Genomic DNA, 60,948 nt, shown 5'->3' with positions numbered 1-60,948 from the left:
GCTTAGGTGGGCATCTGGTCGGCATGATAACTCTATGACTAGATATCCTCACACAGATATCCACGCAGGCACGGTAGTGTAGCGGTTAGCATAACGCTTTACAGCGCCAGTGACCCGGGTTCAAATCCAGCCACTGCCTGTAAGGAGTTTGTACGTTCTCCCCATGTGTCTGCGTGGGTTTCCTCCTGGTGCTCCGGTTTCCTCCCACATTCCAAAGACGTGCGGGTTAGGAAGTTGTGGGCATGCTATTGTTGGTGCCGGAAGCGTGGCGACACTTGCGGGCTGCCCCCAGAACACTCTACGCAAAAGATGCATTTCACTGTGTGTTTCGACGTACATCTGACTAATAAAGATATCTTATCTTATGATAGCTCCATGACTAGATATCCTCACACTTTGCCCATTCTAAAAGGGGTCCGTTTTGCAAATATTAGTTTGACTGGTGTGGGGACAGTGCAGCAGCCTCTGTGCAGATGTCCTAGGTAGCACTTACCTGCCCAGGTGAGCATCCCTGGAGGAGGGGGCTACGGTTGCCACGGCGACCGCTGTGAGTGACTGGTGCTGATGCTGGCAGATCTCGCAGGAGGAGGGAGGTTACCTTTGTTCTCGCGAGAGCTGCCGGCTGGAACGGGTCCGCCGCTGTGAGGCAGCCTGTGTGCAAAGTCGGGCGCCGGGAGGCAGCGGGGCGGCCCGCGGTGGCAAGCGATCGGATTGAGGAGGAAAGGGTTAGGATGAAATAGTACGGCTCTGGGGGCTCCCGTTTCTTCCTCGCTCCCGCCTCTCCCCCCCCCCCCGAAGCACCTGCAGCGGTCGTTGGACGGTAAGGTGGAGCCCGGGATTGGGCCCGGCCTAGCAACCGGCCTAGCAACCGGCACTGCAGGGAAGGTGCAGAGGTCCCATTGAGGGAAAGGGCATCGTGCAATGCAGACGAGCTGCACAGGAGGGCCAGGGTAACCTTGCATTAGTGCAGATGCAAACCACCTAGATGCAATAGGGGAGGTTGAAATCAGGGAAAGTCATTTCACAAAGCGAAGCATTCGAGGTTGATGTGCATTCAGTACAGCTGTAAATCAATTTTATGCAATGTAGTTGAGGCCTGGAAATTTTATTTTTCAATTAAAATAAATAAATTGGCGGATGAACTTGCTTCAGTGCAGATCATCAACGTGTGGTACAGTGGATGGAACTGTGAGAATCTATTTTAAATGGAAATCACAGCACTGGACAGTAAATTTCACGTTAATATGGGTAGAAGCCACATTTAGCTTAAAACAGGTGACTGATAAGTGAGAAATATAAAGCACTTCCGTGAAGGTTATTACTATCAATGTGAGTGCAAATTAATTTTATGCAATACAGAATATTAAAGTGGGGGCATTTAATAATAAGAATAAACAATGCATTTGAGGGTACAGAAATATTATTAGGTTATAGCTGGGACCTATTTTAATGAAAGCTTTGCTTGGTTTCAATCTTAACAGATGAAGGCAGGGACTGAGAGGAGGTCATTCTTGTAAATTACTGATAGAGCTTTCATTCACCTTTTGGCCTTGTGATTATCATAAAACTGCATATGGTTTTTCAGATGCAAAATTGCTTATTTAAACTGAGGTCAAGCTGGCATTTAAATCAGATGTTTGGAGCTGTGTGAAGGTCTACCATCATGATGTCATCTCAACCAGATGATTGATTTTTTTTCACTGTAGCCTCGTATTCAACGCTGGCTACACTAGCTGTTTTGCTCCAGTTATCTTGGCAGAATGTACTGACAATTCATGGCAGTTCATGCAACATGGAGAAGAAAATGAGAGTTAGTAGTTCTTGTTTAACTCTGCTTTTCTCTCCACAGAAACTGGCTGACCTGTCTGTTTCCAGTAACTGCAGTATCCTGTATTTGTTCTTGTTTATTAAAAAGAGATGAGGTTAAAAATTTTGCTGAATAGGATTACATATCAGATATGATTAGAACTTTTCAGCATTGTGATTTCCTAGTTGCAAGTGGGCAGACTAATGTATAAGGTCAAGTAAAGTGCAGCAGCTATGGCTGCAATTTTAGGCTCGCTGAGTTGGGAGAGTGGGATTGGTTATTAACGTACAACTGTGGCTAATCAGAGTGTCATTGTGGTATTAGAATTCTGTAGGTTTCCCAGCTTGCTGACTGCCTTTTGTTCCTTGTGCCTGAGTTGCAAGTAGGAAGAGTTAGCTGTGACATTTGCTTTTTAAGCTATAACTATTGCAGAAAATTTCTCATTCTTGAGCATCAACTCCCCTTATCAATTAACAGTGCAATATTTCGGATCACAGATTTCATACCTGAAGGAAGATAAAATAGCAATTGTGCTTTTGCTTTCATGATGCATGCAAATCATAAGTGTTGTAGTTTATACTTGCAATGTTCATGCAAGAATATTCATCCATGTCCATAAATAGCTAACATTGTAATTATAATTCAGTGCACTACTTTATGAATTAAGTATTTGTTGCATGTAATTCAGCCTATTTAATTCCTAGATAACCCTTGGTGTTGCCCATGCTGAATGAGAGATTGTACTTATAACAAAAAAGGATTTATCCATAGTGATGTGGAGGAATGGTGTACTTAGCAACCCTTTATGTGTTGGATGAATTTGTTTTGGTGGTAAGCTAAAGAAATGTTTGATTCCTTCACAAGTGTTAGCAACAGGTAATGGTGTGGAATGGTTTCATTCAGTGCAGTCAGTTTTGTACACTGCAAACAGTTTTCTTTCCCAAAAAAGAAATACTTTGCCAAACCCACAATTGATCTTTTAGAAATTAGTTTTGGAGCGTGAGCTTGTGAGTTGGCTGGCTTTCTATAATGATCCTAACATTGCCTCTGTTCACTGTCATAACAAGTGCAGTGAATTAGCTTGAAAGCCACTGTTTGTGCACACAGAACCTCATGAATTGATCTTTATTCTGCATTTTGTCCTAAGCAACAAAATTGTAGTGTGTTGGGCCATAACTGCAACTTTTAAGAGTATGGGGAAGGGGAAAGAAATCAGAGGTAGCCCATATGAAAATGAAAACTTCACATAATAGTAAAGTTTTAATGTTAGTCATAACAGAAATAATTTTTCTTGTGAAAATGATTGGCTGAATCCTGAAAGCATTTGCCTGCTTTATCTGAGCTGTTCTTCATATGGGCAGTTGGACTCATTGGACAACTGAGAAATATGATGTGGAGCAGTGTTATGTTAAGGCTGTTTCTGTTGCAAAGTATATTCAACATTGCAAATTGATCCATAAACATACAATAGTAGTTTCATTTCACAATCATCATCCTACATTTAAGTGACTGCTGGCATGTAATTACTACTGGAACATGGAATTTTTTTTTTGACCTGTAACATTTACTTGATATGGATGCGAGTGGTTTGGTAAGCAAATTACTTTTAATATTAAAATGGAAACAGAAAATGCTGGAAATATTCAGCAGGTCAGGCTGCATTTGTGGGAAGAGCAAGAGAGTTAAGGTTTTGGGTCAAAGGCCCCTCACTTATTTTAATACTGTTGTTAGTCAACATTCCAATTATCTTGATGTTATGTTGTGCTGGATTGCAGTCAATACAGCCCATCCCTGAACCCACCCCACTCCCATGATTTTCTTCTGGCCATACCTTTGTGGTTCAGTGGGACTGATTGATCTGGTCCTGTATCTTGCTGATCAGAACAGCCATGATCAGGGACCAGGCCTACGATGTCATATCCTGAGGAACACCCTGATGGATTTTGATAAGCTTGAAAAACAGTTGCAATAGATTTAAATAATTTTACAACAAATAATTTTGTTTTTTTTTTCTTGAGCTACTGGAAATTAAAGATAACTTGAAATAAAGAAAAACAAACCACATCTGAACTTGGGTGTTTTAATCAAGGTTCCAAGAAATGCATCTGGTTCTTCAGATCAGGAAGTTGAGTTTTGCAGATTCAACCATTTGGTTCTTGAACCAATCGACACAACCCTAATCACTAAAGTAAAGCAACACTATGATCACTTTGCACTAAAATGGACTTTTATTTTTGTTTTATTTATGTTCTTTTTTGGTAAAAATTCTGTATAACATGATGCTATGTGCCTGTGATGCTGCTGCAAGTAAGTTTTTCATTGCACCTGTGCATACATGTACTTGTGCATGTGACAATAATCTTGACTTTGGATTTGGTAGTAAATCCAACAGCAGAGCAGAGGTTTGGATGTACTGGTACTGGTTCCCAAACCTCCATTTTATCTCTGACTTCTGCATTTCAGCATGTGTGCTCAGAGAGAGATGAGCTGACCCACTAGAAGGACGTTGTTAATGGTTTCCTACAGGACTGCTGGCCAGGGGTAAATGTGAGATTTGGCCCATGAGATGACAAGCATTTCTAGATTCTGGTTTCCTTTGAACCTGGTGATCATACTCAATCCCTCTTGTTGCTTATGGACATTCAAGAGCTCAAGAAGCAACCAACTACAAATGCTATAATTACATTTGATGTGCAGGATCTAATTACATACAAAATAGCTGTGTTCTGGCCCCATCTTGTTGACCATCTGCTAGCTGTAATTGCCTAGTTCTTGCAGCCACAAGCCCAGTCTGTTCTCTGTAACACAAGCTCAGGCAGTACATCAAGAGCCAGCATGTTGCAAGGAAATTTCAATTTTCTCGCAACAGACAAAACCTTTCTTATCTTTCACACCACCAGTCAACCACCTGATTCAATTTTTTTTTATTTTTGGACTAGGGCATAAGTGTGAGCTTAACCAACGCAAACCTCAATTTTTTTTGGTTGTTTTGTACTGGACTTTAGTTATATTAAACTATTTGATTTTTTTTCCCACATGAATCAGTATTTGCTCTTTGCAAGAGCAGAGGAAACACTTGTGCGATAAATACGATTTCTCAGAAATATTTGAAATCAAACTCATCCATTTACAGTGCTATGCTTATCAAACTTTGTGTATTTAGCTCTATGTAGCTTTCAGTCTAATTAGTGATTCCGGTAAATTAGCTCCTATTTTCTACAGAACTCCTACAGGACAAGGTGAGTAATGAAGCATGTGGTCAAAAATTCTGCATACTAGCCATTGTCTAGGTAAGTTTATTTCTCCCAAACTCATAATTAGATGGCTATCATTTTTTTTTCTGGAGTTTTTAATCCCCTCCACAAGGGAAAACATCTTGATATTTACTATTGTCAACTCCTTGTTCAGAATGCCCCTGTTATTAGATCACAAATCCATGCCCCCTGCCCTCAGCTTTCTATTTTCTGTGTAATCTTTGCAAAATATCATGATATATAAGTCAGTGATAATAAACCTGATTCTGATTATTGATAATATATTAGAAGATGAAATTTGCTACATCTCAGTCCTTTTCAAATTAATTGTTTAGCATTTAGTTACTGTTTCCATTTCTACAATCCTAAAAATTGCAAATTCTGGGGCTTAAAATCCTTGGATTTTTCCAGGGTTGTTGTGATTGCAAACATTAAATACAGGTGGTCAGTTATGAGGTGTTTTCTGGGCTTGCTAGCAATTCACATACAACAAGGAGATATCTTCAGGTCATTCTGGTGCTAGTATTTATTCTGAAATCTTGGTATAAAATTGCCAACTAAATAACAAAAGGATTTTGCAAAATTTATGGGACAACTTTTTTATCGATGATTTTTAATTATTTTTTTGTACATATGTTATAAATGGGAACCTGCTGAAGTGAACAATGATTACTTAATTTTCTACTTTACATTCGGATGTAAATTTTAAAATATTTTAGCACGAGTGAAAACTTGCTGTCACGCCACTATGTAAACAAAGTTGGTGTGAAGCGAAGCATATTTATGCAGCCAAAAAAAATTTTTTTATGATAAAAATCTAAGTACAAGATATAAAATTATTTAAATTATGTTTTCTTTTTAAGTGAAATGTGTTTGGCCATGTAACAAAGTAAAAGCAAAGTTTAATTGCAGTTCAGCCAGGTTATTACCTACTTGGAAGGAAGGAATTCAGCACTATGTAGCTGCACTCAAATTCATGTGTTTACAGTTTATGTTTAGTACTTTGAGATCTCAGATTTTGAGATCGTCATCTTGTCCAGTAATTCTCTTTTGTATATATTCCTGCAGTGATTTATTGAATTGTGAAATCTTGACTTTGTATATTATACTTCCAACTGCTTGACCATCACACTATAAATCTATTGTTGTTTCAGAGGCTCCAACGTTTTCTTCAGGATTGTGTTCCAAACCTTCAACTCCATTTAGGTCTACCCCAGCATGGTTACCTGGGCTTCTGTTGGCATATAAGTGAGTTACTGTACGTAGGCCAGTCTTTTCTGTCTGCATTTCGCTTTTTTTTAAAACAAAAAATTTAGTTTCACCCAGATACCATGAAATAATTTTGATCTAAATACGTAGCATAAGGTCTATACCAGTCCAAAAGATCCATTAAGACAAATTGCACATTCTGGCTCTTGGTCCATAGCCTTCCAGATTGTACTATGTCGAGTGTTCAGATAGGTATTTTCAAAATGTTTCTTTTCCCCTGCCCCCACCCTTTCAGATGGTGAACTACAGATTTCCATCAGTATTCCAACAAATTTCCTCATCTCCATTCCTATCCATCCTTCTATCCGTCATCTTGTCCACTAATTTTCTTGACACCTACATTAGGCTCTCTGGTCTGTAATTAGTGCTTTATCCCTTGCCTCACTACGACCATACTAGGAACCTGTGAATCCTCTGGCATGATGCCTGTAGCTAGAGAGTATTGGAAAGCAATTTCATATCCTCTCTTTGACCTCCTAATTTCTTGTTCTTGCCTACATTTCCTATAAACATCAAAGGACTTGCTCGATACCGTGCCTATTCCTGACTCTCATCCTCCTTGTATCTGATGAAACCTTCAATTTCTTTTGTTAACCAAGGTTCCCTAATCTTACCATCTTTGCTGCTTAGCCTTGCAGCTGACTCTTAACTATTTAGCCTTTAAATGCATCCCAGTTATCGGATGTTGTTTTTCCCTCTAGCAACTGCTCACAATCTTCTTTTGCACAGGTCCTGCCTTGTACTGTTGAAATTGGCCCTCCCCCTTGCAATATAACACTTTAACCCTAGGACCAACCTTATCTTTGTCCATTGATTACCTCGACCCTTGCTGAACTACGGTTGCTGTTTCCAAAGGGTTCCTCCACAGACACTTCCACTACTTGCCCATCCTCCTCCCTAATATGGAGTACTGTCCCTTCCCCAATAGGACTCTCTACTTGCTCCTTTAAAAGTCCCTCTTGATTGTATTTACAAACACCACCCCATAAATTAAATCTGATTCTATTCATCTCAACCTCTTGCATTAAGGCAATACCAGTCAAGTTAAAATCCCCCAATACAATTGTTTTTATACCTTGCTGCGATTTGCCCCATATCTGTTCTAATTCTTCCTAACAATTGGGAGACCTATAATATAACCCCATCAAAGTGATTGCCCCTTTTTTATGTCTAAGTTCTAGCCATATAACGTTGGCTGATCCCTCCAGACAACATCCCTGAGTATTGCTGTAATGGTCTCCCTGATCAGCAATGCAACACCCCCTCCCCTTTAACACCCTCCTCAATCGCTCCTGAAATTTCCATATCCCGGATCGTTGAGCTGTTAGACCAGCCCTTCCCTCAATCGACCTGTTGGAAGCAACATTGGATTATTCCTGCCTGTGGGGGAGGTGTTGAAGCTGAATTTGGATGCATTACATATTTGCTGTTGAATGGGCCTTGGAAAGGATGATCTTTTAGTGGGACCACCAAAGTAGAAGTGAAGCAGGAAAGACTAGATTATTTGAGATGTGCAAGGCACTAATCGTGAACTACATGAGTATGAATGATTGTTACCTGAAACATAACTCCATTTATGCTTTATTTAAAATATGAACTTTCTCTTAAATATTTGGAATTCTTCGAAAGTGGAACAGGAAGTACATATTCCTGTATTTGCATATGTGTATTCACAAAGCTCTTCAATATGATGTTGTTTGTTTCCATACACATTTTAGAAAAGATTTTGGGTAGATTTATTCTTAGTTATGTTTTTTCATTATAATTTCTCTCTACTAATTCACCATACTAATGCTATCCTACTCATTGCTTCTATCTGTACCTTACAAAAAAAGCAACTGAAAAACAAGACTGTTGATTGGAAATTAGATTGTAGTCCTTTAAGTGAAAATCCAAAGAAAACTGCACGTTGGAAATTTGACATAAAAGCAGATGATGCTGGCAGTCCTCAGCATCTGTGGAGAGACACATTTAACATCTCTATTTTACCTCACCCCTACCCCTCGCCAGAGCTCAAGCTACAGTGCATAAGGTGTTGCTTTGAAACGCTAGGGACCCCTTCTGAAAATCAAAGTTAGTTGTAAAAGTCATTCTAGTTGCGTTGTTGTTGTTATAAGAACATAAGAAATAGGAGCAGGAGTAGGCCATCTGGCCCACCAAACCTGCTCTGCCTTTCAATAAGATCATGGCTGATCTGGTCGTGGACTCTGGTCCACCTTTCCCCATAACCCTTAATTCCCCTACTGTGCAAAAATCTATCTAACTCTGTCGTAAATGTATTTAATGAGGTAGCCTCTACTGCTTCCCTAGGCAGAGAATTCCACAGATTTGCTACTGTCTGGGAAAAGCAGTTTCTCCTTATCTCCATCCTAAATCTATTCACTCAAACCTTGAGGCTATGTCCCCTGGTTCGAGCCTCGCCTACCAGTGGAAACAACCTTCCTGCCTCTTGTTCCTACTGTGAAAGAAATGGTAAGTCCTGAGCTGTGCATTTCCTGATGAGAGCAGCGGAGTTTCACGGTAAATTCCCCATGTTTGCTCATTTCTGTGCAGAGAAAATCATCAGCCCTAAAATGACTCATTGCCATGGTAGCTGCAGATCAGCTGCATAAAAGACTGCAGTGAAAGTGAGAAAAAGTTCAAGAGGAATATGGGATAATGCAATCAGTGTCTGTTCAAGTAGCTCCAGCACAGGATTCACAGCCCTGTTGAGCTCCATGTATCATGTGACTTCATAACAAGAATGTAGGCCAATCAATGAAGCAGCGTTTTCAACGTGATGCACGGTGCAGGAAGTAAAAAGGTCGCAGATGATGCTTGGGCAAATATTTTGACCACTGCTGAGTGAATTGGATTTGTTATGAAAACATTGAAGGTAGAATTGAAAGCCTTAAATTACATCTCTTTGGGGATTTTGAGGATTCCTCGCTTTGTTTGAGAATTCATGTGCTGTCCTTCATTTTGGAGCTCGAATTTCAATCATAAGGGAATCAAAGATGTTAAGCCGACAATGTCATTTCATGTATGTTTGTTGCACAGTTGACTTGAGTAAAGTTGATTCTTTGGCAGTGACAAAAGGTCATGGTTCAATTGACCCAATTTCTCAGTGCATGTCTATTGTAGTAAATTCCTTCATGTCACTATTTCCTTTCCATTGCCTGTCTGGTACAATGCTCCATGTTTGTGTATGCACAACTATAATTAATGTTAGCATTTTTAACTAAAACAAGTAAGGGTTTGTTGTATACTGAGTCCCCACAACAGCCTTGTGTTTGTGTTCACAGTGATAGCAAACTTTTTTCAGAAAAATCTCACCAAAGAGTGTGCTTGATATCAGGCTGAGAAATATTTTCAAGGACATTGTTACACACAGATCGGGTTGTTTTGCCCAACCCATGTAATCTACTAAGAAGGATAATCATGTTTTGTCAATTGTGGCACAAGTACAAAGCAGTTGCGGGCAGGAAATACTTCTAACTGCCCACAAATGAGCAGAGGTTAAATATAATTGGGTTAATTGTATTTTGTGGTATGATTATTAACTACCATATATCTCTTGTAAAAATGAAGCAGGGAAGCTTGCAGAGCAAGAAATCTTAATTCAAATGCAGATTAATAGCAGCATTTTAAGAGGGACATGTAGAGATAAGGATTAAGGCTGCTTTGTTTTTTGCCAGTAGGAAGGGAAGGCTGCAGGGATGGGTTGTAAGGATGGAGCAGAGGAAGTGATACAGGGTGGGTGAGTGCGATCAGATTCTTGTCTTAATGGAAGGCAATTGTTGACAGATTTGTGCTGAATACAGTAAAACTCTACACTGTAATAAACTGCTATCTGACCATTTGGAAATCCCAATAGTTAGGCATTTGACTCACCAGGAATTGTTTGCCATTCTCCCTTCTGACTTGCCAGGGCCTTGGTTCCAGTGCCCCCTTTAAACTTGCAAGCTTCACAAGGAATTTTATCATTAAATCATGTAATGTACAAAAAAAGTGACATAAAAAATGTGTTGGGTATTAATAGGAATAACTTCCAATTGTCCAGAAAATCCGCTAGTCTAGCACCTCCAAAGTCCCGAGTGTGCCGCATTATTGGAATTTTACAATATGCTTCTTTGTTACGTAGAATGTATAGCATGGAAACAAGCTGTTTGGCCCATCTGGTCTGTGCAGGTATTTATGCAGTGTGAACCAAAATTTCCCTTGAATATCAATATAGTTACATGTACACTACTTTCTGCAAAAACAAGAATCATGGTGTTGCAGCACAGAAATGGGCCCTTCCACCCACCATGTCCATGCTGACCTTTTTGCCCACTACACTAATTCTATTTGCCCTCATTAGAATTGACAGAGAATTAACTAAGATCTGTGCAGTACCTTCGATGAAATAAAACAATTTTTGAATTTGCCTGAGAATCTGTTCTTACTGGAATGCATTCCAGACTGATGCTTTCTGCAAAGAAATAAGAAGGCATAGGTTCACGCACTCGAGGTTTCAGTAACTGAAATGTGGAGTGAATTTTCTGTGTTTGGTTCCCCACCTTGTCCAATATGCATTTCAATGTTGGAGAAACAACTGCGGTGAATGACTTTCTGTTACGTGTAACATTTTGATTAGATTTAGAAACATAGAAAACCTACAGCACAATACAGGCCCTTTGGCCTACAAAGTTGTGCCGAACATGTCCCTACCTTAGAAATTACTAGGCTTACCCATAGCCCTCTATTTTTCTAAGCTCCATGTACCTATCCAAAAGTCTCTTAAAGGACCCTATCGTATCCACCTCCACCACTATTGCTGGCAGCCCATTCCACGCACTCACCACTCTCTGAGTAAAAAAAACTTACCCCTGACATCTCCTCTATACCTACTCTCCAGCACCGTAAACCTATGTCCTCTTGTGGCTACCATTTCAGCCCTGGGAAAAAGCCTCTGACTATCCACACGATCAATGCCTCTTAACATCTTATACACCTCTCATCCTCTGTCGCTCCAAGGAGAAAAGGCCGAGTTCACTCAACCTGTTTTCATAAGGCATTTAATATTGGACACAACAGTTTAGTTAAGACTAGCATCTCACGATGAGCGTGCAAGTGTGCACTTTTTAAACTGGATCCAAAGAAACAGTCTATTTGGCAGTGATTTGGGGTAGCTGGTTGCAAAAATTGAGTTAGAATATTTATTTAAAGAATAATTAACTGTATTTTGCAATGAAATAATTTGAAATAGTTAAGTAATTTTTATAATTGAACTGGAATTCTCATTAGGGGCTTGTATTTTATAGCCTGTTTTTTTTTGTTTTACAGGTTGGAACGTGTAAATTGTTTAGAAAGGCAGAACACAGCACATACTATTTAAAGTATGGCAGGTATGGACAGATATTGCAAATCATGTTCAGGTTGCTGAAAATAATCTACATTTCCTGGAAGCATAAAGAACCAAATCATCAGAAAGCAACATTTGAAATAACTTGGATCACACTGCATGCAAATTCTATGTCTAATAATTCCTGCGAAGTTTAAACTTGTTTTTATCTGCTTTCTCCTTATCTGTGAGCGACTTGTTCCTCTAGCATAATTCAGATGTTATTAATGTCACATGAAACCTTTGAACATTTCAATCTAATTTGCTCTCCTGTTTCCTGAACTGCAGCTATCCTGAGCACCCAGAGATTTTGATCACTCAGACGGAAGTTGGCTTTTAAACTGGTGAAAGCACTTATTGTTCTTTTGCTACATTTCTCAATTTGTATAAGCAGAGTGAGCCCTTCAAACAATAAGCCAGTTCCTGGGAGTTTCCAGTTCTTTAGTGCTTAGTCACCAGAACCTGTCGCTTAGACAAGTAAACCTAACCCTAACCCTAACCCTAAGTGTAGGGTTTAAGAGAAGTATAGGGTTTAAGAGAAGTGTAGGGTTAGGGTTAGACAGAACACTTAATCTGTATTTGTTGATGCACAGTATACTCAAAACTTTTGATCAGCCAGTAATGGTTAAAAACAAACCACGTGATGCAGTGTGGTAACTTTTCTCATTGGCGTTTTTTTCCCCCTCTGGTGATCTGTGTAAAATATTCCTTTATATGTTTTGGAAATAATTATCTCCAGTACACCGTGCTTTTAATTAAATGATTTTAAAATGCTGCAGTATTAAATGGAATGTGCTTAATGTATCATGTCAAATAAGTCTGGAATGTATATTCTGCCTTCTTATTCCATGTTCTCAATTGTATTTCTGCCCATGAACAATGCAGAATTAACCACAACTGCACTAAAGTCGTATAAATTTAATGATACCAGACTTTTATCATTAGAACAGTTTTTAAACTTGTTGAAAGCAACATCGCAGGAAATGCACCATCTCTAGTGTGGCCAGTAGACTTATGAACTTAAGTTGTATCATTGATGCGCTGAATATTAAATCTTTTTTTCATCACTGTTCACTAATCATGCCATGCAAATCTTATTTTTCTGTTATGTTTTTTTTCTCTGTTCATAATGTTGACAGAGATTTGACTTCCATTTGGAGGAGAAAACAGTCCTAGAACAGCAATTGTCATTGTTTCTTGCTCTCTCTGCTGAATATCCCTGGCAAATGACATAATAAGCCCAAAAATAACACACTGACTCCACTAACTCAAAGATTCTCACCACCCCTTCAGAGCTCTTTTGTGTCAGCTTGAGGACCTGTCAAGAGTATCTTGGTTTTTAAATTGACGAAGTCCCATACTTTACAGAAATGTGAATAGAGAAAAGTGAAAGAGAGAAGGTTTTCTTTTTCTTTGCTCACCTGATGACAATTGGTCTCCTTAAGTGGATGATCTGTTGGGATCTCTGATTTTTAAGAGCTAGCAGTGGCTCTGATATATGTATGTGCAGGAACGTTACTTCTAATTTATGACTTTCTGTGTGTAATTCCAGTCATAGCTCAGAGCAGTTGCATAATGATGTGTATATTTAGTGGATGAATTAAAATAACTGCTGGATTTCGAAACGTCAGGGCTGGTGGAATAGAGCAGAAAAGTTGATGTGGACAAGAATTAAGCAAATGTAGTGATGGCAAATCAATATGGCACAGGTAAACTTGGAAAAGGAGAGAGCAGACTCTTAAGGGTGCTGATGAAGAGGGAGATGATGCAAAATGGAAAGATATATAATGTAGAAGAACATTACTGAAAGAGAAAGGAAATAATAAGCAAAGATGAAGGAACATAAAAAACAGAAAACACTGGAAACACTCAGCAGGTCAGGCTGCATCTGTGGGAGGTGAAATGGAGTTAGTGTTTCAGGTCAAAGACCCTTTATTAGAATGTCAGATTCTGAGTCAGATTTTCATTATTTTCTAAATCTATTACCAAAACTATAAAGAAACATGTACTAGAGAATTCACATAAGGGAAATACATCTTCAAAGAAAAATTTTAAATACAGAAATTGAACTGCACTGTTTGCCATTATATCATGCTTGGGAGGCTTAAAATGTTGTGACTTTTGGAATTGTTATAAAGGGTCCAAATTAGTTTCTGAGGCAAGATATAATTTTCAGCAGCCACTAGTGCTAGGGAAGTGGAGGGATAAAAGCTAGAGGGAGGGGAATGGAGAAGGAGGAAAGCTTGTTTGGTGATGGAGAGTCAGATAGAGAAGATAAAACAAGAAAGCTTTTGGCTTATTTGAAAACAATGGGGTGGGGTGGGGTGTGGTGGGGGGGGGTGGGAAATGTATGCCATTAAAAAGTATAGAAGATGAAACTTCTTGAACAGGGAAAGGAAAATGGGACTAGCTCAGATAGACATCTTGGTTGGCATGGACAAGTTGGGCCCAAGGACCTGTTTCTGTGCTGTATGACTCGACGGAAAATATAATCCTATTATCTTAGAGTGTGATTGATAGAATGAGGGAACTCCCATGAAGACACAATAGAATAAGAAACCTAATTGAAAGAGTAATGTCATGTAATATTCTAAATTGTATCCATATAAAACAGCTTGGCATTTAAGATCTGTCTGTTTATTAATGATCATCAAATATTTGAATTATTTTGACCATGATTTGATGTGTTTGTAAGAACAACTATGTATTTTGTTTTCCAGAGAACAATTTCCCCCCACTCCCAAAGTTCATTCCATTGAAGCCATGTTTTTACCAGGACTTTAATGAGATTCCAGATCAACATCGTGTCCTGGCAAAACGCATTTATTACCTGTGGATGTGTGAGTACAACAGCTATATCCCAACTGAATGTGAATGCACTCTAGATGTGATGTGTACCCTTATAACATATCTCTAAACTTCCAAACATTGTTACAACTCCTTTAGTTTTGCATGGATACTTGAAGCGTCATTGATATTGGTTTTGACTATATTTCAAAACTATTAAATATTCATATAATATCTTCACATAATTGATTGTAAATTGCTTTAAGTCTTTCAATGGTATCTTTTTCTCTCCTGTGTTGATATTCAGTTAAAATATACCTATGTCTTCCAATAAGCAGGCTATATTGGCATAGTTGCATGTAGTGCACTTTTGCAAATTTCCATCCAGCCAATGTAGATGGAATCCAAATCTTTATGACTTTGAACATTTCCTGGGCTAGAGAGCAATTTTGGCTTCTGACTCAAAATAGGTATGAGCTCCCAGTAGAAAACTCCACACTCCACAATCAGTTTACATTAATATTTTTATTCACAGAAACCATGGTAAGATCTGTGCATGTTTGGCAAATTGAATAATTAAGAGGATTGCTGTTGTGAAGCATCCTGTACATCAAACCCAGATGCTAAGTTGATGGGAAACTGGAAGCATTATTCTAGTTGCTAGTTAGGTGTTTATTACTTCAGTCAATACAATATTCTGCAAAAAAAAATCAAAAAAGCTGTTTTGGAACTTAATATTTTGAAGTAATTTGAAAACTTTTTAAGAGTGATTTCATGAGACTTTTGCATACCACCAAAGATTGCCTGGCCACTCTCAATCTGTGTTCACTAAGAAGAAGGACTTTGATTGGAGAATTCGGAGATGATTATCTACTCACAGTGATCACATTGAGGATTTTAGGACATGAGCAAATAGATAGATGGCCTGTTCACTAGTCTCATGGGAAGAATGTGAAGCTCTTAGCAGTAAGTTACAGTGGAATTGTAGTTTCTGAAACCTCTGTTGCTCCGATTTCCTATCCCTACTACCTGCCCAAAAATAGAACATTTAATTTCTGTCCAATTATATAAATGCAGCCTAAATCCTCTCTTGATATGTGTAGTTGGTGTTAGTCCCTAAAATATCAATTGCAAATTTGTGTGTGTTGATTAAAACCAATCAAATAATCTGACAGCTGTTGGTAAAGAGCCTGGACAAGTTTCCCCTTTGCTTTAGTGTGGTTATACATAGCATAGCTTTTACTTTAAGAAAAATGCCTGCTTATGAGTGCTTATATACACAATGTGTGCTTATAAGTTTCACATTTTTCTTAAAGTAGAAATGCATGCATTAATTTACACATTCACTAATGGAATTATAGTTTTGTCATCAGTTTGTTTTTCCAAGATTGTTTCCATAAAGCTTTTTTAGGATTAACACATTGTTGTATTTTAAACAAAATTACTGTGAGCAAATATACACATTGCACTGAATTAATGAAATGCACTATAATTCAACGATAGCCATAAGGAGATTCCTGATAAAATAATTTGAACAGGAACTAGAATGTGCTACCAGAAAGAAAATGTAGTTTACACTTCCAGTTGTGCCTTTTTTGCACAACAGAGTTGAATCATTGAATCAAATAACGTTGCAGATTTTCTATGAAGCATCGAAATTTAAAGCACAGAAGGAAGAAATTCATCCCATTGTAGTAATGCCAGTCAGAAAGGACCTTTTCATCCCAACCCCAGTTGCTAGCTTCCAGTCGACACCCCTACTGGTCAAGTACCATGTGCCACCTCCACCATCCTTCCAGGGAGAGATGCCTTGTATGTTCCGACAAAAGCATGGATATGTATAACATCGTTAGGTATAAAACGTTTATATATAGTAGCAGTGATGCATTGCAAAATATTGCCTTTTCACTGGTTTATTGCTAGCCTGATCCACGTTAAATTGATAGTTTTCTCCAGCGAGCCCTTTAGCTCATGGGTGCTTGAATAATGAACGTGCATTTATAAACGCGACACAATTTTAGGATGGCCTGTGCCCATGAATTACTTCTTCAGGGAAACGTAGAAGCTTGCTTGTGTATAGCAAGGAATACAAAGAGCAATACCATCAATGTTCAGGTAATCTGGTGTAAGTGAGTGAGTTGAGAGAGAAGCTTTGGCTAAGGTACTAGGGTAACTCTGCTGTTCATTTTGCAGGGGGACGCTAAGATAGTTTATGTCCACTTGAGAATATATTTAGCTGAAATTTAACAACTTCAGCACTGTAGCGCTCCCTCCACTGCAATGACACACGAGCCCAAGTTTTGTGCAAAAAATCTCTGAAGTGGGGCTTGAATGCATAACAACCTTTCTCTTGGAGGCAAGGGTGTGACCACCAGGCTAAGGCAGAACCCAAGATGCTTTTAAGTTCCATATTCATTTGAAATCTAGCTTTTCCTAGATTAATTTACTGTCCAGCTTGACTGATACAAGCCAAATAAACTGTTCCGGTTTTAACATTAGCTGTCAGGCACACTCCACTCATTTATCAATGGATTTAAGAGCCAAAAGGTGACCTAAAACACTAAATTCACATGTTTGTTAGTTACATAGCACACACAAAGGTGCTGGAAGAACTCAGTGGGTCAAGCAGTATCTTTGGAAAGAAGTGGACAGTTGACGTTGCGGGTCAAGACCCTTCACCAGGACTTGACCCGAAACGTCGACTGTCCATGTCCCTTCAATGGATGCTGCCTGACCTGCTGAGTTCCTCCAGCTCCTTTGTGTGTTGCTCCAGATTCCAGCGTCTCTTGTGTCTCTAGTTATATAGCAATGTCAGTTATTGTGATGGTTGCACTACATTTGTTTTGAAAGGGGATATTGTGCACAAAAGAGGGGAAGAATATGAAATATTCTAACCCAATTGGACAAAGGCAATATTCCTTCCTATTAACTTTCCCCCTAAATTTCCGATCCTTTTAATTTTACAAGTAAAACTTCTGTTAGTTGGATTCAAGATGTTTCTTCATGATATGGGATTAATATAGATGGGTACTTGATGGTCGGCATGAACTGGTTAGGCTGAAGAGCCTGCTGTAAGTCTCAATGATTCAGAGAGAAGATTAACAGAAGCAGTGCATTAGCTTTCACACACATACACACATGTATGCAGTTCACACATATACATACATATATTACATACATGTGTGTATCTCCTGACTCTTCAATTTTTCTTTTTTGTTGTCTAAACTTAAGCTAATAAATATTTTGCAGGTTTGTTTTCCTTTAATGGTCTGTTGTGGAAAGGGAGCCACAGGAGCAGAACAGTATTACATGGGATGTAATAAGAAATTGTCTTAATATTTGCAAGCTGCTAGAGGGAGGGTTTGATGGGAACTAGGTGTCCGGGGGAGAGGGACGGTCCCTTAACAGAAATATTTTGATGGTGCAGATAATGCTGCAATAGTTATCTTGCAGAAACATTTGTTAAAAATAGCTCCAAAATAGCAATAGGCTGACAAATTATCCTAAAGTTTAAGCTGGTATTAGTGACTGGGTATGCAATTACTGCAAATTACACAAACAACCAGCATAGAAATTCCCAGGTATTTTCTGTCTTTCGTAACTTCCAGATTTCACTTTAATACCAACTAGGGAAGAATTAGATTTTCTAATGATATTATTACAATCTAATAAATTCATGAGTGAGATGTAAAACTGCAGTACAGCTTAGGGTAACGAGTGTAAGCTAACCAATCTTGTCAGCATTTTGGAAAAAGTCATTATGAATCTGAATAGTCAGGTAATTTCAAATAATAAAAAAATAGCATGACCCAGTTTGTTCTCAGATAATTTGCAGCAATGATTCAGGATGTTTCCAACTGTTAGTAAATCTTATTGCAAGAGTTTGATTAATTGGACAGCTTGGTACTAATGTTCAACTTGTGCATTGCTTCTTTGTTAATACATTAGTTGTCATCATTATGTAACTGGGGAACATTCAAGATGTAAAATTCAACCGGCAGCAGTAAAATGTTAAATTATGTGGACATTACCATCAATAATTAGAATAATTTAATGTAACATATGAATATACTTCCAAAGATATTAAAACATTTATTAATACCATCAATTTTGAACAGTATTTCAAAATACTTGCCTGTTAAAATTTTATTTAAAACTTGCCTCTTAAAATGCTCTTGTGCGTCTTATGATTACATTTGTCGTTTAGGCAAAATCTTTCTCTGTATAATAGCATGTTAAAAAATTATTCACTGTCCTAGGGTAACCCCTTCCTAGCTGACTTTATTTTGCTTGACTGGCATCTATAAAGCTACTGTTTTACTTGTGAACACTTGTTCATAATAACTTCTTTTGTGCATCACAACATTAAAACTCTGTCAACATGAAATATAATTCTAAAAGCACACTGAATCACAGGTTGTGCCAAATCTAAAAATGGGAACCTATAATTATATGGAGACACAATTTGAGAAAAAGTAGTTCTATTGGACCACTAAGGCTTGGAGGAAAATTAAGAGGCTTTTATCAAAAGTTTTATTGGGCAGAGAGCACTAAGTGTAGAAAGTTGTAGAATCACAGAACAGAAGGCAATTTAGTCCATCATGTCCATGCTTGTTCTTTGAAAATTAGTTTCTCTGCCCTTTCCTCAGATCCATGCCAATTTTCCCCTTCATTATTTAATTAATTCCCTTCAAGTATTTTTGCTCTAGAATCTGTTTCTAATGACCTTTCAGGCAATACATTCCAGATTATGACAGGCTATGTTTTTAAAATAAATGTTCTGATCTAGTTCTTTTACAAATACTGATTCTTTATCACACTAACTACATATGCAATACAAATCTTTGTGACAGGAATGTTAAAATATTGCTTATAGGGAGAAAAAAGCAGGAGAAATTCTTTTCATAGTGCTTTTTGAAGCATGGAATGGCCTGGAAACGGGGTGGCTGAGACTGAGAATCTAGCCTCTTTTGACAGAAAACTTAACAACCATAGAAACAGTGAAGTAACCAAATGGCGGTGGGGTTGCTGGCTTTGGTTTAAAGAGGGCCAAATGATGGCTTCTGTGCTATAAGATTCAGTTATTTCTCTGAATTTCTACTTCAGTTCAGGATTCTCCTTGTCACCTTTACTCATAATGAGCCTGATGACAATTTCCATAAACGGACCAAGCTTCATGAACTGAAAAGACTTTCTATATTCTCTGTAGAACACTGCTGTGCACAAATTAGCTGCCAAGTTTCCCTTTGTCACAACACTTTAAAATTGCTACACTGCCTTGTAATTGTGAAAGGCACTTGTATAAATGCATGTTCATGTGTTCTGTACATGTCTGTCACAGTTATGCTCACACAATGAACCTGGCTGAGGGAAATTTCTTGCAGTGAAATATATTTTAAAAAATTGCCTTTTAAACTGTTCCAGATTTTTTTTATATATAAGAAAACCCCAAAAAGAGATGACACAAAATACAAGGGAACTTGTGTTTTGATATAAAAGGATTACATGCTTTATAATCAAAGTTACTGGTTCTGGGAAAAATGCCCCATTTATTTTTTATAACTGATTCCTTCGAAAAAAATTGAGCCATCACTTTCCTTGGCATTTAGTCTTTCTGGATGTGAACTGCAGTACATAAGCCACAAAGTCCCATTAAATACCTTGAACCAAAATAAGTCTAATAGTCAATGTAATGCAGTTTATCCCACAGATGTCTTCTGGAGTAATGAAGTGTTAACAGTTTTAAGTCACCTTTTGAAACAAGAGGATAATGACTTGTTCTTCCCATCAACACAGTTTGCTAACTTTTACATCTGTTAATAAAAAGGAATTTTGATTTTAGTTTTTTGTTTTTTAAAAAAATAGTATCATTAACATTTTAAACATCCCATAGTCATAGCGGGTTCTGCTGTCTCTTCCATTCTAACTTGCACCCAGAAATGTGAGCTAATGCAGTTTTGGAATCTACCTCCAAGTTTTCAACACTGATCAAAGTAGGTTTAATTTGTTTAGATTCAGATCAGATAGCAATTCTCCTTCTTCATAGATTGCCTAGCTCTTGTCTTCTATTTTGTAGAGAAAGGTTAACACAACGTTTCATGGTCAAAAGTTGTACAGCACAGAAGCAGGCCCTTCAGCCCACCATGTCCATGCTGGTCTTTTGCCCATGTACATTAATTTCATTTGCCTGAGGACCATGTACTTCTATGCCTTGCCTATTTAATTATCTGTCCAAATGTCTCTTAAGCATAATGATTTTTATCTGATCCTACCACCATTTCTGGCAGCGTGTTCCACCATGTTTTTAAAAATAAACTTGCCCCTCAGATCCCCTTTTAAAGGTATCCCTTTCCAATATAACATCTGCAGAGAATAATGGTTTTAGTGACCATTTGCAAACAAATGGCAGAAAATGTGCCATGTACATTCAAAAGTATGAGCTAAGAATAGACAGTGAATATAACCTTGCTAAAGTGCTGTAAAATAAAAGATGCCTGAAAAGGGAAAGAAGAATTAGTATCAGAGAATGTTTGATGGTAAATAGCTCATTGGCAAGTTGAATTTTCTTCAATTGAATATAATTTTTTTCAATTTAAGCATATTGATTCTGTTGCCGAATTGTCGGAAACGGATTTTGCAGAAAGCCAAGTGCCTTTTGCTGTCTTATTTTAACTTGGAGGATGTTCATTTTAATTGGCTTTTTATTCCTAATATTTAAGCCCTTTTGAAAGAATACAGGTTGTCTTAGTGTAGATTACCATAAGGTGGCAGCATTTCATTAAATAACCACTATCCATAGTTTGCAGTAGCACTGATATAAAAAAAATCCTTCTGGTCACAGCTCTACTTTGCCTTAAAGATTTAAGTTTTGATTTTCAGCAGTCTCAGTTATTAATACTAGTTTTAATTTTTGTTTGACAACACTTACTGCAACCAGAGCATTCCTTGTAACCTTCTCCAACTAGATAACTCTCTAACAACCCTGATGACCTGGTGTGCAGCGCCACTCTTTTGATTCCCTGTATGGGTTCTCTCGCTCTCTGCTTGATTCAAGTTGGAACGAGACATGCCTCAGGCTTTGAGCTAGTTATGTTGGTGAGTTGATTAGAATATAAAATCATTTGCAACATCTAGAGTAGCCTGCAAGAGGCGCTGTAGGACAGGAGAGTGTTTGAAAGTGACTATGCATCTGAAAATACCAGTGAGATTGAGATCAAGAGGGTTGTGAGCACAGGATTATAGAAGCAGCATGATTATGATGCAGACAGCTTGGATTTCATCTACTGTCATGTCCTGAACAACATGCTCAGTGCGGTATCCAGCAAGGAATACAAATCCAGGCCTTTGTGGTGCAGTGCATAGTTAGCATCAACCTCGGGAAGATGCTCGTCGTTTGATGTTGGCATTGATGTATGACTGAGTTTGATTAATTTTCCACATCATTTATGTCTGGAGCTTAATTTAAGTGGAAGTGAGTGCAAAATTCATACACTCTTCTCACAAGCCAGTAATTAAGGAAGATTATGATAATCTTTACACAATCGTTTCCCCCACCATTTAGTCCATTACTAAGGCCATTATCAAAGTAATCTACAACCTAGATGGAAATTAGTGATATTTCTGTGCAAAATAATGTATTTTATTTTGATCATTGCAAGGATATTTCACAATGGGGATTTGTTATTTCAGACTGGGAGTGTGGAGTTAACTACGGTGAGATGGAGACATCACAAAGTATTTGACAGATTAAAAAGTTAAATTTATAAAATGTTTTCACAAAGCATATTTCTTATGATTCCTTGAAGAGTGTTGTAACAATGTTTACTGTGTTGTTGTGTTCTGATGTGTTTAATCACTGACTTGCTAACTAATGGTGTTACTGTTATGCATGGAGGTCAGCTGATAAATCGTGCTTTCTGTTTTAAAAGTAAGCTTTTCAAATAATTCCCAAAAAATTATTTGTATGCATGAATATTAACAATATAATTCTGTCTTAGATATTATTATAAGAAAATGGAACAGTAAAATGGCATCTCCCAGGAGTGTAATCCCATTATTCACACTCTTTCCTCCCTTATTTCTCTATATTCCTTCTCTCTCTCATGGCCATCAGCTCCCCTTTTGATTCTTATTAGAACAAATGATCCATCATCGCTCTGAATGGTGAATGTCCTCTGCAGCATTCATGCTATGTTGTTTCTGTGACCTACAATGTGACATGCTTGGCTTCAGCGAGTTAAGAATTGATTTCCAGATTGCTAATCCCAAGGGTTTCCTACAAGGCAGTTTCAATTAGAACTAACGAGGTTGTGAGGGCATCTGATCACTTGAGGTAAAGGGAGCAAACCCAATGAGTTGATTACCAGAGGATGCGAGTTTAAAGTCATCACAATGGAAAGAATGGAGAGGTTGGAGATTTCTTTAAAGAGTCATGATGATCTGTTGGTGAAAATGGAATTCAAAATGGATTTAAAAGGAAAGTGGATTAATATTTTGGAGAAGCAAAATGTTTTTTTTAAAGAAATGTGACTAACGGTGAGTTCTTTCAGAGTTAATGAGCACAAGAAACCAAACAACCTCTTGGTTCTGTGGCATTTTCAGGCAACTCTGATTAGCCACGTTTCCAACCAGTCTGGGCACACCTCACGTAAGCACCAACTTTCAAATTCAGAATTGCAGACTATTTTTCTTTCTCTTGGGCAGAACAGTTTTTAGAATTTCAACAAGACCTCTAAACTGCAACACTTCTTTTGTATGAACATCATTGTCATTCATAAAAGTGGTTGGAATGTATTGATATTCACAGCGTGACATCAATGTGGAAAACCACTGGTTTGAGAAATACGCATAGCGGTTATGCCCTGCTAAAGTTCTGCATTTTAACATCCTAATTTAAATCTTAAAGTGTCAGTACACTGAACTATTATTGACTATGCAGTCTTTATTGTTGAACTTGGTTTTCTTGGAGTGCAGGCTTCTATGCTGTTGATCCTTGTACTTTAATTGGCTGTCCATCCTCATTTCACTTGCTCATTTATATCCATGGGACCCGTGTTCTGGTTCTCGTTCCCTGTGTGCCTGTGCTATGTTTATGGTTTTACTGCTGACAATAGCTAGCTTTTGAATAATCTCAGTGATTCTTTTAAATAAAGCAGGAAAAGATTGGGGTCTTTCAATTGGTTGGATGAGCAGTTCCTTCCTTCAAGAGCTCTAAATCCTGTTAAAGAAAAATTGAACAGCATTACAAATGTATGCTTAATATTTACTGAAGTCCCAATGTGTTTGATGGATAAACAAAACCACAGATTAGCAGTTTTAGCAGCTGTCTTGTTGATGTGCATAAAAACTGAATGATGTTAAATCATGAACTGCTTAAGCCATTATACATGGTGTGATTAGGTAATTCTCAGACAAACCTTTTGTATGCAAGAGGTATACAAAAGTTTGAGAATTATGGGGAAGAAAGAGAGTCTATGGCAGTTGTCTTTGCTCATTGTTCAGTACAGATATGAATTTTTGTACTCTCTCATGGGATGTGGGCATCACTGGTAAGGTCGGAATTTAATGCTCAGTCCAACCTGCAGTCAGGGCAAAGCAACAATTGAAATTCTGGTGATAAATCAATAGATGGCAGACTACCATAATGTCTTCACAACCTGTAAAAAGTAATGGGTGTCCAAGCATCTAAATAAAATGGCATAGATCCTCTCTCACAACATTCAGTGAGGAAAAGGAAGTGATCTCTATACACACTGTTGCAGGAGTATAGCCTAGCTTCCATCGAAGGGAAACCACATGCTAATATGCACACTAATAGTTTTAAATTCAAAGTAGACCCACTTGGTCAATTATGCATATGATTGATCATCTTGATTTGGTGTTAGAATTATAGAAGCTTAATGTATAGAAAGAGAGCTTTCACTTACCACGTCCATGCTACTTAGGCAGGGCTGATCTTGTGATCTTCATCTTCAGGATGTGTCCCTTGGCACTAGTGAGGTGTTTCACCTCTTGAAGGGTCTTTGTTGTCTGCACTAAAACTTGTCTGTAAAGTTGTAGCCTCTCCACAAGTAGTTTCATCTAATTCTAATTATCTGGGCAGCAAGATCTATGGCTTTTGATGCCATGCCCTATGGAATACCAAAGCTGCCTATAGCACCACTCCTCTAGGATCTACAGCATTGTTTGATCAAAACTAGGCATTAACAAGGAAATATTGTGAGATAGCTGCAGCGTCTGATTGTCTTACAAGCAAATTAACTGTCAAACTTGCATTCCAGCGAAAATATTACACTTGAACAACAGCTCCTGGGGACCATAAACACTAGCAATGATCATTTGGGCTGTCTGGCCTATTACTGTATTGTAAGTCTGACACTTCTGGTATTCAAGCCCCAAATAGGCTTTACCTTGGGGATCCTCCTCTGTATCTGGATTATTTCCTATCTTGCATCAATGACTTCCTAGGTATTGTTGGAGACTGTGTTACTCTGATTGAACTCCAGTCACAAGGCTTGTAGCCATTCGGTAAGTTGCTGCTATGAACCTATTGCTGTTACGTCAGAAGAATTGAGCAGTGCACCATAATCATGCAGGAAGTTGTAAGATGATCTGGTTAGTCCACTTGTAGGTTCCTGTCTTGCAATTGTATTGTTGGTTCCATGATCACTATCCTTTCACTGTGGTCAAGTTAAAGCATCGTTCTATGTTCTTGGATTCCACATGGAGCCACCTTCAAATAATCAAAGTGCCACTCTCTAGATGAACTCCATCATGTGATTTTTTTTTTAAAAGCCATCATGTCATGATCGGCTGATGTCCTGGTTGATAAATTGTAGCATCCTAACACTCTGGTTCTCATTTGTCAAATGATAACCCCTTTCACACACTACAGTCTCAGTACTTCATCTCTGTGGGACTTGGATTGTCCTTTTTATGGAAGAGGTGGGGGACTTGGTGACATGCTTGCTTAGTGTAGTTTCAGCAAGTGGTGCAATGGAGGAGGCCCTAAGGCTTTGTGAGTTAGTCTCCATATCGAAGTATGTGGAGATTGAGATGCGGTTACACATACAGGGTAGATTGATTGTCACTATCATTGACTAATGTCAGGGCATTCCTATATTGCATAAATTGAGTTCTTGGGTTTTGACCATGCCATTGTTAATTGACTCATCCTACACCCATGGAAATGCTGACCTCCATGTTAGTGTTGCCTGCAGCATGTGACTCATGGCTGTTGTGTGCTACTTGATGCTTTATTGCAGTGAACAGCATCACACTTGCAGTGAATCTGATTGGCTGCCTAGCTTGGTTGATTGGAGGAGGAGGAGCTGTCAACTTTGGACTGGCCTTTCTCTGGCTGATACTGTTCACACCATGCTCCTATGTTTGCTGGTTTAGACCAATCTACAAGGCTTTCAAGTAAGTACTCAAACATAGCTCATTTTCCTTGGCCCCCTTCACGTGGATGAGAAAGTTCGAACATTTTACCATCAAAATCTTAAATTATTTGGACTAAATAGTCACATCTACATCTGGAAGAACACCAGAAATGAAATAAATGCTTTTGATTTGGATGTTCTACTACTTCACATTTCTATCCAATAATGCTTGAGTAAAGTTTTCATTTCTGTCCTTTTTTAAACAGGTAGTTTGGTTTTCCAGTTCTTAGTTTACATTCATTGCCATATGTTTCCATTTTATGTCCAAATTGCATTCAAAGACTACATCTGATTGTTCACCACTTTAGTATAATGAACCCTGAAAATTGATAGCCGTGGGTTAAAATAGGATCATATTCATTTTCAGCAAACCATTTTCTGAATGCCTTAGATAAGGGCTTTTGAGGAGGTAAATCGAGACAAAGTCTTTCCACTGACTGGTGAGTTTGCCACTGAATAGTAGAAAACATTGATTGGAATATCTTATTTGTATGTGGGAGATTATAAGGACATGAAATGCATTGCCAAAATTGGTACTCAAACCAAATCTGTAATTTCGTTTTTAGGAGTGGGTCAATTTTTGAAGAAAGCTGAGAAAAGTACAAGCAAACAGACTAAGCAGCTAGCTCTTATGGTACAAGGCAACAGGGAAATAACTGCCCTAGGAGCTGTAGAAAACCTATAATTATTTGGCTTAGCAGCAGTAATAAGAAGAGTTGACCTGTCTTCAGGAGCTTGCAGTGATGTTCTCCCCAGGGAGCATCGTGGACAATCTGAAGATCACAGAATTACTAAACTGCAGCGTAAATTTCCAGTACTGTAAACCACTAATCCATACATTGCACTTGGATCCATACGTAACTTGTGCATGACTTAATAGAGAAACAGAAATAGTTAAACTGTTTCATTTGGGTATAAAACAGACTGTTATTTTGAGAGTTAACCACATGGAATGAATAGAGCCAGTGGAAAATAACCATATTACTCGCCTGACTAAATTAGTTTTCACTGTAATAATTATTGAAGCTGCCATGACTTTGGGGCTTCAGATGCATGTCTAGCCTTATTGCTTTATGTTTCCATTTCCATTTTTATTTGGCTGAGGACACACAATTCCACCTTAATTGAAACACATTTTTCTTATCTCGGGTCATGCAGTAGGATTATTTCTTTGCCTGAAATTGTGTTCTGGAGACGCAGTTTGTTTGCCAGAATTGATGTTGATGGCACACTAACTCCACTGCCAAAAAATGCCAGATGTCCTCGTCTCAATGTAGACTTTCATTGCAGAAAACAAATAGAATCAATATTTAAAACAAGTCCCAAACCATTTTTCTTCCTCAGTTAGGAGCAGGACTGTCTTTGAAATAGTTTTTAAACTATGCTTTATTTTCCACTAACACTGTCACACTTCTATTCCCAGTCAATCAGTTCACTCCATAATTCTCAATAATTCTGCAGCGTAATGAATCGCCATTAGAGATTTTCCAATGTTCCCTTCTCCACCTACCCTTCTCTTCCAAAGTCGAGCTGGCATACAAGATACTCCATCTGAACTAGTTTCTGTTGCTGTTTTTTTTGCTTTGAAAATGATGATTTATTTCACAACCATGTCAGATCACTCTTAATTTGAAAATTTCTTGCAAGGGAAATGATGGAGCAATCTGTACTAAATTGACGTGAACTTAGTTTCACCATTACCCAGGTGTTTTTTTTAAATGTGGAAGGAAACCTGGAGTATTTTGTTACCAAGTACCATATTTTTAAAAAAACTCAAGCTGTGAGGTTGTCAGGTTTTGTTCTTATCATCTTCTTTTAAAAAAAAGTGACTAAAGGTAATATCCATTTATGACCAATGTATCATTGGCATTTTGCATTTGTTATTTAACCAACTTTGTTTAAGATCTCAAAAGATAACAAATTTAGATGAACCTGAATTTGATGACAAGGCTGCGTGTAGTTTTGATTTGAATTTAGAACTGACTATTCTTGCTAAGGCTTCAGCCCTTCTTGATGAGTGCATTAGAGATTTTGATCGTGTTTCAGCTAATATTTCAAGTGGACATTTAAAATTATATGTGGACCCTCTGGACCAGCTATTTTATGTGGTTGGGTGGTGTATACGGGATATTTTAATCACAAGGTCGTTAATGTTGGTAATTGCTAATCCTCTGAAACTGTCTTCTGTAATGTTTTTGCACTTTTAGGTCAGATAGTTCATTCAATTTTATGGCATTCTTTTTTACGTTCATGGCCCAGCTGGTGATCAGCATTATTCAAGCAGTAGGAATTCCTGGCTGGGGAGTCTGGTAAGGATTTTTTTTGCATTGCATGTGGAATAGTAAAGACCTGGCTATTCGGTTAAAGTTATCTTAAATGAGAAGTGGGTCAATCAAAGGGGTCCATTCAGAGTGATATAACCCGCACCCCCCACCCCTATTCCAAGGTGGATTTTATTTAATGTGACAAAGGATTCTGATTTACAAACTCCACAGTACATCTCTGCCATTTTAATCCCACTCTTCGCAATTCCCACTTCCAACACTTGCTGCACCTTACCAAGGTTCCTCAAAAGTTTGAGGCAGCACAGTTACTGCCTCACAGCTCTTGACCTGCAGCAATCCTGAGGATGTGAAAGGAAACTGGAGCACCCAGTTAATTGGCTGCTGTAAATTGCACCTGATGCACAGGTGAATGGTAGACTCTGGGAGAGTGTTGGTGAGAATGTGGGGAGAATAAAATGAGATTAGTGTAGGATTCGTGCAACTAAGTGCTTGATAGCCTAGATTTGGTAAGCTGAAGGGCTTAGTTCTGTGCTCTATGACTCTAAATTCACTGATTTTCTTAAAACTCATTTCTTCAACTATAGTTATGACGACCATCTTATTCTCAATACCTCGGCTTATAAAGGCAGGCATTCCAACTGCCTTTTTCACTACCCTATCCACCTGTGTCACCACTTTCAGGGAGCTATGGACACACCCTGAGCTCTCTGTGTACATCGACACTCCTAAGATCTCTGCCATTTACTCCAGATATCCTACCAGAATTTGACTTCCCAGAGTGCTCTAACTCATGCTTGTCTGGATTAAATTCCATCTGCCACCACTGCCCAATTTTCTAGCTGATCTGTGTCCTACTGTATCTGCATACAACCATCTTCACTGTCTCCTCCAATCTTTGTGTTGTCTGCAAACGCGCTAATCGTACCACCTGCATTCTCATCCAGGTCATGTATTACAAACGATAAAGGTTCCCGCACCAATCCCTGCAGTGTACCACTTGTTACACATTTCCGGTCAGGAAAAATGCACCTTGACCACTGTCCTCTGCCCCCTATCACCAAGCCCATTTTGGATCCAGTTTGCCATCACGCCTCAGATCCCTTCCCAACCAGCCTACCATATGAGACCTTATCAAAAGACTTCAAGTTCATATAAACCATGTCTGCTGCTCTGTCTTCATTAAATTGTGAGTGCACTGATGATAGAACAATAATTGCAACCCATGAGAGCTGATGAACCAGCTATGATTCATTTTCAAATCATTTTTTCAGTAGTATCTGCCTAATTACAGTTTGCTCAAGAACTGCCGCAGAAGGCTATTTGCCTCCTGCTGCTGCTATCCCTTTGTCACCATGGGAAGAATATCACTATTCGATCTTCATATCCGGCTGAAAAGGAAAAAAACTGTAAATGCTGGAAACCTGAACTAAAACCAGAAAGTGCTGGAAGTACTCAGCAAGTCAGGCAACATCTGTGGAGAGAGAAATGTGAAGCATTGGCTCTCCCCAGATGTTGCCTGACCTGCTGAGTGTTTTCAACATTTTCTGTTCTTATTTCATATCTGCAAAGTGTTGCATTTTTAGTTTTCTGCCTTTTTGGAGTCTGAAGGATGCACAAGCTAGCAGTTATTGTGAATTTTCTGTACTCGCGAGTCTTGCTTTAAAAAAAATGAAAGAAGTCTGATCAGCTTAACATTTCAGTTTCCTTAACTGTAAAGCACTTTGTTGAAACATTTGACTCTAAATTTCATATCTTGGATCTAATGACAGCTGTATATTTAACCCACTGAAACTCAGTTGTATGAACAGTATTTTAATAATTAAATGCATTTAAATATTAATATCCACTGCAATTTAATTTGGCCTGTTTGATTTATACTGCTTTCTGAGGAATTAAATAATGTGCAGACTGCAAGAAGTATAATTTATATTAATAAGAAACTCTATAAAAGACATCATAACTCATTAGTGCAATCTATATTTTCTTTTAAATAAAGGGTTTAGTGGATGTATATTAATGATAATAGGAGTTCTTAATGTGGAGTATCAAGATGCATAGATGTAAGTTCATTTAAAAAAATTGGGAACAAACATTCTGATGTATATTATCAGAAAGGTAATAATTTTTCCAATTCCTTCAAAACAATTGCCAAGACTGTTACTGGGAAAAAAAATAACATCCAAGCTTCAAAATAGCATTAATGAGCGCGATGTCAAATTGCAATCATGTTCTGATATGTGAAACTCCTGGTGGATGGGATGATCATTTGACAGATATCATGTATAAGACTGTCAATGTAACAACATTCTACTGAATCATTCACTTTATCTGCAATATTTTGTATGGTGTTCCCTTGAGTGTTGATGTTCTATGTCAGAAGACTTATTTAGTGGGATCTGGGAGGAGTTTCAAAGAGCATCATCAGATCATTTAATGACTAAGAGATTGTCTAATGTGAATTTGGCTTTCTTAATAGCAAAATTGTGCGCATTATTATTTTCTTTGCATGGTAATAAAGTATCCACTGTTGAGTCTTGTATTGGTTTTGAGATGCTTTCTTGAAAGCTGGGAAACGAAGATTGAAGGGACCATCATTAATTGTACATTGTGATTAGAACTGTTGCTCCAATTTTCAAAACACAGGAGGCTGTGAAAGAATTTTAACTTCTGACATTGCAGCCTTTTGGAAGAGACCAATGAGGCACAGCTTCCTTTCCCATTCTAGCTTAATGTTTCTCCATCACAGTAGGATATAGGAAATGCCTCATATTTATTTGACATGTTAATGGGTTGGGGGCGTGTGGTGGGGAGGCAGAAGAAAATTAAAATCATAAATTCCTGGTGGGTTCAATTTATGTATAACGCTTCTCATTTCTAACCCAACTAACATTGAACTGAAGGTAGTGCAAATCAGCTGATGAGACGGATCAGTTTTTGGATCCCTTTTGATCATACAGCCCCATATTATTTTTGGAAAACTTTTAAGAATCAGAGTTTTAAAGCATACTGTGCAGATTTTTAGAAAATAAATCTTTGTAGGACATCTATAATTCATGCTACGCTTGATTTAACAAAAACCTGTATTTCGACTTACGAAAATAGATTTTTAGCTTTATTTTTTTGACAGTGTGACAAAAAGACTGTTTGATCTGTTAACTGTGCATTAATATAGTGATCTTCAGGATTGTGCAATAAAATCTTGTGCCTTTTTATATCCCCAATGAACATACACAATTGCCAAGCAAGCATAGGTCTTCAGTGCACTCAGTTTTCCTGCCAGCAAACATCAAAAAGATTTTTGATGGCCCAATAATTGTAGATGTAGTTGCTATGGAGATCTGCCAAACATCTGCTTTTAAAGCCATTCCTTTTGAGCATGGAAAATGGGTCAGATGTGAAAGAAACATTAAAGACTGACTTGCGTTTATAAAGCACCTCTCAAGACCTCTGTGATATCCCAAAGTACTTTACAGCCAAAAAATACTTTCTGAAGTATGGTCATTGTGATGTATTGCAGACAATTTTTGAACAGCAAGATCCCAAAGTAATAATAACAAGGTAGTTTCTTCTAATAAGGTTGATTGAAAAATAAACATTAGCTCTAATAAGGCTTAAAACTCCTTGTTGTCATCATCAGGGAGGAGGTACAGGACCTGACAACCCAGACTCAGCAATTCAGAAACAGCTTCTTCTCCACCATCAGATTTTTAAACGATCCATGAACCCAGGAACATCACCTTGTTATTCCTTTTTTTTGCACAGTGTATTTATTTTTGTAGTTTATAGTAATTTTATGTCTTTGCACTGTACTGCAGCCACAGGTCAATAAATTTTACATCATTTAAGTCAGTGATAATAAATCTGATTCTGTTCCTCAAAATAGTTCCATGGGGCCTTGTATAATCACTTGAGAGCAGAACAAATCTCCATTGTAAGATGGAAGTAGCGATGGTGCAAAGGTCCCTAAGTTGATGCTCAAGTTTTTGATGTGCATAAACCTGACTCCGAGGCAGATGTGTTATCAGCTGAGTAATGGTGACACTACTGATATTTTTAAGGGACTCATTGGTTGACAAATCCATCTTTTACTAAATGACTTTGAGTAGCAGATTTATTTTAATAAAACAAACTGTATAAAAAGTATGTACTTAATTCCCCATGAAAATGATGTTCTAAATAAATTATTGACCATATTCCAATCTGAGGGGAAGGTTAGGTGAGCTGATATTTGTCAAAGATGCAAGATGAAGTTTAACATTAGAAAATATTGCTAGCAGCAAATAAATAACTTTTTATTAGTGCAGCTGTTTCTGCTTACCGAATTTGCATGTTGTGAATTAAACCATATTAGTGCTAATCATTACAAAAGCTCTAAGGCCTATGTTCCATGAAGAGTATTGAATTAGTTATAATGTGCACCTGTTGATTATTAACATTCTTGAGTATCATTTTATTTTCTCTGCAGGAAGAACTGTCCAGTGTACAGTACTTCATAAATAGGAATATTATAATAAAAGGAATGTTTTGGATCCTGAGAGTGGCTCCTGTTAAAAGGCTTTCATTGTATCTGACATTAAGAACTATAGTTTCTGCTCTGATAGCAATCTGGATTTGCGTGTCATTGGTCTTGTTGTATTGGGGCCGATGCTGCCTCACTCAGCTGACTGAGGGAGGTAACTAACGGCCCATATCTACTCCACAGTGGTGTGGTCGTAGCTCCAAGTGCAGAATATGTTTCGGTTGCATTAACCTACACAACGAAAACTTCCCCCTTAATGATTGCCAGAACAAGCACGTTATACTGTGCGACGAACTGGTACTGAATCATAAGTGGATAGAGCAGTTCAAGACCCTCACTAGATCGAATCTTTAAAGCTACTGTGTACTTTTCACCCAATGCTCCAAGAATATTCTGCAGTATGTTCTGATCTCAAATATGAACGTGGACCAGATTGTGAACTTTGATAAGACATTAGGGATAAATAACCTGCATCAGATGTAGTCTGGACCAAGGCTTCCAACATATGCCATTGCTTCCAACTTGAAATGCTGGGTGGAATTTGGGGAGCGCTCAAATGGCTTCTCAAAATGGCTTCTCAGCCTCTCTCCTGGATCCAGTCTCTGCTATCCCAAATCATGCACCACTAATACAGGAAATCTACCACCAAAGCTTGAAAACTGAGTCATTGTGGAAGAGATCAGTTAGGCAAGAGAACCGATAAAATTATAATGTTTTCTGGGTAATGCCAAATGCTCATGGCAGAAAGAACTTGCATTTTTGTCCCCAGTTGCCCCACAACCAATAAATTGTATTTACTACGCTGTTATTACCTTTTGGGAGGTGGGTGCAGAAATATTTATCTTTAATGCATGGGGTACTGTTATTAAAAATAAATAACAAGCACTCTATCACTGAAAGCTAACGTGTTGTTTTCTCTTGGCAGTGGCTGGATAGCAACCATTACCTTCTTTGGGACAAATGTTGGCTCGGCGGTTGTGATGCTGATTCCAACTGCAATGTTTACAGCTGTTGCTATATTGTCTTTCATCGCGCTGACCAAGGTAAAGCTTACTTGATTAGGCTGGAATATAGACCTCTTGCTCCGCAGAACTAATGTTCCTGAACAAAGGAATAATTTTTAACATACTCAAGAGATTTTAAAATATGTTTTTGACTAGATCAAAAACTGGTATCAATCCATTTTTATCTTGATTTGGGAGTACTTCATCACAGTATCATATTTCAACTGAATTGTTATTAGAGCTGTTCAGATGCTGCCCCCATGCTGTTGTATAATAGTTGTATTAGTTCACCAATTGCTGCTTCACAGAGAGAAACATTTTGCATTTTAATATAAACCAGAGGAAGACAAATGGGTTTTAAATACTTAAATGTTTATTTTTTGTTCTCAAAATGCCCGTTCACTCCTAAGCTTTGTATTGCTTCAACTTGCACTATGTTTATCAGAACAGCTATAGAGAGCAGAACCAATGGAGAATCCTCAAGGAAAGAGAGAAAGAAAATAACAAAAGCAAGTAAAATCTGTGCTTGAAAGAGGGAGGGGAAATACTATCATTAATCAAATAAATTTGAGGAATATTCTGATTTTATAGACTTGATCTCTTTGAACCAATAAAATAATCAGGTTACACTAATGCCAGGAAATTATTGAACATTATGCACAAGCTTAGATGGACATCTTGATTGGCATGGACGTTGGGCCGAAGGGCCTGTTTCCGTGCTGTATTACTCTGATTCTATGTGTCCACTTTTCTGAGGAGGGGGCCCATTGAAGCATTTGATTCAGGTCAATTTCAACTAGTTTCTCTGCTCTCACTGGTGGCAAAGAGCCTGAAGCAAGCTAGTGGGCATATGTGGTTCAGCTCCGGCTAAAGTAGGCCTGGACAAACTCAGCAGGACAAGATCATGTTAAGATGCCAAATGATAAAATGGTATAAGGTAGCAGAGGGAAGGAAAATATAGTTTGAAAACACTAGTGATCTAATCATTTTATTGCTTTTAATTTATTTTCTGTATGTATTAGTAATATTGAATGGGGCTAGTTTCTTGTTTTTTCATTTTTCTTTAAATTCTCTCTTCATCCTTTAAGAGAGAAACAGAATCCTAAATGTGGAAGGATTACTGTGTCTAAAACAATGGGACATGGGTTTAAGGTGAGAGGGAGGAGGTTTGGAGGGGAATGTTTTTCACACAGTGATGGATTGATATCTGGAATGGGCTGTTAGAGGAGGTGGTGGAGGCAGATGCATAACATTTTAAAATGGCACATAGACAGGCACTGAATAGCCAAGGAATAGAATGCTATAGGTCTTATGCAGGCAAATAGGATTATTATAGAAAGGTACATCGTTGTGGTGAGTCAAAGGACCCAGTTCTGTGCTGTACGACTATATATCCCAACTCGCCCTGTACTAAAACTGTATTTCTATACTCTCCTTTAGATGGGATCTGCTTTGTTCATTTTCATTTGTTCCTAGATTCTGTAGACAGTGCAGGAATGATTTTTTTTGTGTAGCATTGATATCTTCTACTCACTACATATTTTACCAAGGTGTACACTGACCTTCTGTTAAACTGGAATCCTTGTAAGGCCACCTATTGCAACACACTGACATCCCAATGAGGAAACTTTGGATAAATTCCGTTTGCATTGCTAAATACAATATTCTATATGCTGAGCTAGCGTATATTGATATTTTTCACCTTGACAGGTAAGAAGGAATAGGAGAGAGATGTGAATGGAGCTTTATAGAAGTGTCTTAGGCAGAGAATGGGAGGGAGACATGTCGACATCGAAGGGTACAGTAGAAAATTTGAGGAATTTATGGGGTGTTTTTGTTTTTGTCCATTTTGTTTGAACTTAAAAAATTGCATCAGATTTCCCCATTGCCAAAATGTGATCATGAAATGCCCACTTCCACAGTATATGCACCATTGAAACATTTGATTTAAGGCAATTTTAATATTTGCTCTTGCATCTAATGGTGACAAGGATCTTGAGGCAAACTAGTTGGCACATGTAGTACTTCTCCTGGTCACTCTTATCATTGCCGAATTGTAGTAGGGTGGGAGGATTTATTGTGGAAGAAGAAAAAGCTGTGAAGGGACTTGAATGCAAGGGTAAGGATTTCTAATTTTGGTTGGGGATAAGGCCCTGCAGTTCCATCAGGGTAGTGGGGGGAGAGTTTGATGAACAAGATTTAACGCAAGCTTTTTAATTGAAGCAATAGCAAGGGATGATTCTTGAGAGACCAATCTGGAGACCATTGGAATAATCCCAAATGGAAATAATAACAGAACGGAAGAGGTTTTCACTTGCATCTCGAGTGCAGTTAGAAGGTTGGATATTTGTACCCTTAACGGTTCTTGATAGATGAGATAGAAGTAGATTTAAATGTGGCATCCTTTGAATATTTTTTGTTGGAAAAGCAAGCATAGATAATTTCATCAGGGAATTGACTCTGGAAAATGAGTGAATGTGACAATATAAGTGTGCAAAAGTGAAGTAATGATCACTGAAGCATATAGAATTATTAGCAGTCTGGGGAATATTATTTCAGTTCTTGCTTCCACTACCACAGTAACTCTTCCAGACCCAATTCCCTGATCAGTAATCATCGTTGTAAAACAAAAGGTGTTCATAAAGTCAGTGGTGTAAGATAGCAAAGTAAATTATTTAATTTAGGCATTTTGCTTTTCTTTCCAGCAGCTTAGCTGCTGTCCACACACGTTCTCCGATCAGGAAATGCATCCTTTTCTATATGTAACTTTGCAAGTACAGGGCAGTATTTCAAGATTTTTAGTTGTAGACTGTGTGCTGAGAGCTGCTTTGTGTTTGTTCTGCACTGTCATGTCAATCAAATGTCTGCTTTTGAAACATTTGCTTTGAAGGTGGAGTTAGCAATCTCTTGGCTGATTGAGTCGGAGGAGATCTGTCTAATCACATAAAGCTGGGTTCTGTTAATAATGACTTTGGTCATAAGAAATGGGCCCTTCACCCACCGAGTCCGCACCAACCATCAAGCACCCATTTACTTTGATCCCATTATTATTCTCCCCACACTGCCATCAACTTCCCCCAGATTCTACCACTCACTTACACAGTAAGGGCAATTTACAGTGGCCAATCAAGAGTCATAGTCATGCAGCACAGAAACAAGCCCTTTAGCCACAATGTCCATCAAATAACCATCTATACTAATCCTACTTACCAGCACTTGTTCAATAGCCTTTTCTGCTTGGCGATCTAAATACTAAAATATTGTGAGAGTACCTGCCTGCACCACACACTCAGAACATAGAAGATTTACAGCATAATACAGGCCCTTCAGCCCACAATATTGTAGACATTTTATCCTGCTCTATCTATAGATCTATCTAACCCTTCCCTCCCACATAGCCCTCCATTTCTCTATCATTCATGTGTGTTCCAGTGTTCAACTACCCTCTGAGTGAAAAAGATTTCCTCTAAACTTATTGCCTCTTGCCCTGAACCTATGCCCTTTGGCTTTAAGACACCTATGCTATGGGAGAAGGTTCGCTACTATCTACCCTATCAATGCTCCTCAATTTTGTATACCTCCTATCAGGTCTTCCTTCAGCCTCCTCTGCTCCAAAGAAAACAAACCCCGTGTTTTCAGTCCCTTGTCAAAGTAAAACATTCCATTGCAATTCACTGCAATGCAATCACATCCTTCTTGTGGTGTGTCGACCAGATGTGTGCACAGTTCTTAATCTTCCAACCTGCATGTGTATGGGAACTGGAGCTTTATGGAGGTGGGGGGATATGGTGAAAAACCCAAGTGGTCACTGGAAGAATATACAAACTCCATGCAGACAGCACCAGAGGTCAGGATTGAACCTGGGCCACTGGAGCTGTGAGACAGCAACTCTTACTAGCTGCACCATTGCACTACTCGCAAGTTTAGATGTATCCAGTGGGCTAACGCATAACATCTTATGGAAGAAACTCTCTAATGTCATTACAGAAGACTTCATTTCATTCTTTTTTTCAAAATCAAATAGGTCCTGCAGTTTGTCAATCAATTTTGGAGAATTGTGCAAAGTTAAATATATGTTGAAGTTCCCATTATTCCAGAAGCCTGATCTATAGATCCACAAAAGGGGAATATGCAATCTGTAGCAATTCTTTGCGAGTGCACAGGAACTGAACCTGATTGTTAAATGAATCAGAGTTATTTATAATGGAATAAACCAGAAACCTTTGATCAAAAATAAAAATCTGCTAATTTAATCCATGAGTCAACCTGATCCTAGAGTAAGCAGCACATTTGAACATGTAAAGCCAGTGCTGATGAAGTGTTGTTGACTGCACACTCTGATATAAAGCAGAGGGTCTACATGATTCCTGCAGTACCTGTAATCTGCATTTTTGTTGGTCTTGCATGTTGCTTCTGCATCCCCACTTTCCTTGACTAAGAACTGGGGCTCAAAACCTTGGCGTTTAGTCCCCAATAGGCTATGGCTTTGGATCGCAATGGGAAGGAAGGTAAATGGGAAAGAATAGTACATGGCAGTCTTCCAAGACCCTAATTTAAATGAAAAAAAAGTCTCCAAGGAAGTATCTAATTCCAATTTTGTCATGTACTGTCTTTTAACAATGGGAGGGTGTTGGTACTTTATACTTTGTGGAAAAACAAAAAAAAACACATGGTAGTTTAATTTTGTCAGGGACTTTCGCAATCCAGAGCTGTTCACTGTATTTGATTAATTACAGTGTTAGAATAATTGTGCATTGCAGAACTCCTAATGAGTGCAGCTGTCACATTTTGGGGGATTCAATTAAGATATCATTAGTTTTGTTGCCAGTGTAAACAAAAGTCATGTCCTCTAATTAATTTTCAGTGTAATGTCCACATACTCTACGGCTGCATCTATGGCTGCATCTTCTCTGTTCTCTGGCTCTTTGACGTGAGAATTATGACACTCTTTTCCAGCAATTAGTAAGCCAGGGTATGTTTGGGGTAGTTTCTAGTATCTTGCACTGAATCTTTCAGATGTATCAAGATCATTTGAAGTTTACAACAGAGGTAAAGGTTAATAGTTTGGAACATCATAGCTCAGCATTATTGAGTAGTAGAATGTTTTAGTTAGATCTACACATTACCAATATCAGTCTTGCATATATCAAGCCTTTGACAGAAATGGCAAATTATAAATGCAATGCAGAAATTAAAAATAACTCCTATCAATTTGGTGCTGTTAAGGCACATTTGGATTTGCTGAAGTGTTGTAAGATTTTTGTTTATGGAAAAATACAAACCCACAGTAATTGTCTTCCCTCTTAAGGACAAGAGGTGGCAAGTCAAACAAGACCACTTGGCTTTGATCCAGATCTTCACTATTGACTGACTATAATTGAAATGCAATCTTTAAGGTCTCTTTACTAAATTCAACCACTGCTGAAAGACCTTTGTTAAATAAATTGTGACCAACCTAAAGAAACACAAGGTTTGTTTCCGTGTCTATAGTTGCAACATGTCCCTGCTGTATTACATTCTGTGTCATGTACAGAAATAGACAACTAAAGTGGCTAAGAAGTCTCCAAATTTTTAGTCCCATGTTGCCTGCTTTTGTTTTAAAGGATATCCCACAATTCTAAATCATAAATTTGACACAGCAATGCAGTATGTTGCTTCACGAGGAGATGCAGTGATTCAATGCCATTTGTCCTATTCCACTGCTCTTTCCTCGTCTCCCTGCAAATTATTCTCCTACATGCATAACCAATTCCTTTCGGAAAGTTTTCAGTTACCGTTCCACCATCCTTGATCATAACTACTTTCTAGGTTAAATCGTTTCTCCAACTCCAAGCTTCTCCACTCTAACCTTAAAGCTAAAATCCCTGGATCTATTCTTGAAACTCTTTTCTGCACCTTCTTCAGGCCCTTTGCATCCTTACTGAAGTGTGTGATCAAGCAGCTGAGCTGTGGTTAACCTGTGTTTAATACATGTTGAACATATCAACTCTACACAGCGGGAAGTTAAGCACTGAATGTTATTCCAATGAGTTAATGGCATTAAAATTGACCAGCAGTTGAGTGCTGGTTAAAATTAATGTAATTTTTATTTGGACAATACATTGTATTTTGGTTTTATCACATTTGGGGAAAATTCTCTTTCCATTCACATACTGCAGAATCTAGTGCTTTGAGTCATGCTATAACCTATCACTTTGCTGTCTCTTAAACAGCATATGCGGTGGAATGCTTCCAGCCTGTGAATGTGAAATAAATATGCTTTCAAATTAGCCAAATGTTGTTATTTTTATTACCATCCATGCATTTCTTAAATAATGGAACATTAATTTTTATTGCTTTTGGCTTTGTTACTCATTTCAGTCAATTTAATTAATTTATTAAAAACTGATCTCTTGAAAAAGACCCCTGTGAGCTTCAGTTATCCATTTTGGGTAAATGGAGTTCTTCTGAAAATATCTGCAGACTCCCTGTACGGTGCTGCAGCTACACTGATCCATCTTGATTTGGTTGTGTATTAAAGCCAGGGTTTCTGCTGACAAATATGCTGATATAGAAGAAAGAGCTTTTCATTCAGGTCAAATTTCTATTCCATTCTGACCTTTGTGCTGGAAATTGTAAGGAGAAGACATTTATTAATAAATCAAGCATTTGCGAGGTTTCTTTACCAGTGAGTGAAAATGTGGATCTATTATCGCAAACAGTTGAAGCAAATAGCAAAGAATTGTTAAAGGGGGGGATGAAACAGACTTCTTTTCACAACCATAAGTCTTCGTTGAATCATCTGCTTCTTTGTTGCAATTCAGTTAAATTTCTTGCCTGCCTCTTTTTCTTCCTTTTGAAGGACTAATTTAAAATTAACACTATTTCTGACACTAGGTTCACAACTATTATCGTGGCAGTGGAGGAAGCATGAGCAAAGCTCAAGAAGAATGGACTACTGGGGCGTGGAAGAACCCACATGTGCAGCAAGCAGCCCAGCAAGCAGCTGTTGGTGCAGTCCAAGGGTCCATGCAGAACCCACAGTACACAGAATACTCAGACACTCCCAACTACGCGTACAATAACCAGATGTAAGCTTCCTGCATTAATGCACCTCGTCAGTCTACAGAGCATCTCCTGCATTCGAGATCAGGTGGAAAGTGCAGCGTGTTTTTTTTTGTCAATATTGTTCAGAGATCGGGTGTTCAGAAAGCAGCTAATATTTGTGATGTACACTAGAAACAAATCATGGTTACTGTAGAACAATGTGCAAATAGTTTTAAAAGATGTGATGTTATTGATATTGAAATTGTTTGTGACGATATAGGATCCTTCCAACTTAAAAGAAAAATCATGCACACATACAAATGTAATAATGGTAGTCCAATAACACTGATGCCAGGTTGCCAGGAATAATCAGGAATTTCTGCAGACGGGTGTAGTGAAATTCCTTACCCGCATAGCACTCCCAGTATTGATTACTTCTGCTGTATTTTAGATCAACGTTCTGATTATCCCTAGGCTCTTCTGTGGAATCAGAGTATTAGCCAAAGTGTGGAGGTAGTGCAGTGGCACAAGATGAAAGAAACGGCCTCAATTGATCCATTTGTCATAACTTGTAGCTGTCTGAACCAGAATTTCTAAAAGGTTCTGGTAATTCTACATGCAACTAAATGTTGCAAGGGATCAATTTGTCCTTGGATTTCAGAGCTAAATGTGCGCAGGAGTATCTACCACCAGTTGTATTCATCTGTGTTTCAAATTCCATTGTCCTCGCTGGAAGTGAAGATGCAGGGGTCAGTGAAACTGACCGTCAAACTCCGCCACACATTTAGCAACTAAAGATGAATTTCTCCCCCAAGTGCCTAACATCTCAACCTAATTAGATACTTCAGTCCTGAATTTCCGGTACAATCATTGTAAGTTAAATAGAATAAATCAATTTCAAATTTTGTATTAAATGAATAACAATGCATAAAAATCCAATGCTGCTTCAAGTAATCCTACGTTGTTAAGCTAACAGACTAGACAACACATAGGGAAATTGTTTGATTTGTGTTCCAAGATGTTTTCTTATGCACTAAAGTGAGTTTTATTTTGCAGCATTTTATGGCTTAATGTTTTCAGTTAATTAGTGCTGTTCATATGTGAAAGACTTGGGAATTCTTAATTTATGTTACTGCATTATTCATCAATTGCAAAGTCGTTTTCAAAAAAAAACACTGACATTGTCAAACTTCTCAGGAACTTGGTTGGAGTCTCAATGAAGCATATCTTTGCAACTTCAGTCGGTTTTGCCTTGCATGTAACTGAGGGCTGGAGCAGTCATAGCTGCAAGGATCTTGATTTGAAATGCCACCTAACTACCATGTTGCTTGTTGTCATTTAATTTGAGACTGCTGGTTATGTTCAGCCTATAACCACTTTTATGCATGTTAACTAAAGTATCTTTGCATAATCTTTGTAGAAGCTTTCTCCAATGAAAATTTGAGAATAGAGATGAACAGCAAATTTACAGACAATGTCTGTCTTTATAGTAATGAATGTTATTTCCATTCTTCTATTGATCTTTATACACCCCCAACCTCCTAAGCTATTATCTTAAGTAGCATTTTCAAATGGGTCAGAAAGAGAGAGGCCAGAGAGAAATGTACTATAGGACAAAATGATGGCTTTTGGACTGGATTATACAAGTACAAGCAATAAACGTCAGGCTTCTTGCATAGAGGCTGAATCATAAACATCTAAATAGGGAAAAGAGAGCTTCCAGTTAAGAGTTTGATTTATCTTAGTTTAACCCATTAAGAAATGCAGTTGCACTCACCTGTATTGGAAACCAATTTATCATTAGCAAGTTCAGAGGCTGAACTAAGTACAAGCTGCAAGAAATTTTGGCATCCAAGACACTGGCAATGGTCAGTTAATGCACCCTTGAATCAAAAAGGGGAAAAAAAATGCAAGTGCTCATTAACTGCGTCAGGGAAGTTGCTGCAAATTGCAAGGGTCTCTGTTAAGCCAATAAATTGAATCCGCCTGGTAGCATTTGTATTCCAAAATAGAAAACTGGGGAAGGGTGACTTCGAATTGATTATAGAAAGCATGTGTTCCCATTTTGCAATCCTACATATTTCCAAGTTAATCTTAATCAGTATTGTGAAGAGATTTCTAACTTGCAAGGCTGCCATGGTGTTCAGATCTAAAACAATTTGTACATGGGAAGGGCATAGTGAATTAATTTTGTACAGTAAATATAATCTGAAATAAGAAGCTAAGTTAATTTTTTTGAAAAGTATAGATGTACATAAGATTATTTAAACTGTGGTCAGTGGCTATGGTGATTGTGGCTTGGTATAGTTGTTTAAATTGTTGTAAGAGCATGAATTATAGTTGGTTAGTGTGGTGTTTTGGGTTAAACGCATACTTTGAGTTTGTTATTTCTTGCTTTTACCCATAGACTACAGGAAAAGTGCTTCATGATTCAGACTTGCGTAGTAGTATCTTGGTTGTACGTAAATTCTTACCATGTTTTTTTTAAGTGAATTAACTTGAAATCACTGCCTTGGCTACTTTTATCTTCTTTTCTAACTCGGAAAATTGAGGAATTGTTTATGTCAAAGCCACTTAAAAAAAATAACTAGACAATTCAGCATCCCTGGTACTAGAAAGTTGTTCAATTTATATTTTGCAGATACTAGCACTTTAGAAATGTTTTGTCTGTGTAAAAGTGGGAATCATGATCGTTTAGTATTTTGTGATGGAATACAATACAGCTCTGTAGCACTTTAAGTAAAAGGTTAATGCTTTCTCAGTTGTGTAATAGAGGCATATGATCCAGGAATTCCTGCATGTTACCTTTAGAACATGTGCAGCCACTGTACATTTCACAGTAAGACTGATTTTGCATTAGATGCATTTCATTAGATGTAAATAGTTAAAGTAATTGTGAGATATTCTTTATTGTGAAAATTACAATGGATTTCAAAGGTTGTCACATTTGAACATTGTTCTAACTGCTGCTTGATTATGACAAACTTTTCAAAAATGACTACCGTTTAATGTACTTCAGAATCTGTATACTTTATTCCAACCTAAGCACAAAAATTTATGCCATATAGTAATTAAAAGTAAATGCACTTTTTCCTGTCAGCTCTTAACCCCACCACCCCATGGTTAAATTGTGTTCCCTATTGTATAATATTAAAATGACAAAATAAATGCTTATAAAGTACTTTTGTGGATAAAATGTGCAGTGTAAAGCCATTTATCTATCACTAGGACCAAGTACAATGCCTTCCAGCATCTCAATATTCTGCAAGTAAGCAAGAGCTATTGCATAACTCAATGAACTGTATAGAGAAATGATTATTTTTCTGTAGTTTCAAATAATTGTGTTTGCCCCATGCATTTATAATCTTCTGTAAACTGCATAAATTTGTGGTTTTCAGCATTTAAAATAACTTGCCCAAATTGATGATGGAGTTTGGTGCAAGCTGCTGATGAGAGTAATTTTTCACCAGCTGAAGGATACCTGGAGTGAAGGAGAGTTTTATTCAGCTCTGTTTTTTAAATGTAGTTAGTTTCAGACACAGCGGGTAAAATTTCCTAGCTCTGCTGCTGGTGTAAAGAAAATCGTCAGCATGTTACCTGCACTTTTTTCCCCTTCCATAGAATCAGTTACCAGATTACTGCAGAGTCCAAAATTTTCCTACAAACACCAGTGGCCAACTTACCTCCCTACTAAAGATTCAGCCAAACGTGTTTCCCCCACCCAGCCCCCCCTCCCCCGTGCCAGTAAACTTTGTTTTCTTCCCTATTACATATCAAAATATATTCCTATCTTTTGAACATTAGCCATGCTTTGTTGTATAAATATTGTCAAATTTTATGGTTTCCTAAAGAATGCATGACAGTGCAGTGGGTTTATACTAGAAATTTTATAAACCAACTTAAAACGTATGATTTGGTGTAGATGTTCCCTGCAGTTTGATGCATATAATCTTACTGACTTTTATGTACCAATAGCAACAAAATCATGTGCTTCTCAATATGTTGCTTTGCCCCATGCCTGGTTCTCTTTAGATGTACTTTGCAATTATTATCCTTCTTTCTCCCAGTACTCATGCTTTCCCATGTGAGCATCCAGTAATTCACCAAGAGCTTCAACTCCCTCCTTTTTACCAGTCTTAATTTTTATTTAATTTAATCTCTTTAAAGTTCCTTGTTTACATTTTTTAAAAAAAAGGTAGTGTTTTGCATTGGGGCCCCAGCACACTACCAATAACACGACTACTTTGAGTCATGAAGTTGCATATAATTGAGCCTTTTTGGTGAACCAGTTTGAGCAACTCTCATGTTTGGATCTAGCCCCATCATTTGGATTAATTTGTTTATGATTCTGTTTTTTTTAAGATGAACATTTCATCACAAAGTTCAAACAAAATTTTATTTTGAAATTTGGAATCCCTCTCCTCCAGTTTCCTGCAGGCTATATCCTTTTGTATTCGCTGATTTAAATATTGCATTCCATGGAGACCTCCATTTATGTAATGGAAATTAAATATGGGTTAATCTTAGGAAGAGAGTTGTATTAGAATAAACTGTGTGGCAAACTGAGACAAAAAAATGTAAGCATCAAATAAAGTAAAACCTTGTCATTTGAGGAATGTGAGCCGCAATGTTCTAGCATTAGTAAACAACTTGGGTCATTCAGCTTTACTATTCTTCTCATTCAGAAATACTTGCAAATTTGTTTATGTTAACCTTGCTTTGTTAGGACTCTGCTGTGTGCTGAAATTAGGAAGTTATCACTGATGACAACTTTGTCTTGACTGTAAAACTAGAATTTATTATAAATAATAATTTGAACAAAGTTGATAAAGTATTGCTATGGGAAATCTATACTGTGATTCTTTTAAGGTTAAATGATGTGATATCTCCTCAATAACCCTGGTACTGTTGTTTTGGTTAGTTAAACATTCAGCTATAGTAGTACTAATAGTATTGTTTAACCCCTAAATTACACTTTCTGATTGCACAGTGCAGTCTGTTAACCAATTAGAAAAGGGCAATTTTTCAAAAAACAAAATTGTAATACTTGTGTACTGTTTAATAGCTGCTGCACATGCTATGTAGAAGGTAATTGTCTGCATTGTTTTCACTTTTTACAGTAATTCTTCAAAATGGAGTATCTACACCTTTCCTATTGAGAAATGATATCACTGTTATTCCTGTATGTCAATGTATTGGTGTCATTCTGTAGAAATAAATGGTAAAGCTCAGCTTGGTTATCATGTTTTACAAATTGTATTATAAATTCTTTCTTGCATCTTACCATACAAACAATATATACCATCGTCAGCAGAGTTAATGCTGCTAATTATTATGGCTAGCCTAACTAGGAATTGCTTCTTTCTTCAAGTTGATGCGCAGTGTTGTAGTACCTTTGCCAAATATATTCTATTGTTTAAAGTAATTCCCGATCTAAGACGGCAAAAAATCTTCTGGACTAGAGAACACAAATTAAACAAGTAGGCAACTTGAGCAGCCAAGCCACAATCTAGTTGCATATTTTCAAGTGTCAGTGGTACTAGAACCTCAATAACACTAAAGTTTTGAAATTATTGGTAAACATTTTGGGAATAAAGTGCTCAGGGTGAAATATTCTATCAATCTCTGTACTTGCCATAAACAGTGAAATGCTTCATAGCCAAGTAACTTGGAGGGAAATATTGCTTGTTAATAGAAATATTTAACACATTTATGGCTCCTGAATGTGGCAGCAATATGGTTTTTATAGTACTGGACGTACTAACAGCAATTTTATGTCGTAAAATGTAACAGGTCCTTAATTTTCACTGAACAGGAAAATGAATTTGTAATCTTGTCATATGATACTTATAGTTATCTTTTGGTGAGATTTAACAACCTCAACCCGGCTTTATCTCATGGGAACTCAGAACCTGTACAGTATGATTAACTGTATTTGACTGGGTATTCTGCACTATGGGTGGAGCAGATAGGAAATTAACAATGGCAAATTACTGAAACCATCTGAAGGGGCAGGTTTGAATTTGCATCTGGTTTGCTAGCCTGATCATCATGACGATTGAATCCAAAGCATTTTAGTCTCCCAGGCTGGGTTTAGCAAGCTAACCAGAAAGTTTAGCCAGAAAGTAGAGATGAGACTCATCCTTTGCCAATGGGAAAGATGAATGAGTACAAAGATTTTTTTTTACATTTATTGTGCTCCTACTTGGATATCTAGAACTAAATGTTGCCACTGTGTACTTAATATGGTGGCTTGATGTACACTAGCAAGCCATTAGAGGCAATGTGCTATGAAATGCAACTCCATTGGTGTCCACGATAGTGACCAAAAACCAATGCCATCCATACGGATCATTTCATTACATCAGTACATCATAGTAGTACAAGGGAAAAGCAATAACAGAATGCAGAATAAAGTGTTACAGATGCAGACAATAAGATGCAAAGCCATGAGGTATTGTAAGGTCAAGAGTCCATCTTATCGTACAAGAGGTCTGTTCGATCGTCATAACGGTGAGCTAGAAGCTGTCCTTGAGCCTGGTGGTATATGCTTTCAGGTTTTTGTATTGCTGTGGTACAGGGGACAAATTGGTCCATCAAGCTTCTGTTGATAACTAACAGAAAAATCCCTTTGGTCCCATTTCCACTGCAAATTCTCACAATTCCCTTTGAAGCTCGAAGATGGCACACGAACAGGGGCACTGGAGTATTTAGAGGGAGTACAGGAAGCTGTGCCGAATCGTTAGGATTTCTGAACAATGGGATGGTGCATTATCAGAGTTTCACTGTATTTCCAATCCATACTGTGCTGACTGGCACTCAATAAAATGCCTCTGTAAATACTCAGCAGGTCATGCAGCATCTGGACTGTGGGAGTTAGTGTTCCAAGTTGATGAATTTTCACCAGCACTGATGAAAGGTCATCGACTCAAAATATTAACGTTGTGTCTCCCTCCAGATGCTACATGATTAAGACACAGCCGTATGATATCAGTCAGCGACAGCCATCCTCCTCGGGATAGCTGCTGGTGACTAGTGGAGTTCTGCAGAGGCCAGTGTTGGGACCACAGCTTTTCACTTTATACATTAAGATCTGGATGAAGGAACTGATGGCTTTGTGGCCAAGTTTGCAGATGATACCAAGATAAGTGCAGGGACAGGTAGTATCACAGAGGCAGGGAGTCTGCAGAAGGACTTGGACAGGTTGGGAGAGTGGGCAAAGAAGTGGCAGATGGAATACAGCGTGGGGAAGTGTGGGGTTATGCACTTTGTTAGGAAGATTGAAGGTGTAGACTATTTTCTAAATGGGGAGAGAATTCAGAAATCAGAGATGCAAAGGGACTTGGGAGTCCTAAGTTCAGGATTCCCTCCAGGTTAACTTGCAGGTTGAGTCAGTCGTAAAGAAGGCAAGTGCAATGTTAGCATTCATTTTGGGAGTTTGTAAGGCATTGGTCAGACCACATTTGGAGTTTTGTGAACAATTTTGAGACCCATATCTAAAAGGATGTGCTGGGCCTGGAGAGGGTCCAGAGGAGGTTCACAGGAATGAAAGGGTTAACATCTGAGGTGCGTTTGATGTCTCTGGACCTGTACTCAATGGAGTTCAGAAGGATGAGGGGGGAATCTCATTGAAACCTACCGGATACTGAAAGGCCTGGATAGAGTGGGTGAGGAGAGGATGTTTCTATTAGTAGAGGAGTCTAGGATCTGAGAGCACAGAATAAAGGGATGTCCCTTCAAAACCATGAGGAGGAATTTCTTCAGCCAGAGGGTGGTGATTCTGTGGAAGTCATTGCCACAGAGGGCTGTGGAGGCCAAGTCACTGGATGTATTAAGGCAGAGATTGATAGATTCTTGATTGGTAGGGGCTTAAGGGTTATGGGGATGAAAAAAATCAGCCATAATTAAATTGCAGAGCAGACACGATGGGCTGAATGGCCTAATTCTGCTCCTATATCTTATGGACTGTCAGAGAACGCAGATTGTTCATCAGTCTGACATATCAGTGTCCAGGCTACACACAGTTTTTTTTAACCAATAGATCTTAGTCCATTGAAATAAACTTGGTTGTCTTAAAGTTTTTCAATTCACTTTAGTTTCCATCACACTGCGTAGCAAAGTGAGCAGCAAGTAGAACTGTTACATTACAATACTAGGGACCGACCTGGATTCAATCCTGACCCCAGTGCTCCCTGTGTGGAGTTTGCACCGTCTTCTTTGTGACTGTGTGTATGTTTCCTTGGGTGCTGCTGTTTCCTCTTAGATCCCAAAGATGTGCAGGTGGGTAGGTTAACTGGCCATGCTAGATTTCCCTTATGGTGTAACTGAGTGGTAGAATCTGAGGTCATTGATGGGAATGTGGGGAGAAAATAGGATTAGTGTAACCGAGTGCTTGAGAATTGAAAGGCCTGTCCCCTTGCTGTATGACTGGAGAACGTAATCACCTGGAGACACAAGAGACTGCAGATGCTGGGATCTGGAGCCAAAAGCAAACTCCTGGAGGAACTCAGCAGGTCAGACAGCATCTGTGGAAGCAAAGGGGTAGTTAATGTTTTGGGTCAAAATCCTGACACAGGGTCTTGACCCGAAATGTCGACTCTCCCTTTGGCTCCACAGATGCTGCTTAACCCATTCAGTTCCTCCAGTGGTTTGTTTTTTGCAATGTAATCACCTGCATTGCTTGGGCATTTTATGAATGAAAAAGATGAATGAATGTCATACTTTATCTGGATACACAAACCTTGCCTTTTCTAAGCCTTAGAAAAAGTTTTATTTAATTGACTAACCTTCACTGATGATCATTGTCTCCCTAGTTAATTCTTTTGTATTGACCACATGGCCTTTGAGTATAATTGGATGTGATCATGGTCTTCCATCATTTAATAACTGGAATACAACTGTGTGGTCCCATCACAGCTCTTTGAATTCTATTGGCATCTGCAAATGCACTCAATTATCAAATTAAACACACTTTTACTCGGTTCAGTGATTCATCCCTTATGATTTGATGACACTTGGTTGACAAGCAAACATTTTTTCCAATTTTCATTGATAGCATTTGAGACTATGGCAAACTTTGCCAGTGAAATATAAACTGGTTATTTCCAACACATTCTGATGCTCTCTGTCCAGAACTACAGGAAAAAATTCAGTGTACAACTTAGAGAATGTATTTATGTTTTTGCAGATCTCAAACCAAGAGCCCTCTTCTACCATACAAGAAAATAGGAGGAGGAATGGGCTGCCAGGCCCTCAAACCTGCCTCGCCATTCAATAAGTTTATGGCTGATTATGGTGGTCTCAACTCCTCTGTGCCAGTTCCCCATAACCTTCAGTTCCTTGATTTTTCAATTATTTATCTGTCTCCAGCTTAAATATATCTAATGATCTGGCCTCCAGCACCTCTGGTGGCAGGGAATTCACTATCCTTAGGACAAAATTTCTATGCTTCTCAATTTTGAATGACCGGCTCCTTATTTTGTGACTCTCCCGTTAGTGGAAACATGCCAACATCTACACTTGGGATGACTGGAGGCAAAGAGCTGGGTCAAGACCCTGCTTTAAGATGTCCTGATGCAGGGTCTTGACTCAAAATGTCAACCATCCCTTTACCTCCACCGATGCTGCTTGACCCACTGAGTTCTTCAAGCAGTTTTTATTTGCTCTATTTTCCAACATCCATTATCTGCAATCTCTTGTCTCTCCATCCTTATGATCTTATATGTTTGAAAAAGGCCACCCCGAATTCTTCTAAACTCCAGGGAAAACATACCCAAACTGTCTGTCCTCTCTTGATATCATCGTTTAACCCTTCCCATTTTCCTTTTATAGTGTGGTCAACAGTATCAGATGGTTGAGAAGAGAAACAAAAGACTTCAGATGCTGGAATCTAGATGAAAAACATGATGATGCTGGAGGAACTCAGCAGGCCAGGCAGCATCCATGGAGAAAAGCAGGCGGTCAACGTTTCGGGTCAGGACCCTTCTTCAGGACTGAAGATAGGAAAAGGGGAAGCCCGATATATAGGAGGGAACAGCAGAGCAGTGATAGGTGGACAGAAGAGGGGAGGCGGGGTGGGCACAGGGTGGTGATAGGTAGATGGAAGTAAGAGATAGTGATAGGCAGGTTTGGGGGAGGAGGGGAGAGCACATCCACTGGGGGGGGGATGGGTCAAAGGTAAGGAGAGAAAGGGGAAAAAAGAAAAAAAGATAGGCTAGGAAAGATTAGATGAAAAGAAGCACGGTGGGTTGGGGGGTGGGGATTACTTAAAGTGGGAGAATTCAAATGTATCAGTTGGTTAATATGTTTGGAGGATTTTACCCAGATATCAGAGGCTGCTATGCTCCAGGGTGAACTATACAAACAAATGTGAACTTTTGTAAGCCTATCGCTAGAGGATAATTTTCTCCTGGGATGATCCAAGATAAAGTAAACAAGGTATTTTCATACATGCACTTGTGCATATGACAATAAACTCAACTTTGGTTCATAAAATTGTGTACTTAACCAATGCAGACCATTCGCAAGGCAGTGGTTTCATGATGGAGACTAATGGAGTTCAAAGTGTTTAGGACTGTTGTGACTGACTAAACCAAGCTACATGGAAGCTGTAACTGGGAAATATAAATATTTATTCACATAGCAGACCTATGGAGAGAGAGAGAATCTATAGCTCTCCACACACAATGTTTTATACTTTATGAACACAAACAAAAATAAATGATTAACTACAGTTTCAATGGCTATAATTACCTACTTAACTTTAACATCTTCAATGTCGACAGGAAACTGTGAAGAATTACATATTTATAATGGTATCACATCCCAACTAGCAGAACCCCATTGAATATTCAATACTGGTGGCTGGTCCGAGAGCATCTAAGCACAAACTGCAGACACCCAAAAATATACCCTTTTTGTTACAGTGTTGAGGGATGGCTCCCTCAATGTACAACTAGCCAGAATACCAAGTGACAAAATAGACCTGTCCTGAACTGTGTATTAAGTGGCAGGAATATGCCTTTAATGATGCGTTAATACAGGAGATGACCACTTAATGCCTTCCTCCATCTCATTCTGAAGTTTTGAATGAGCACCAATTAACATGAACATGTTATTCATATAGCGTCTTCCTCTGCATAGTTTCAATGGTACAGAATCAGAATGTCCCACACCCAGTGATTGGTTTAAATGACCCCAAAGCATCAGTTAAAGTTAAATCGTCAACAGGTTTTATTTCCTGAAGACTGGTTCTCATTTTAATTAATATCTGCTTATAATTTTATAACTCCAGAGTAATCCCTAACAAGGACAAGCTAACATTTACTTCAATGAACAGGGAACAAGTGACTAAGCTGGGTACTGAATAAATTCACGATAAGAGAATCTCATCTCGCTGGACTCGAATGGAAGCCCCTGTGAATCAACAGACTGCATGGCTTCTTCAAGTCAGAATAAACCCCTTTCTAGCAATACGATTGTCAAACCGTTATGATCATTTTAACCAACCTTTGTTAACTGCAACCATCAGAAAGTTCTAATACCAATCTATGCAACTGCATTAACCATTAAAATAATCAAATACATTGAAAGCCACCACATCCCAATGCAAAGATATGTAGACAGAATGGATGCAGTTATTAAAATACTTACCAGCTTCCGGTGCAGAGATATTAAAACATAAAGATTTGCATTATAATAGTAAGTGCCTTCCTTGTGGACACCGATTTAAAAAAACTAGGCTAGATAAATTATAGATTTTATATTAGAGAAACAAAGGCCTGCAGATGCTGGAATCTAGGTGAAAAAGATGATGATGCTGGAGGAACTCAGCAGACCAGGCTGGCCTGCTGAGTTCCTCCAGCATCATCAGATTTTTTTTTTATTTCCTTATGATGTAAGGAAAATCAGTCTATACCACCTCACAGAGTAATCCCATTGCACCATCAATTTTATCCATCATCTATTTTTCCCATTTCTATTACTCTTCTACACTAGTGGCAACTTACAGGAGCCAATTAACCTACCAACTCACACGTCTTTGGGATGCAGGAAGAAACCCAGGCAGTCACAGGGAGAAGATGCTAATTCCCCCACAGATAGCACCCGAGGTCAGGACTGAAGCCAGATCACTGGAGCTGTGGGACAGGAACTCTAGCCACTGCCCCACCCTCCATACCAGCCACAGCCGGCAGATCCAGTGCAGCCCCATTCATTTGAAGGATGTTTCCAATCTACGTTAAAAATTCAAATGAAGACACATAAGAGAATGCAGATGCTGGAATCTGGCACAAACAAAATGCTGGAGGAACTCAGTGGGTCAGGCAGGGGGTCTTGACCTGAATCATCGACTGTTCATTTCCCTCCACAGATGCTGCCTGACCCGTTGATTTCCTCCAGCATTTTGTACCTTGTTAAAAAGTCAATTGGTTTGATTTCTTCCTTCATTTTAATTAACGATTATTGGTATTGGTTTATTATTGTCACTTGTACCGAGGTACAGTGAAAAACTTGTCTCACATACCGATCATACAGGTTAATTCATTACACAGTGCAGTTACATTGAGTTAGTACACAGTGCATTGAGGTAGTACAGGTAAAAACAATAACAGAACAAAAAGTGTCACAGCTACAGAGAAAGTACATTAATTTACAATTATTTTTAAAAAATAAAGGAAATTAAAAATTGGTGCATTTCAATGGTTTCTTAATGATATTTGGGAACAATGGAACAGGGCTTTGACCTCACAAGCTGACAGAAGGTGGTCCAGTCTCTCTAGCTGAAGGGTTCAGTAGGCACTGCCTGAACCTACTACTTACTGCTCATGGTAGCAAGACCTCCAAGGCATCAGGAGCCCTGCAGCCTCAAAGCCCAATCACAGAAGCTGAACACAAGGTGAGGGCTAGCCTCAGCACAATTTGCCTCCAAACATCATCTTGCAGGAGAATTGAGGTAGCAGCTCCAGGAAGGTGGATGACCCCATGAGTAGCTCTGTGCTGACACCTGGCTACATGCGGATTATACCTTTAAGGGTTAACTATTTTCTCTCCCCTCAAGCTGTATAGGAAAATAAGAGAAGCTCTGTCACAATGACACTGCTCCTCAAGACTCCACAGGTCACTTTCCAATGCATCTACTAGTTCCTGGGAGTGAACATCACCAACAGCCTGTCCTGGTCAAATCACATAGATGCCACGGCCAAGAAAGTTCACCAGCGCCTCTACCTCCTCAGGAGGCTAAAGAAATTTGGTTTGCCCCCTTTGACACTCACCAACTTTTATCGATGCACCATAGAAAGCATCCTATCTGGATGTATCACGGCTTGGTATGGCAACTGCTCTGCCCAGGACTGCAAGAAACTGCAGAGAGTTGTGGACACAGCCCAGCGCATCACGGATACCAGCCTCCACTCCTTGGACTCTTGTCTTTACCTCTCGCTGTCTTGGTGAAGCAGCCAGCATAATCAAAGACCCCACCCACCTGGGTCATTCTCTCTCCTCTCCTCTTCTATTAGGTAGAAGATACAGGAGCCCGAGGGCACGTACCACCAGCCTTAAGGGCAGCTTCTACCCCACTGTGATAAGACTATTGAACGGTTCCCTTATACGATGAGATGGACTATAACCTCACGATCTACCTTGTGACCTTGCACCTTATTGCACTGCACTTTCTCTGTAGCTGTGACACTTTATTCTGTACTGTTATTGTTTTTACCTGTACTGCCTCAATGCACTCTGTACTAACCCAATGTAACTGCACTGTGTAATGAATTGACCTGTACGATCGGTTTGCAAGACATGTTTTTCACTGTACCTCGGTACAAGTGACAATAATAAACCAATACTCATGTGAAAACCATCCTAACACTTTTTGTGGGGGAATCTGCCAATGCTACCTGCAAACAAAATTTTCATGTGCCAAAATTAATGGTGTAAGAATAATAATATAAAATTGGTACCAACTTAATTAAAATATTTGGAAGTTCTGTAATACAGAGGTTTATCAACATGTTTATGATTTCTGCTGCTAGGTTCCAACAGGATCCACCACTCAGAACAATCCGCTTTTCAAATTAATGCAACAAATGAAGGCATATTCTACACTTTTGTTCAATTCATTTAAATTCATTCAATTCCTTGAGGAGCTTGCCTGGTCACAGCTGTCCAATTAGACCAATTATCGCTGACAGTGACTCTCTGCTTCCCATTTATCTAGGCAATTAATAATCCAATTTACAACTTCATTGGTGATCCCATGGGTTTTCAATTTAGACATGTCTGAAAGCCAAGGTACACAACATGGAAAATCTTGTGCTCGCAACTGCCTTTAAGTACCTCCTCAGAGAATACGAGAAGCTTTGTTAGTGCCCACCGTACTTGAGCATTTGACAGTTTAAATTTATAGGCCCCATTCGTAATGCACATTTCAATTTCGGCTTTTACTATACGCATGAAGCTCATGAATAGAGTCATACAGCACAGTCACAGGCCTTTCAGTCCACCAGATACATACCAACCTCAAAGTACCCATCTGTACTAACCCTATATCATGAAGAAAAACTGTGAATGCACCCAACATAAATTTTACTAGTATGGATCAGGCTGACCAAAAGTCCCAGCCAATGGCAAACTTCCGCATATTTAGCTTATTTGGTTCCTCCTCTGGGAAAAAGGGAGATGGAAAATTCATCCATATCCCCGGAGACTGCCTGACCTGGTTATAAAAATCATTTTTTCTTAAATTTGTCAGCATCTTTAGGTCAAGTTTTTTCCTTGTTTTGAAGTAGCAATCAACTCATATCAAACATGCCAATGTTATTTTGCAAGTTCATTTACTGATTATTTTTAAATGTATCCATCTTTTTCTAGGCATCAGGGAAGGCTAGTATTTATTGAGCATTCCTAATTGCCCTGAACTGAATGACTTATTGGGGTATTTAAGAGTTGGGATCTGGAGTCACGTATAGGCACTGTTAGGAATTATTCGGGAGTTATGAAATTATGAGTAGTAGGGATTAATTAAAATGAGAACCAGTCTTCAGGAAGTGGAACCTGTTCACATACTTTAACTGATGCCTTGAGGCCATTGAAACCAATCGCTGGGTGTGGCACATTCTGATTCCGTACCAATGAAACCACCTAGGGGAAGACAATGGAGGAATGTCCATGTTAATTGGTGGTCATCGAAAACTTCAGAATGAGATCAAGGAAAGCATTAAGTGGTCATCTCCTGTATTAACGCATCGTTAAAGGAGTATCTTTGCTACTTAATATGCAGTTCAGGACAGGTCTGTTTTGTCACTTGAAGAAAAACACTATGATGCTGGAGGAATTCAGCAGGCCAGGCAGCATCTGTGGAGAAAAGCAGGTGGTCAACATTTTGGGTCAGAACCCTGACCCTTCTTCAGGACTGAAGATAGAAAAAGGGAAAGTCCAATATATAGGAGGGAAAAGCAGAGCAGTGATAAGTGGACAAAAGAGGGGAGGCGGGGTGGGCACAGGGTGCTGATAGGTAGATGCAGGTAAGAGATAGTGACAGGCAGGTGCGGGGGAGGCTTCTCCTTTTCCTATCTTCAGTCCTGAAGAAGGGTACAGGAGGTCACAGAAGGAGGTACATTTTGGGGTGTCTGCAGTTTGTGCTCAGAAGCCATCGGACCAGCCACCAGTATTGAATATTCAAAGGGGTTCTGCTGGTTGGGATGTGCTTCCATTGTAAATATGTAATTCTGCAAAGTTACCTGTCTACATTGAAGATGTTATAGCCATTGAAACTGTAGTTAGTCGTTTATTGTTGTCTTTGTGTTCAAAAAATATAAAACATTGTGTTGGGAGAGGAGAACTAGATTCTCTGCAAAAGATCTGCTGTGTTGAATAAAGACTTTTATATCTCCCAGTTACAGCTTCCATGTGGCTCAGTTTAGTTGGTCAGAACAGGCACATGCAGATTTACCTCCCTGAAAAGGTATTAGATCGGGTTTTATAACAATCAGTGGTTTTATGGCTATTATTACTAATAACATTTTTTAAATCAGTTTATTAAGATATATCATTACAGTAAAACTCTGATAATCCAGTGCTTTTAGGACTTTGGTAGTATCAGGTTTTCCAAGCGATTGGACATTATTCCTATTAATACACTGACAATGTTTAATTCACCTTTATATAAAAAAAGATATTATACAGTGGTATAATAATTTTCTAGTAAACCAGGAAATTTTAAAGAGAACACAGGAAATAAAGCCTGCAGAGTTCAAAGGGAACATGGGCATGAGACCCCAATGTTTAAAATGAGTGCAAGAACAGGGTCCCCAATGAGTTTAAAAGGAGCTTGGAAATTACATAGGGGAAATCTCTGATCTACGGGCTGTCCCCAGGGGCACACACTGAGACAGACATCAACTGCTGCTGGAAGGTCATCAGCTTGGTGAAAGATGCTCTTTGGTCTGCCCGAAACTTGTTGGTCTCCCGGCACAGTGAGATATCCGTAAGGGAATGCCGCCGATTGGCACATTCCAGGCTGCAGGAGTACGTGCTGAGGGACGCACTGAAGCTCGGTGCAGCCAATGCTAAGTCTCTGTGGGGAAGGACCACAGTCTGGGCTCCTTCCACTACTGGACATCGAGGGGCTGAGTCTGGTGGAGAAGCCCCTCAGACATTGAAATGGTGTATCATCTCAGGTGCCACGAGCGGCAATGGTGCTGGGGGACAGAAGTGTTAACATTACAATGTATTGACCAAATGACACCAAGGATGTACAGAGCTTTGCACTGTGTTTTTTCTCTTTTTGAATATATGAATTATGAATAAAGTTCATTTTTGAAATAAATAAATACTGAGCAGGAGGATGAGTTCCGTGGTGAGTCGGGTGCCGAACGATTGAAATTTCCGAACAATGAGATAGTGGATTATCAGTTTTGCTGTAATCTGAATTTATATTGTACATAGTGGGATTTGAAATCAAATCTCTAGACTAATAGTCTGTTAACCACTGCACCACCACATGTACTTGAAGCTGCCAGTGATACAATCTCTACAGGAAGCTCAAGGTTAATGCTGTAAATGGGCCCTCAAGGGTAAGGGGAGAAGCCACTGTTGGAATCGACTGTTTTAAGTAGTTTTTTAAACATGTATAGTGTTTAATATACCTCAAGTGGCTGCACAAGGAATGGCCACTTCTTAGCTTATTAGTTCGTACATCAGGTAATTACGTGTTTTCTCATTGGTTGGCTTTGCCACAGGTATCTAATAGGTTTTCTGATTGGACTATTGTTTTCTAAGGAGTATCTCTTATCTCAAGTATAAAAGGTGTCATTTTTTGTTAATCCCTCTCTTGCTTATCTCTCTGTCTTGCCTCTCTTGCTCTCTTCCCCCTCCCCCTAGCTCATTTTTAGTTCCTTTGTCTCGGCTCATCTCCCAGTAATAAAGCTAGTGCCAAGTGCTCTGTGACTGTTTCTTTGTTTTAAACTTTTCCAATAAGACTTTGTGAAGCACCAAGTTGTTTTCAACTCATTCTTGGACTCCTGAAAGAACCTGTGGATTCGAAAATAACTGGATCCGACACGGCCATGAACAAAGTTTTTTTTTATATTTCAAAAGTAAACTTAATTCATAATAAAAAATATATACAAAAGAAGAAACAGTGCAAAACTTTTTTACATTCATGGTTGTTACAATCAGTAGTATTAACTTATTTTCTCATGTGGTCCCCTGGGGTGATGCCCCCTTTAAAAGTTTGAGGGGCTTCCCCACTCAACTCAGCCCCTCCATGTGCGGTAGCGGAAGGAGCCCAGACTGTGGTCCTTCCCCACAGAGCCTTAGCATTAGCTGCACCAAGGTTCAGTGCGTCCCTCAGCACGGACTCCTGCAGCCTGGAAGGTGCCAGTCGGCAGCTTTCCCTTATGGACATCTCACTGTGCTGGAAGACCGACAAGTTTCAGGCAGACCAAAGGGCGTCTTTCACTGAGTTAATGACCTTCCAGCAGTACTTGATGTCTGTCTTGGTGTGTGTGTCCCTGGGAACAGCCCATATATCAGAGTACCCTCTGTAACACAGCTGCCTGGGATAAACCAAAACAAGGACCCTAACATCCTTCTCCACACCCTCTTAACAGATCCACAAGTCTGCAAAGAGGTGGGTGACCATCTCTTCCCCACCACAGCTGTCCCAAGCGCAGCGTGTGTTGGGGATAATATGTCGTCTGTACAGAAAAGATCTGACTGGGACGGCCCCTCTCACCGCCAGCCAAGCGAGGTCTTGGTGCTTGTTGGTGACCTCTGATGATGATACCTTCTGCCAGATGATTATAAGGTTTGATATAGTAGCCATTAATACAGACAAGAACCTGTCTTCATGAACTTTTCAAACTTTAAAGTATAGGCAGTAATCAGTTTTGAAATGAAAAGGACAGCTATGTATACAAATGGTATTGTCTGCAGAGCTCAGGTTCCTGTCTCACAGCAGGAGGCTGCTTAAGAGATAGGACTTGAAAACTCAAAATGACCAAGAGGCATTCTCGTATGCATTGGCCAAACGTACAGACAACGGGGCTATGTTAATGGTCCTACCTCAATCCAGCCCTCAGACATCTTCAGCTACAATATTTTGCACCTTTGTGACAGAGATCAAGGAAGGTTCCTCAGTGGTTATTTGACACCTTAGACATTGGTATTGGTTTACTATTGTCACTTGTACCGAGGTACAGTGAAAAACTTGTCTTGCATGCCAATCATACAGGTCAATTCATTACACAGTGCAGTTACACTGAGTTAGTGTGGAGTGCATTGAGCTAGTACATGTGCAAACAATAACAGTACAGAGTAAAGTGTCACAGCTACAGAGAAAGTGCAGTGCAGGTAGACAATAATGTGCAAGGTCACAAGGTAGATCGTGAGGTCAGAGTCCATCTCATTGTACCATAGGCATATTTGATCAATCAACCAGTGACTGGGGTATTTGTGTAACAGAGCCAGCCCTCACAACACACTCATTTTGAATGTCTTAGGTTTCTGTCCTCAGAAGCTTTTAGATCAGCAATGTGAACTACTTTGTCTCAACAAAAATGCTTGATGGTTTTTGCCAGTTACAATATGCTTCCCTTGTAAGTACATAATTCGACCAAACTATTTGTCTGCAGCCTAAACATTGAAATAGAAATTGCCCTCTTCACATTACTACCATTGGGGAGGAGGTACAGGAGCCTGAAGACCCACACTCAACATTTCAAGAACAGCTATTTCCCCTCTGCCATCAGATTTCTGAATGATCCATGAACACTACCTCGTTATTCCTCTTTTGCACGATATTGCCCACGACTGCAAGAAACTGCAGAGAGCTGTGGACACAGCCCAGAGCGTCACAGAAACCTTGCACCTTATTGTCCACCTGCAATGCACTTCCCTGTAGCTGTGACACTTTACTCTATACTGTTATTGTTTTTACCCTGTACTACCTCAATAATAAACCAATACCAATATTTATTTTTGTAACTTATAGTAATTTTTATGTCTTGCACTGTACTGCCGCTGCAAAACAACTGATTTAATGACGTGTCAGTGATAATAGACCTGATTCTGATAACTGTTGAGATTGTATTCAATCACCTGTTGTTATCTTTGTTCTTCAGAGTGTAAACACTTGATGTACTTCGAGTTCAGGGGGATTCTACTGAGAGATTCTCCCACCAGGTCTCCTCCCGAATGCCTACTTGTCGTGCTGAACAAAGACCCTTTACCTCTACAACTCGGTCTCTGTGCAGATCATTGAGAATCTACAATGCTCAATTTTGTATGCATTTGACCTGGCATCACTGATTTACTGAGATCATAGCTTGGCTAATTTTCCAATGTACCGATCCCCAACATACATTTCTTTTGAAGTTAGCTAAATGTGGACAACAGGAGACCTCAACTTGGTTGATGCTTTTTGCATCAAATGAAGATAGAATTCCTATGTTGAGTTTAGGAATACATTTATTTGTCTGCAGACATTTTTCTGACAAGGGCCCAGGTCAAAAGAACCAGTAAAGGACTTTGTATTGTTTAACCAATGACAGTGACATTCTGCTGCCCACGTTTCCAACAACATTCTTTATGGGGTTTCAATTCTCCATGAGTTTTCAATTTATGCACATCCAAAAGCCAAGTACACACTATCTTCTGCTCCTCGATTGACTTTAAGTACCTCTTCAGAGAT

General features: G+C 38.8%; 1 protein-coding gene across 9 annotated transcripts; it reads left to right on the top strand.

Moving 5' to 3' along the window:
* Positions 1–581: 581 nt before the first annotated feature.
* On the top strand, positions 582–45,988 carry LOC127585313 (secretory carrier-associated membrane protein 5). Of its 9 annotated transcripts, none has more exons than XM_052042682.1 (9): positions 626–820; positions 6,216–6,309; positions 11,638–11,699; positions 11,984–12,039; positions 14,416–14,535; positions 25,747–25,903; positions 28,131–28,232; positions 33,653–33,770; positions 40,608–41,330. In XM_052042682.1, exons 5-9 carry the CDS (start codon positions 14,532–14,534, stop codon positions 40,803–40,805), a joined length of 579 nt encoding a protein of 192 aa, XP_051898642.1. In that variant the 5' UTR covers positions 626–820; positions 6,216–6,309; positions 11,638–11,699; positions 11,984–12,039; positions 14,416–14,531; the 3' UTR covers positions 40,806–41,330. The 9 variants fall into 9 exon arrangements, with proteins under 9 accessions (XP_051898637.1, XP_051898642.1, XP_051898641.1 ...); XM_052042681.1 differs by having other exon boundaries at positions 6,216–6,319; XM_052042678.1 differs by lacking the exon at positions 11,984–12,039 and adding an exon at positions 10,011–10,069 and having other exon boundaries at positions 6,216–6,319.
* The last annotated feature ends 14,960 nt before the right edge of the window (positions 45,989–60,948 follow it).

The sequence above is a fragment of the Pristis pectinata genome, chromosome 32, assembly GCF_009764475.1.
Source record: "Pristis pectinata isolate sPriPec2 chromosome 32, sPriPec2.1.pri, whole genome shotgun sequence".
NCBI lineage: Eukaryota > Metazoa > Chordata > Chondrichthyes > Rhinopristiformes > Pristidae > Pristis > Pristis pectinata.
Note: the sequence above shows the minus strand (reverse complement) of the source record. Positions and strands in the feature narration are given on the sequence as shown.

Excerpts from the sequence above, each read along its gene's own strand:
- LOC127585313 (XM_052042677.1), top strand. Across the intron at positions 14,536-25,746 it reads CATTTATTACCTGTGGATGT|TGAACAGCATCACACTTGCA; the intron begins GTGAGTACAACA and ends GCTTTATTGCAG. Across the intron at positions 25,904-28,130 it reads CCAATCTACAAGGCTTTCAA|GTCAGATAGTTCATTCAATT; the intron begins GTAAGTACTCAA and ends TTGCACTTTTAG.